A 72,089-nucleotide genomic window follows, 5' to 3' on the forward strand; every position below is an offset into this window, starting at 1 on the left:
TGGCTGCCTTGGTGGCTTGGCTGGAGCGGGTATGGGCTAGGGCTTCAGGCCTTACTGAGGTGGCAGGCTGTAGGGAATCTGGACTATTCACTGATATGTGCTTTCAAGGTAGGCGGGGACCATAGATTATGTCTGCCAGCCCCTCCCACCTGGAGAGTGTTCCAGCATCTCCCCCAAATGGCAGAGTTCTAGGTCTGGCTCTTTTATATGCTAGTTTCTCTTTTAAATTGCAGCATTTCTTTCATGCCCCAGCATGACCAGGGCTACAGTGGGCTTGTGGGCCAGGGGCTCACTGAGGTGGCAAGCTGGCTGTGGTGACCGGACCCCACTCTAGTCTGAGCTTTTAAGGTGGATGGGGAACATAAACCTGTCATTCTTCAGTCCCACTGTTCAGGAGAGTGTTCCCACGGTTCCTTTGCCATTTGGCAGAGTTCTAGTGTTATGTTTTAATCTGCTAGTTACTCTTTGAAATCATGACTTCTTTTTTCTATGCCCAAAGATAGAAGAATCTTTTCCTGGTCCCTCAGTATTATCCTTCCCCAGGATCATGGGTAGAGGTTCTCTTTGTTACCATATCTTTGTCTCTCCTGCTATTCATTTTTGTCTTTCTTTCTGTCTTTTGTTGTGCAGAATCTGTATAGTCAGCCGTCAGTTCTACATATTGTTCTATAAATAAAGTGTAATTTGGTGTGTTCCATGGAGGGGGTGAATTCTGGGTCTTCTTACATTGCCATTTTAGACTTGATATATCACATATAATGTAACTATTGATAGGTATATACTTATTGCCATTTTGTTGATTGTTTTCTGGCTCTTTTTGTAGTTCCTTCCTATTCTTTTCTCCTTCTCTTGTTTTCTTTCCTTGAAGTTTGGTGACTTTCTTTACTATTATGTTTAGACTTCTTTCTCATTTTCTTTTGTGTATCTACCATAGGTTTTTGCTTTGTGGTTACCATGAGGTTCAGATATAACATTCTGTATATATAACAGTCTATTTTAAGTTGATAACATCTTAAATTTGGGTGCATTCTAAAAACTCTCCATTTTTACTACCCCCCAACATATGTTGTTTTTTATGTCCTATTTTACATCTTTTTATTTTGTGTATCCTTTAACTCATTATTATAGTTATAGTTAATTTTACTTCTTTTGCCTTTTAGCTTTTGTGTTTGTTCTTTAAGTAGTTAATCCACTACCTTTCCTATATATTTGTATTTACAAGTGAGATTTTAACTTTTATGTGTTTCCTTATTACTAGTTAGTGCCTCTTGTGATCATTACTTTGAACTCTTTATCAGGTAGATTACTTACCTTAGTTTCATTAAGGTCTTTTTGTGAGGTTTTGTCTTGTTTCATTTGGGACATATTACTCTGTCTCCTTGTTTGCTTGACTCTCTGTATTTGTTTCTATATCTTAGGTGAAACAGCTATCTCTGCCAGTCTTTAAGGAGTGGCCTTGGGTAGGAAATAAACCTTTTCATTCAACCTTGCCTTAGCTTATGGTTGTTTCTCAAACTTTTGTGATTGTCTAAGTAGCCTAATTTATTTTTTATGGGTCCCAGTTTTTGAGGGTGTGTCAAGACCATCAGTATTCCACTGGGATGGATCTCAGACAGTGCCTAGTTTTAGGATAATTATAAGTCAGATCCTCAGGCAGCAGCTTTCAAGGTATGTAAATATATATAGTGTTGTAGGTTTGCAATCATAAACTCTGCTGACTTCCAGACCAGGATATTTGGAGGTGTCCCCTGGACAACAGTTGCAAAAATTGTGGCTTTGGATATGTATATAAACTTTTTTTATCTGGGAAGTATTAGTGAGCTGTGGCAAGGCCAAGGGAGGGTGTTAATATGGTGTCTCCCTTCCTTTGTTCCCTGTGGGTATCTCTGTATCCTCCTGATGTATGGCAAACCTGAAGCCTGCCCCTCAGGTTGAAGCCTCAGAATAATAAAATAGTTCTTTTTTCTTTTTTTAAAAAGATTTTATTTATTTATTTTAGAGGGAGAGCACAAGCAGGGGGAGGGGAGGAGGGGGAGAAGAGGGACAAGCAGACTCCTTGCTGAGTGTGAAGTCCGATGAAGGCCTTGATCCCATGACCCTGAAATCATGACCCCAGCCAAAATCAAGAGTTAGACACATAATTGCTTAACCAACTGAGCCACTCAGGCACCTCAGGCCTTTTTCAAATGAATACTAGGTGGTTTTCAGTCTACTGTTTTATAGTGCCCTGGGGGTGGTAACCTGACAAGGATTGTCTCTCTGATTGTTTCAGTTCTGTGAAACCCAGAAATGCAATTCCCCTCTGGCTACCAGAGCCAGGTGCTAAAAGAGTGTCCCCTGTGTGGGCTGTGTGTACCCAATGGCTGTGGTGGAGTGGGCCATGGCTGCAGTGCATGGGAGCTGGGTGTTTGGCCAGCTTGGTTGAGGTGGGGTGGGCTGTGGCTGCCATGTGCAGGGTCAACTGCCTAAAGTTACACAGCTAGTAAATGATAGAACAATGATTTGAAATAAAAGACTGACTCTAAGCCTCTTGAGCAGTAAAGTTTGTATATTCAGAACAATTCAGTGACAGAAGGGTAATACAGTATGTCACAAAAGATATGTTCACCAGGACCTCCTGAGGTGACTGTAAGCCACCTCACAGTCAGCTTAATAAAAACAGGCAATATGTTTTTAAGAAAGGCTGGGTGATGGAACAGGATAGACAAGGTTATCTTGAATCACAGAGAAGCTTGGGTATCAGGTTTACATTTTAACCATAGAGAGCAAGATTCTGGAGTAAGGGAAGGATGTGCATTTGTGAAATAATGGGTAATCCTACCCAAGGATTTTGGATGACATTAAACCTAACCCCCCACCTCCTTTTCCTGGAGGAAGAAACTGAGCCCCAGGGAGGAGAAATAACTTGCCCAAAGGTTACCCAACCAGTTTATGACATAGCTATGGAGAAAACTGAAGCTTTCTGATTGCTATATCATTGTATTTTCTGCTATATTATGAAAGTGAGAAAGTGACAAAGATACGTGCATTTTTAGGTGTTACATGCTTATTTAAACATGAAAGATGAATTCCTTACTAACAGATGTTCAGGAGTAACTCCTGAAGGCTTTTGGGGTAACAAATGTCTGGTAGTGACTACTTTGATGAAAAGCAGTACCACAGGGCACTGGGTTCCTTTGCAACTAGAAGACCTTCTATACTGTGTCCACTGTGGGTGGCCCAGCTGGGGAGATGATTAAATTTAGACATGAGATGGGAGTGATCAAGTACCTCTTACCACCTGTTCAGTGGTTTTCTTTAATTTCCAAATGCTGCATTGACTAGAATCCCTCTGTTTTAGTTAATGGATATTCTATTATGTGGCTGTCCAGTGCACTCCAATTCCAAAGGCCATCACTATTCATCACTGTTTTGGGTTAAACTAGAGATATTTAGTATTGTTGGAGCTACCATATTGATTGAGAGATCCAGACTGAAAGCATGGGTGACAAGGCAAATGGTCATGCCTAAGTTTCAGACCCATGATTAATGTTTTCTTGGGGAGAGGAAACTGGAACTACTTCTGATGTACTTTGGGGGTCCTGGTGAACATATCTTTTGTGACATACTGTATTACCCTTCTGTCACTGAATTGTTCTGAATATACAAACTTTACTGCTCAAGAGGCTTAGAGTCAGTCTTTTATTTCAAGTCATTGTTCTATCATTTACTAGCTGTGTAACTTTAGGCAGTTGACCAAATTTATTATTTTCTAAGCTGTGAAATGAGAATAATAGTATTGACATAATATGGTTTTGTAAGGTATTAAATGAGATGATATTTCTAGATATGTGGTGATTTAAGGTCAGTATGTTAAATTGCCAGTATGACTATAGAGATAGATCAAACTGAAACTGAACAACTTTGTTTCAGTAACCCACATTTTCATAATGGTTAGATTAAGTTTATCCTATTATAGAAAACAGGACCTTGAGGGAAAGAGATGCTGAGTGGGTAAATTTAGATAGAATGTTAAGAGATAAGTAATACAAGTCTTAGTCAAAAGATATTGTCTGGAAAAGGTCAGGTTTGGATATGGTACCACATGGGGGCCTTAGGTAGTCAGAAAGTATCATGAAGTCATATGTCATGAAGATATATGCCAAGAGGAAGATGAGTATAGAAAAGACCTAACAAATTCTATGATGAAGAGCTTTTAAAGTCTAAGGTAAGTCATATTCTACGGAGGCAGAAAAGAGCACTAAACTGGGATTTGTGAGACCTGACAACTAGTCCTGACTGTTATTCACTAGTTTTGTGACTATACACAGTCACTTGACATCTCTAGACCATAATCTATTCATCTATAAAATGAATGTTAAACTAGACCAGGAGTTGGTCAATATGTTTCACAATTCAACTTTGGTCTTTTTGTAAACCTACAAGATAAGAATGGCTTTTAAAGGGCTGTTTTAAAAAAAAGACAAAAATTTGAGAAAGACCATAGGTGGTCCTTAAAGCCTAAAATATTGGCTATCTAGCTCTTCACAAAGTTTGCCAGTCCTCAAGAATAAATGACCAGTTAGGTCTTTTCAATGTTGACAGTCTATTATTCTAGTCCTTGGTTGATTTATAATTGTTTTAATGGACAGACTATATTTTATTTCTCTTTCAACTTTCACATTTACACCAAAATGTGTATAATCCATTGAATAATATGCTGTTAGAATTAAAAAGGCCTTTAGAAGTCATTTCATCCAGTCCTTTACTTTCAGATGAGGAAATTGAGGGTCAGAGAAGTTACTGTGTCACCATCTCATAACTTATTAGTGGCAGAACCAAGACCAAAATCTGGATCTTTTAATTTCTTATCTAGTCATTTTTGTATTACATTCTCATACATCAATAGTAGTCATTTCATAGACTTAAGACTTTTTCATCCCCTCCCTCTTTTACCCATCAAATCAACTCCTTTAATTTCTGGTGCTACTATGTAAATATTGTTATTATCTCTATGGCATACAAATATTGCCGTAGGAACATGACAGTAATATGCAGGTATGAACAACTGATGAATATTTAAATGAAATTGATATCACATCAGTTTTATAGCTAGCATTACAATATCTCATAATTTTGGGATAAAGTTTTGAACAGAGTAAGGCTGAAGAAAGCTCATGGACTTTGATGGTTAAAAGTTGCTTTGGTACTATTAATATACTCAAGTGACGTTTATACTGACAAATAACAAGACAGCAAATATACATCATATTGAATTTTACACAGTGACAAAGAGAACAGATTTAGCTCACATGGACTTCTCTGAGATCTGAACACTGTTCTTGTCTCAGAGAAAATAGCCTTGTAGATAAATCAGAGCGGTAACCCTGGAAGGAGCTATTGGGAGCATACTTAATCAGTTTCATCCAAAGCCACCATTTTCCTAAGCAACCACCAAATTTCATTCCTATTTTAGCTCTGTTTCTTTGTTAGATGTCAAGTTAATAGCTTCTAGGAGAACTACTGTGAGGCACATGTTCAAATCTCTAGAGATGCCACAAGTGAAATCATGTGGTCTTCACAAGATTTTAAGGTCCTTGAGGGCAGAGACAATGACTTCTTTTTTTTTAAATTTTTTTATTGTTATGTTAATCACCATATATTACATAATTTGTTTTGGTGTACTGTTCCATGATTCATTGTTTGTTCATAACACCCAGTGCTCCATGCAGAATGTGCCCTCCTCAATACCCATCACCAGGCTAACCCATCCCCCCACCCTCCTCCCCTCCAGAAACCTCAGTTTGTTTTTCAGAGTCCATCATCTCTCCTGGTTCGTCTCCCCCTCTGACTTACTCCCCTTCATTCTTCCTCTCCTGCTATCTTCTTTTTTTTTTTAATTTTTTTATTGTTATGTTAATCACCATATATTACATCATTAGTTTTTGTGCAGTGTTCCATGATTCATTGTTTGTTCATAACACCCAGTGCTCCATGCAGAACGTGCCCTCCTCAATACCCATCACCAGGATAACCCATCCCCCTCCCCCCTCCCCTCTAGAACCCTCAGTTTGTTTTTCAGAGTCCATCATCTCTCATGGTTCGTCTCCCCCTCTGACATACTCCCCTTTTCTTCCTCTCCTGTTATCTTCTTTTTCTTTTTTCTTAAAATATGTTGCGTTATTTGTTTAAGAAGTACAGATCTGTGATTCAACAGTCTTACACAATTCACAGCGCTCACCGTAGCACATATCTTCCCCAATGTCCATCACCCAGCCACCCCATCCCTCCCACCCCCGACCACTCCAGCAACCCTCAGTTTGTTCCTGAGATTAAGAATTCCTCATATCAGTGAGGTCATGTGATACATGTCTTTCTCTGATTGACTTATTTCACTCAGCATAACACCCTCCAGTTCCATCCACGTCGTTGCAAATGGCAAGATCTCATTCCTTTTGATGGCTGCATAATATTCCATTGTGTATATATACCACATCTTCTTTATCCATTCATCTGTTGAAGGGCATCTCAGCTCTTTCCATAGTTTGGCTATTGCGGACATTGCTGCTATGAACACTGGGGTGCATATGGTCCTTCTTTTCATTACATCTGTGTCTTTGGGGTAAATACCCAGGAGCGCAATTGCTGGGTCATAGGGTAGCTCCATTTTTAATTTTTTGAGGCACCTCCACACTGTTTTCCAAAGTGGCTGTACCAACTTGCATTCCCACCAACACTGGAAGAGGGTTCCCCTTTCTCCACAACCTCTCCAACATTTGTGGTTTCTTTCCCTGTCCATTTTTGCCATTCTAACTGGTGAAGGTGGTATCTCAATGTGGTTTTGATTGGAATTTCCCTGATGGCTAATGATGATGAACATTTTTTCATGTGTCTGTTAGCCATTTATTTGTATGTCTTCTTTTGAGAAGTGTTTGTTATGTCTTCTGCCCATTTTTTGACTTGATTATTTGTTTTTTGGGTGTTGAGTTGGAGAAGTTCTTTATAGATCTTCAATACCAGCCCTTTATCTGTAGTGTCATTTGCAAATATCTTCTTCCATTCTGTGGGTTGCCTCTTTGTTTTGTTGACTGTTTCCTTTGCTGTGCAGAAGCTTTTTATCTTGATGAAGTCCCAAAAGTTCATTTTTGCTTTTGTTTCACTAGCCTTAGGAGATTATCTTGAAAGAAGTTGCTGTGGGCGATGTCAACGAGGTCACTGCCTATGTTCTTCTCTAGGATTTTGATGGATTGCTGTCTCACAGTGAGGTCTTTCATCCACTTTGAGTTTATCTTTGTGAATGGTGTTAGAGAATGGTCGAGTTTCATTCTTCTGCATGTGGCTGTCCAATTTTCCCAGCGCCATTTATTGAAGAGACTTTTTTCCATTGCATGTTTGTTCCTGCTTTGTCAAAGATTATTTGACCATAAAGTTGAGGGTCCATATCTGGGTTCTCCATTCTGTTCCATTGGTCTATATGTCTGTTTTTGTGCCAGTACCATGCTGTCTTGGTGATCACAGCTTTGTAATATAGGTTGCACAGAAATCGGTTGCCTTCTTATACACTCACAATGCAACTGTAGAAAGAGAAATTAGAGAAACGATTCCATTTACAATAGCACCAAAAACCATAAGATACCTCGGAATAAACCTAACCAAAGAGGTAAAGGATCTATACTCTAGGAACTACAGAACACTCATGAAAGAAATTGAAAAAGACACAAAAAGATGGAAAAATATTCTATGCTCATGGATCAGAAGATTAAACATTGTTAAAATGTCTATGCTACCCAGAGCAATCTATACCTTCAGTGCCATCCCGATCAAAATTCCAATGACATTTTTCAAAGTGCTGGAACAAACAATCCTAAGATTTGTATGGAATCAGAAAAGACCCCGAATTGCCAAGGAAATTTTGAAAAAGAAAAACAAAGCTGGGGGCATCACGTTGCCCAATTTCAAGCTATATGACTCCATGCATTTTAAGGACAGAGGTGAATTTCCTTTGAAATATCTTATTTTTTTCCTTTGTCTTCATCAATCCAAAGTGGTCAGCAAGATGCAAATAATATCTCCTCATAGGCTAGTGGAAGCCATTAGCACAAGTGACATGTTCCTGGGCTTTAAGGGGTTCTGTACAGTGTAGTCCAACACTTAGATGAATGTTTATTCATATTTAAACCTCAGAGTGAAAATGAAGTAAGAATTTGGCACATTTTACTCTTGTTGGAAACAGAAAAATAAAACTCATACAATCAATACTTAAATCTGTTCTATTTACCTAGCAAATGTGAGGTAGTACCATTTCTTAGAACACCTTCAGAGGTTTGTCTGAGTCAAATTGATATAAGTGGGGACGTGTAAGAGAAAGGACCCCTTTTGTGCATGTCTTTGGTTTATCTTGTTTAGCCATATTATAATGGGAAATATTTAAGTCACTATTGTTTATTCAGAAAAATGGGCAAAGCACACCTCTGTCTTATTCTGACATGGCCATTGAGGCCCATTATGAACGGCCACATTATACTATAAACAGGTTCTTTTGATATATTTGTTGGTTAAAAACTTTGAGGGTATGTTCTTAGTGCTCCAGTGTTATATTGAATTAACTTCACAAGTTACATCTTAGAAAGATGTAACCTCACTAGAAGTGAGGTTTGTCTTACAAATGCTGTTTGTTTTACAATTGTTTTTTTAAGCAAAATAGAGCTAAGATATTCTTGTTGTTCAAGAAGCCTTCTTTGTTGAGACCGAAGACTACATATTCTAGTACCAATCCCTGGCTACCTCTGTACATTATTACTTGGTACTTCTTTGCTTAGTACCTGGTGTTTTCTTCCTTTTTTAAAAAACCTTTTTTGTTGTAAAATATAATAGACATACAGAAGAGTGTACAAAATCCAGGGCTCATGAATTTTCACAAACTAAACACTCACATGTAACTACTACAGAGTTCAGACCAAAAGATTGAAGACCACCATGCTTTCCAGAAGCCACCTTGTACCCTTTCCAATTACTCATTCCTCCATACAGATAACTATTATCCTAATATTTATGATCATTACTTCCTTAATTTTCTTTATAGTTTTACCATCTAAGTTTATATTCCTAAAGTCTATAGTATTGCCTGTTTTTTAGAACTTTATATATGGAATTATACATTATATATTCTCTAGTGTCTGTCTTTTTTCCTCAATATTATGTTTTTGAGATTCATCCATGTTGTGTGTTGGTATAGTTTATTCTTTTTTGTTGTTTTTTGGTGAATATACCACAATCTCCTCCAGTAAATAGGTATTGGGTTCCTTCTGTTTTTAGCTATTATCAGTAATGCTTCTGTTGTATAAGTACTTAAGACTAAGTATACTTAAGACTAAGACAGGCGTCTTAGCTGCTGTTCTTGCATCATAGCTTTCTATTCCTAGGTCTGTTGGGAAAGATAAGAAAGTTATTCAGGGGACGCCTGGGTGGCTCAGTCATTAAGCATCTGCCTTCGGCTCAGGTCATGATCCCAGGGTCCTGGGATCGAGCCCCACGTTGGGCTCCCTGCTCCCAGCGGGAGGCCTGCTTCTCCCTCTCCCGCTCCCCCTGCTTGTGTTCCCTCTCTCGCTGTGTCTCTCTCTGTCAGATAAATAAATAAAATCTTAAAAAAAAAGTTATTCAGGCATCAGATAGATGTAACAAGGGAACCAAAACAGTTTTGGCCAGATTGAATAGTGAATTGCAGCAACAATTAAAGGATGTTACTGAGGAGAGAATTTCTCTGGAAGTTCAACTGGAACAACTTTGACTATTCTCTCACCTGTAAGCTAATTGCCATTAACTGTGAATCTACCCATTTTTTTTAAACATTTTATTCATTTTTTGACAGAGAGAGACACAGCGAGAGAGGGAACACAAGCAGGGGGAGTGGGAGAGGGAGAAGTAGGCTCCCTGCTGAGCGGAGAGCCCGATGTGGGGCTCGATCCCAGGACCCTGGGATCATGACCTGAGCCGAAGGCAGACGCTTAACGACTGAGCCACCCAGGCGCCCCGAATCTACCCATTTTTAAGCAGTTTTGAATTCAAGACCATTTGGAGACCCAAACATTCAGCCTACTGCTTAATTCAAATTGAATTTTATGATTCTATTTTGCCTTATATGTTTACCTGTATTTAAGTATCTTCCATTTTTTAATTTCACAATAAAAAGTTCAGGATGAAAAAAACCCCTATTGTCCTGTAATTATTTATAGTACTACATTTCATTCTCAAAATATCTTTGTTTGAATGATGAAATAGGACATCATAAACATGGGATATATTTTGAATGTTCAAATTTAAGATGGTTCAAATCTAAGATAAGGCCAAGTGGTTTTTCAACATGGTTATACCAATTTATATCCATTATCAGCAATGTGATATTTTCTGTTGCTCCTCATCTTCATTAATACTTGTTTCCTTCAGTCTTTTTAATTTTAGCTCTTCTGGTGGGTGTGTGGCAGTATTTCATTATGATTTTAATTTCAATTTCCTTGATTACAATTGAGGTTGAGTACTTTTTCAAACATTTATTAGCTATTTGGATTTTTGCTCTGTGTTTGTGCATATGTGAGAATTACTTGAGTTCTGTCACTTTTGCTTTGTATATTAATGACAGTATTATTAGTTATACATTTAGACTTGTTATATTACTTATTGTTCCTATCTGTAATGATGCTCTTTGCATAAACATCTATTGTGTCTGCTGATAATAAAGCTACATCAAATTCCTATTGGTTATCATTTGAATAGTATATCTTTTCTAATCATTTTACTTTCAATAGTTCTGTATCTTTATGTTTTGGATATGTCTCTTGTACATAGCATAGATAGATATATAGATGTATATAGATAGGTAGATAAATAGATAGATAGATAGATAGAACTTATTGAGTCTTTTTCTTTTAATTGATATGTTGAATTCAATTGATATGTTGAATTCATTGACAAGTGTAAAAAATGATATATTCTGGGAAAAAAACTGAGGGTTTTTGAGGGGAGGGGGTTGGGGGGATGGGCTAGCCCAGTGATAGGTATTAAGGAGGACATGTATTGCATGGAACACTGGGTGTAATACACAAACAATGAATCATGGGACACTATATCAAAAGCTAATGATGTACTGTATGGTGACTAACACACATAATAAAAAAAACTGATATATTTGGGTTTAAATCTATTATCTTACCGTGTGCTTTTTATTTATTTTTCCTGTTCTACTTTCAATTTTCTTTCATTTTTAAACATACTTTGTGTTGATTGATTTTTTATTCTTATTTTCCCATTGGTATTTATATATTCTTTTGTTATTCTATAGGTAATTAACTTAGAAATTATAACATTCAACCTTGACTTATTTTACTGTAGTAAGAATACTTGAGATTTATCCTCTTAAAAAATTTAAGTGTACAATACATCATTGCTGACTATAAGTACAATTTTGTGCAGCAGATTTCTAGAGATTGTTCATCTTGCTTGGCTAAAATTTTGTCCATTGACTAGTAACTTCTCATTTATCCCTGCCTTCAGTCACTGGCAACCATTGCACTCTTTGGTTCTGTAAATTTGACTATTTTAGATACTTCATATAAGTGGAATCATGCAGTATTTACCTTTTCATGTCTACATTCTTTTACTTAGCATAAATGTCTTCAAGGTTCATGCATGTTATCACATATTATAGAATTGCCTTTTTGTTAAGGTTGAATAGTATTCCATTGTATGTATATACCACATTTTCTTCATCCTTTCATTTATCAAGGGACATTTAGATTGTTTCCACTTCTTGGACTTTGTGAATAGTGCTGTAATGAATGGGAGAGTGCAGGTATCTCTTTGAGATCCTGATTCCAATTTTAATTCTCCAAAGAAGACATACAAATGACTAACAGACACATGAAAAAATGTTCATCATCATTAGCCATCAGGGATATTCCAATCAAAACCATATTGAGATACCACCTTACACCAGTTACAATGGCTAAAATTGACAAGGCAAGAAACAGCAAATGTTGGAGAGGTTGTGGAGAAAGGGGAACCCTCTTCCAGTGTTGGTGGGAATGCAAGTTGGTACAGCCACTTTGGAAAACAGTGTGGAGGTGCCTCAAAAAATTAAAACTAGAGCTACCCTATGACCCAGACATTGCACTCCTGGGTATTTACCCCAAAGACACAGATGTAATGAAAAGAAGGGCCATATGCACCCCAATATTCATAGCAGCAACATCCGCAATAGCCAAACTATGGAAAGAGCTGAGATGCCCTTCAACAGATGACAAATGGATAAAGAAGATGTGGTCCATATATACAATGGAATATTACTCAGCCATCAGAAAGGATGAATACCCAACTTTTACATCAACATGGATGGGACTGGAGGAGATTATGCTAAGTGAGATAAGTCAAGCAGAGAAAGTCAATTATCATATGGTTTCACTTATTTGTGGAACATAAGGAATAGCATGGAGGACATTAGGAGAAGGAGGGAAAAATGAAGTGGGGGAAATTGGAGGGAGAGATGAACCATGAGAGACTATGGACTCTGAGAAACAAACAGAGGGTTTTAGAGGGGAGGGGGGTGGGGGAATGGGTTAGCTCGGTGATGGGTATTAAGGAGGACATGTATGGCATGGAGCACTGGGTGTTATACGAAAACAATGAATCGTGGATCACTATATCAAAAACTAATGATGCACTGTATGACTAACATAGCATAATAACATAAAACTAAAAAAATTAATTTAAGATTTTATATATTTATTTGACAGAGAGAGACAGTGAAAGAGGGAACACAAGCAGGGGGAGTGGGAAAGGGAGAAGCAGGCTTCCCACCGAGCGGGGAGCCCAATGTGGGGCTTGATCCCAGGACCGTGGGATCCTGACCTGAACTGAAGGCAGATGCTTAACGACGGAGCCACCCAGGTGCCCCCCAAAATTAAATAATTTAAATTTTAATCTTTATTAAATACCCAGAAGTAGAAATGCCAGATCATATTATAGTTCTATTTTTAATTTTTTGAGGAAACTCCCTAATGTTATCTATAGTGGATGCACCATTTTGCATTCCCAGCAACAGAGCTATACAATATAGTATTGTTAACTATAGTCACAGTGCTGTATATTAGATCCCTAAAACTGTTCATTTTATAATTGGATGTTTTTACCCTTTGACCAACATCTCTTCATTTCCCCCATGCCTTAGCCCTTGGTAATGGCCAACCTAATCTTCATTTCTATCAGTTTGGTTTTTTCAGATTCCATATATAAGTGAGATCATACAGTATTTGTCTTTATCTCTCTGATTTATTTCACTTAGCATAATGCCTTCAATGTTTATGTTGTCACAAATGGTAGGATTTACTTCTTTTTATGGCTGAATAATATTCTATTGTATGTATATGTGTGTGTATATATACCACATTTTCTTTATTCATTCATCTGTCAATGGAAACTTAGGTTGTTTCCATGTCTTGGCTATTGTGAATAATACTGCAATGAATATAGGCATGCAGATACCTCTTTGAGATAGTGATTTTGCTTTCTTTGGGTATACACTCAGAAGTGTGATTGATGGATCATATAGTAATTCTGTTTTTAATTTTGTGAGAAACAACTATACTGTTCTCATAGGGGCTGTAACAATTTACACTCCTACAAACAGTACACAAGGGTTTCCTTTTCTTCCATATCCTTGCCAGCACTTGTTATCTCTTGTCTTTTTGATAACAATCTTCCTAACACCAGTGAGTTGTTATCTTATTATGGTTTTGATTTGCATTTCTCTGATTAGTAATGTTGAACACCATTTAGCTATCTGTTGGCTACTTGTGTATCTTCTTTGGTAAAATGTCAATCCATGTCCTTTTCCCATTAAAAAATGAATTATTATTATTATTGTTATTATTTTGCTATTGAGTTGTATGAGTCTCATATATTTTGGATATTAGCCCTTCATGAGATAAGTGGTTTGCAAATATTTTCTCCCATTCCATAGATTGCCTTATCATTTTATTGATTGTGTCTTTTGCTTTGCAGAAGCTTTTTAATCCCACTTTATTTTTTAATTTTTTATTTTTGTTTTTGTTGTTTGTGCATTTGCTGACATATCCAAAAAATAAAAATAAAAACCTCATTGCTGGGACCAATGTCAAGGAGCTTCTTTACTATGTTTTCTTCTAGGACTTTTATAGTTTCTGGTCTTACATCTAGATTTTTAATACATTTCAAGTTAATATTTTTGAGTGGTGTAGATAAGGGTCCAATTTCATTCTTTTGATTGTGAATACTCAGCATTCCCAGCACCATTTGTTGAGGAGGCTATCTTTTCCCTATTCAGTATTCATGGCTCTCTGTCAAAGATTTGTTGACCATATATGCACGGGTTTATTTCTGGGCTCTCTATTTTGTTCCACTGGTCTATTTGCTTGTTTTTAGGTTAGTACCATACTCGTTGATTACTATAGCTTTGTAATATATTTTGGAATCAGGAAGTGTGATGCTTCCAGCTTTGCTCTTTCTCAGGATTACTTTGGCTATTTATGGTCTTGTGTAGTCCCTATGTTTTTTCTATTTATGTGAAAAATGCCTTTGGGATTTTGATAGGGATTGCATTAAATCTATAGATGGCTTTAGGTAGTGTGGACATTTTAACAATATTAATTCTTCTGATCCATGAACAGGGGATATCTTTCCATTTATTTGTGTCTTCTTCAATTTCTTTCATCAGTGTCTTATAGTTTTCACTGTGAATATCTTTCCCTTTCTTGGTTTAACTTATTGCTAGGTATTTTATTGGTCTTTATGCTATTTTAAGTGGAATTATTTTGCTATATTTCTTTTTCAGATTGTTGTTAGTATATAGAAACACAAATGATTTTATACTCTGATTTTGTATCCTGCAACTTTACTGACTTTGTTTATTAGTTCTAGCAGTTTTTTGATGACATCTTTTAGGGTTTTTTAATATATAAGATCATGTCACCTGCAAACAGAGATAATTTTACTTCTTCCTTTCTGATTTGGATGCCTTTTATTTCTTTTTCTTGCCTAATTGCTCTGGAATGGACTTCTAGTACTATGTGGAATAGGAATGGTGAGAGTAGGCACTCTCGTCTAGTTCCTGATGTTAGAGGGAACACTTTCAACCTTTTACCATTGAGTACAATGCAGACTGAGAGCTTGTCATATATGGCTTTTATTATGTTGTGTTTCTTTGATACCAATTTTGTTGAGATTTTATCATGAAAAGATGTTGAGTTTTGTCATATGCTTTTTCTGTATCTATTGAGATGATCATATGATTTTTCTCTTTCATTATGTTAATGTGGTATATAACATTTATTGATTTATGTTGAAATATCTTTGCACCTGAGGGATAAATACCACTTGATCATGGTGTATAATCCTGTTAATGTGTTGGTGAATTCAGTTTGCTATTTTGTCGAGAAATTTTGCATCTATATTCATCAGGGATATTAGCCTGCAGTTTCATTTCCTCTAGTGTTCTTATCTGCCTTTGGTATGTGGGTAATGTTGGTGTCATAAAATAAATTTGGAAGTGTTCTTTCCTCTGCAAATTTTTGGAAGAGTTTTAAGAAGGATTGCCATTAACTTTTCTTTTTTTTTAAATTTTATTACGTTATGTTAGTCACCATACAATACATCATTAGTTTTTGATGTGGTGATCCACAATCCATTGTTTTCGTATAACACCCAGTACTCCATGCAGTACATGCCCTCCTTAATACCCATCACTGGGCTAACCAATCCCCCCTCCCCCCTCCCCTCTAAAACCCTGTTTGTTTCTCAGACACATTAACTTTTCTTTAAGTGTTTGTTGGAATTTACCTGTGATGTCATCTGCTCCTGGCTTTTCTTTGTTGAGAGATTTTTGATTACTTTTTCAATCTCCTTTCTTATTGTTGATCTGTTCAGATTTCTATTTTCTATTTCTTGATGATTCAGTCTTAGTAAGTTGTATGTTTATAGGAATTTACCCATTTCTTTTAGGTTATCTAATATATTGGCATATAATTATTCATAGTAGTCTCATGATTCTTTTTATTTGTATTACTAGTTGTAATGATTCCTCTTTCATTTCTAATTTTATTTAATGAATTTTCTCTTTTTTAAAGATCTTATTTATTTATTTGACAGAGAGAGAACACAAGTAGGCAGACCAGCAGACAGAGGTAGAGGGAGAAGCAGGCTCCCCACTGAGCAGAGAACCCAATGCGGGGCTTGATCCCAGGACCCTGGGATCATGACTTGAGCCAAAGGCAGATGCTTAACCTACTGACCCACCCAGGCACCCCATGAATTTTTTCTTTTTGTTTGTTAGTCTAGCTAACAGTTTGTTAATATTGTTTTTCAAAAAATGAGGTCTTTGTTTCATTGATTTTTTTAATTGTTTTTCTGGTTTCTATTTTATTTCCTCTCTGATTTTTGTTATTTCCCTCCTTCTGCTAACTTTGGGCATAGTTTATTCTTCTTTTCTAGTTACTTATTATGATTTAGGTTATTTACTTGAGATCTTTCTTTTTTCTTAATGTAGGTGTTTATCTCAATAAAATTCTTTCTTAGAACTTTTTGCTACATCCCATAAGTTTTGATATGTTTTGTTTCCATATTTGTTTCATGATAATTTGGTGACTTCTGTTTTGATTTCTTCTTTTTTTTAAAAGATTTATTTATTTTAGAGAGAGAGAAAGAGAGAGTATGTTCAGGAGTGGGGGCAGGAGCAGAGGGAGAGGGAGAAGGAGAGAAGCAGACTCCATGCTGAGCATGGAACCTGATGTGGGGCTTGATTCCAGGACCCTGAGATTGTGACCTAAGCCAAAATCAAGAGTCAGAGGCTTAACCGACTGAGCCATCCAGGTACCTCTTGGTTTCTTCTTTTATCCATTTCTTGTTTAGTTCTGCATTGTTTAATATCCACCTATTTGTGAATATTCTAGTTTTCCTCCTGTTACCGATTTCTAGTTTCATACCCTTGTGGTCAGAAGAGATACTTGGTATGATTTCAGTATTCTTAAATTTGCTGAGACTTGTTATATGATTGAACATACGTTTTTTGGGGGGGATTTTCATGTGTATTTGAGAAGAATGTGTATTCTATTGCTGTTGTATGGAATGTTCTGCAGACATCTGTTATGCTTATTTCGTCTAAAGTGTAGTTCTAGTCCAATATTTTTTAATTGATTTTCTTTCTGGATGATCTAGCCAGTGTAGATGAGGTATTGAAGTCCCACACTATTATTATATTGTTGTCTACTTCTGTATAATTTACTTAATATCTTTAGGGGCTCCAATTTGGATATATGTATATTTTCAATTGTTATATTCTCTTGATTAATTGACATCCCTATCATTATATAATGACCTTCTTTTTCTCTTACATTTTTTAACTTAAAGTCTATTTTGTCCCATAAGAATAGTTATCCTCATTCTCTTTTGGTTTCCATTTGCATGGAATACCTTTTTCATCACTTCATTTGGAGCCTATATATGTCCTTAAAGTTGAAGTTAGTTTCTTATAGGCAGCACTTAGTTGGATCTTGTTTTTTTGTTTTGTTTTTTTCCCTTAATCCTTCAGCCATGCCTTTTGACTGAAGAATTTATTCTATTTACATTTAAAGTAATTACTGATATGTAAGAACTTACTAATAGGATTTTATTGTTTTCTAGCTATTTTGTAGTTCCTTTGTCCCTCTCTTGCTTGCTTTCTTTGTGAATTGACGATTTTCCATAGCAGTGTGCTTTTATTCCCTTCTTTTTTCTTTGTTGTATCTGCTATAGGTTTTTGCTTTGAGGTTGCCATGAGGCTTACAAACATAAAATATCTTATACATATAACTGAGCTAATAACAACTTCTGTTGCATTAAATAAACCTTACCCTTTTACTCCTCTGTCAACATTTTATGTTTTTGATGCCACAGTTCACATTTTTTATATTGTATACCCATTAACACATTATTTTACCTGTAGTTGTTTTTAATACTTTTGTCCTATAATCTTTATACAAGAATTAAGTGATTAACACACACCATAGTACAGTATTGGAATATTCTGAATTTTATTATATACTAATCTTTACCAGTGTGTTTTATATTTTTATATTTTTCATGTTACTACTTATTTTCCTTTCATTTCAGCTTGAAGAACTCTTGTTAGCATTTCTTATAAGGCAGGTATTGAACTCCATCACCTTTTGTTTGAGAAATTCTTTATCTCACCTTTATTTCTGGATAATTTTGCTAGGTAAATTATTTTTGATTGGCAGCTTCAACACTTCAAATATATCAAAGCAGTCTCTCCTACCCTGCAGTATTTCTGCCGAGAAATCCACCAATAGCCTTATGGAGGTTTCCTTGTATTTGAGGAATTTTTTCTCTTGCTGCCTTTAAAATTCTCTTTGTCTTTGTTTTTAGCTGGTTTCATTGGAATGTGTCTTGGAGATCTTTTTGATTTGAAACTTTTTGGCATCCTTTTGGCTTAATGAATTTAGATATTCAAATCTTCCCTGATTTTGGAAGTTTTCAGCCATTATTTCTTATTTTATTTTATTTTATTTTATTTTATTATGTTATGTTAATCACCATATATTACATCATTAGTTTTTGATGTAGTGTTCCATGATTCATTGTTTGCGTATAACACCAAGTGCTCCATGCAGTACATGCCGTCTTTAATACCCATCACCAGGCTAACCCATCCCCCACCCTTCTCCCCTCTAGAACCCTCAGTTTTTTTTCTCAGAGTCCATAGTCTCTCATGGTTCATCTCCTCCACCGATTCCCCTCTACTTCAACAATGACATGGATAGAACTGGAGGGTATTATGCTGAGCGAAATAAGTCAATCAGAGAAAGACATGTATCATATGATCTCACTGATATGAGGAATTCTTAATCTTGGGGAAAAAACTGAGGGTTGCTGGAGTGGTGGGGGGTGGGAGGGATGGAGTGGCTGGGTGATAGACATTGGGGAGGGTATGTGCTATGGTGAGCACTGTGAATTGTGTAGGAAAGGAGCCATTATTTCTTTGAATATGCTTTTCCTCTTTCCTCCCTCTCTTCTCTTTCTGAGACTCCAGTAAAGCATAGATTGTTTATTAATGGTATCTCATAATTCATGTAGGCTTTCTTCAGCCTTTTTCATTTTTTTTCTCCTCTGATAGAATAATGTTAAATGTCCTGTCTTGAACTTCATTGAATCTTTTTTTGCTTGATAGATCTTTTTTGTTTTTCTTTCTGGGATTCAGCTTTCACATGTGTTAGCTTTTCTTGTGTATTCTTTATATCTTTTCTCTTATTTGCTTTCCATTTTATCTTTCAATTTGTCTCATCCTGGAAAGGGTTTTTAATGATGATGTTTTTCATTTCATTAGTTTCTTTTCATCTGTTAAGCTCATACATTGCATCGTCCCTGAATTTGGTTATTGAACTACTCAGTTCTAGAATTTCTATTTGATTTTTTCAAGCTTTCCTTGTTTTTTGGAAATAATTTATTTTTGACAAAGAAAATTTTCATATATTTGGTGTACAATGTGATGTTTTAATATATGTATACATTGTAAAATAATTACCACAATCAAACTAATTAACAAATCCATCACCTCCCATAGTTGTCATTTTTTGTGGTGAGAACACTTGAGAGCTACTCTCTTAGCAAATTTAATGGTAACAGAAATTAGAATGGTGGTTACCAGAGGCTGGTGGATGGGGGAAAATGGAAGAAATTGATTAAAGGGTTCAGACTTTCAGTTATAAGATGAAGTTCTAGAGATCTAATGTACAGTATGATGACTATAGTTAATAATAATGTTGCTAGATGGGTGATGGGTATTAAGAAGGCCACTTGTTATGATGAGCACTTGGTGTTGTATGTTAAGTGATGAGTCATTGAATTCTACTCCAGAAACCAATATTGCACTGTATGTTAGCTAATTTAAATAAAAAATAATAATGTTGTATACATTTTATAATATCAAGTTCCTTGCTAAATTTCAAGTTGACTGTTTATTCACATGAGAATATTAAGCATATTTGTGTTATACCTTTTAAACTTATGTTCTTTAAGTTTTGTGGATTTCCTCTTCTACCTGTTGTTTGTGCTGTTTTCCTCTCATGTTATAATGTCTCTTTTGTGCCTGGTTATCTTTGATAGTTTGCTGGACATTGTATTTCTTAATAAACATTTTTTCAAAAATTTTAGAATCGATTTTAACTTTATGGAGAAATTACAAAATAACATAGAGTGTTCCTTTATGTTATAGCCCATATCCACTATCTCCTGTTGTTAATATTTTTTTAAATATGACACATCTGTCACAATTAATGAATCAATATTGATAAATTATTATTAACTAATGTCCATACTTTATCCAATTTTCTTTGTTGTTACCTAATTTCCTTTATCTGTTCCAGCACCCTATCTGGGTTAACATGTTATATTTACTTGTAATATATCCTTAGGCTCTTGGCTGTGATAGTTTCTCAGACTTTCCTTTCTTTTACAACCTTGACAATTTTGAGGAGTACTGGTCAGGTATTTTGTAGAATGCTCATAAGTTCAGATTTGTCTTGTTTATGCTATCATGCAGTTTAGATGTAATTACCATAAAAATATCATACTAATTTTAGGTAAGAAATGATTCTTTGAACAACTATTATATGAAGGAAAACAAGTCCATCACAAAAAATTAGTACAGTTTGGCTGAAAGGGTCAAATTGTGAACAGAGGATGGTGATTTTCAATGGTTATTTTTGGGGGGCTCAATAGTTTATTGGACCTTTTTCTAAATGATACAAATATTCCTTAAAGGTGAACCTTAGGTCTTCACTTAAGGTATAACATTTACTAAGGGGCTCAGTGGCTAAAGTTCATTTTGTTTGATCAAATTGAGATCTAGATATTTGAAAAACAACACATAAAATTATCATAAAATTGGAAGTAAAATCACAATATACATGATATTTAAGTAACAATGGTTTTGTGTTACATCTGTGGATAGTGCCATCATTAACTGCTTCTTCAGTTGGAAGAACTATTTTGAAACAATATATAGTCACATCTAAGTGCATTCAATAATAATAGCATTATGGCTAAAATTAGAATTATGGATAACTGAAAGATATTCAATATTTTTTTTTTGGAAAGCCAGTATGTTTTATATTGAATCTGTAGGTGATAATAACTCTCTTTTGGCTCAAGCTTGCATTTTCCAACTAATTCTTGACCTAGGACCATTCCTTGCATCACTTGGGATGACCATTTTCAAAACACTCAGGCAACATTAAACTCTTAAACTTCAGCCTCCGTTAAAGAAGTTAACCTGAGGGAAAAAGGCCCCCTCCTAAGCTTTCAAAATTATTTATATTAAAAAAGGAATAAACAGCTCACAATCATGAGTGTCAGGATCAAGGCTTCCTGAGGTTACCAAAATAAATGATGCCAACATTTTGTGAAAGGGAAAGGGAAATCCCATATAAATGAGAATGGAAGATGGTATAGAAAATGAGTAGCTAAGGGAAAAAGGAGAAATTGCAGAAATGAATGAAGGTGAATTGGTTGTAGGCATTTCACATGTCAGAAAGAAGGCATAGAAATGGTGAGGTGATTATAGGCCAGCTTCTCAGAAAAGGAGTTTCTCATAAAAGAGGATAATGGCATATGAAATTGGTGAGGGGAATTGAAAAGGAAGAAAGTGACAATATGGTATCAACAAAGCACCAGATTAAAACTTAGGAAAACAAGAGATGACAAACTGAGGGGCAAAACTGCCATCTGACTGTGATGGGATCAACCATGGTCTCTCAAGCATTTTACTGCTGTGCCTCAGCTCACTGTGACCCTCAGGAGGAATAGTGACTTTTCCATGACGCAGTCAGTGTCCTGATTTTTTTTTCATTACATAGATTGTGACTAAAAACCTATGTCTTCTAAGGACAAGTTCTAATTTATCAAAGATAAACAATGCTAGGTAAATGACAGCTCCTATAAAGACACAGTAGAATTTTATATTTACCACAATAAAAGCAGATACAGATTTTTTAAAATGCACATTAGAGAACATGGAAGAGAATTCAGAGATGCTGTGTAACAATACAGCATTAACTGAATGGAGTTCTTAAGCTGCTAGCTGCTAAAATTTTGGGGATCATGAACACTGGGTTGTTAAAAATAAGGTATTTGGTAGTGTTGGTAGTTATAATCAAGCTGGTTAATGAATCCTTATTTCTCCACGCTGTTACTATATATGTCCTATTTCATGAACCATCAACTTCTACTCTTCACCTTTTATGTCCTTATCAATCAGGAGTTAGTCAGCAATTTTCATGGGACTCTTTAAAAAGCATCATTGTATTAATCACCTTCATTTCACAGCTTTATATTTGGTCAGACACTTTCCTATCCCTTATCTCATTTGATCCTCAGCATAATCCAGAGAAGTATGTTTGACAGAGACTATTTTTCATTATTTAAATGTAGGCTCAGAAAAAAATTCAGTGACTTATGTAAACTTGTATAACTAGTGAGTGGCTGCAATTGGACTATACCCCATGTCTCCTGACATCTAGTTCTGTGCTCTTCCTGCCACACCATGTTTTCATTTTTAAAGTTGTTGATACTTTGATTCTTCATTTATTATATTTCTTTCCTCTCATTCTCTTTATATTTTCTCTATTGCTAAGACAGAAACCAAAGCCATATTAGAGATTGGTCCTTCTAAATAACATGGAAATCCCTTGCGAGGTGAGGTTGCTAAGTTCAAAACTAAATTTATGGCTAGATAGAATGGATAAATTACACTATTTACATGCATTCATGCCTATATTTATGGATTCCTGATCTCTTGAACTCTACTCTTTCCTCCCTTCTCCTTGCTGTTCTGTGTGTATTTGTGGGTACAGAAGAGAAGAGACAGTTGGAGAGAGGAAGAAGACTGACTTATTACTGTAGATGATTAGGGGATTTTGGATTCCATCTCTGTGAGAGTTAGGTAGCTTAAAGATTGTTACCTACCATGCATTAATTGCCTACTATGTGTCAAACACTGTAACAGGTTTTTATATATAAAGAACAGTAGGATATCCTAGTTGCAAGGACCATTCTTCATCCTAGTATTACTCTGACATTTAAGTAACTTCTTTGAAAAGTAGGCTATACTCTTTTTATTCATAATCTCTGAAAGAAGTACATCTTTAACAACTAAGCAATCTGGATTTTTCTTTAGTTATATCTATTTGCTTGCTTGTTGTCTGAAACTGGTACTATGCAGAGGGCTGGGCCTGGGTAGATCAGTGCACATTCCACAAAGCCTGAAGATGGTTTCCTTTCCAACTGTAGGAGAAAATGTTTTTATGTAATTGCCAAAGACATGGAACTTGATTCTTTTATTTTTTTCCTTGAGTAATTAATGCCAGGCTTGATGGCAGATCTGGGTGACACATCTCCTTGGAAATCCAGGACAGAATGGAGACCCTGAGTATTTTACAGACCTTTTTATAGCAGAGAGTAGCACTGAAAGGGAGATAGGAAGGTAGAGAAGACACATTTTGATTCCATACAATTTTTTTAGTCAATCTTAACTAGAAAAACTGTAGTACCTTAATTACAGGAGGTGTGAAGAGGATTTCCAAATTTGGGAGAGCTAGAATTCCTTCTATAGCCATAAGTAGTGTATGCGTAGAATCTAACAGGATGAGGCAACATAAAAGTGATGGTCCTACCTTGTATGATATATGACCATATATAAATAGTTTGATTTAATTAAAAATACTAAAGTTGGTATAACCAAATGAATGATACTGTCATTTACATGAATTCCTTGTAGTACTAAATCTTGTTATAATGAGGCTGTCAGAGTTCTCAACATTGTCGAAACTTGGCCTTGGGAATTGCCTTCTGACGTTGTGACTCAAATTTTTAAATCTCCTTTGTGAAAAAGCTTTATTCTTTAAGGATATTTAAATATTATACATAAATAAAGACCATTTAAATGCAAACCTTATGAATAATATGTCTGATTAAACTGAATAAATGCCACTTATGAGTCAACAAAACACTACTTGTGTGCTTACAAAATGGTGCTGAAATCTCTTTACTAGGCATATTTTTAAAACAGCACTTTGAATGGCATTTTTGCAACAAGCTACAGCCTCCCAGTGTGATCACTGTGAAAAGGAAACCATTCCTATTTGAGAAAATTGGCCTTAGTATATCATGGCCAGACTCTGCTTAGCCTCCCTTTAAGTTCTTACATTGTAAATTATCCATAATAATTCTGTTTGGCTTTGCCCATTTCTCATTTCTTTCCTTCATATCAGTAAGCATGCATTTTTCAGCTATAAGTTTTTTTTTAAGATTTTATTTATTTATTTGAGAGAGAGAGAATGAGAGATAGAGAGCATGAGAGGGAAGAGGGTCAGAGGGAGAAGCAGACTCCCTGCCAAGCAGGGAGCCTGATGTGGGACTCGATCCCAGGACTCCAGGATCATGACCTGAGCCGAAGGCAGTTGCTCAATCAACTGAGCCACCCAGGCGCCCCTTTCAGCTATGAGTTTTTCTAAGGGAAGCTTAACGGAAAGAATAATCAAATTAACATATTTTCATTTGCACTTAAAACAATTCTAGACTATGGCAGTGTTTTCCAACTGTTGGTCTTGAATCCTCACGTTGGCCAATGTGTTCTAGTTAAGTATCCATTTTGTTAAAGGCAAAAACAACTGGCATCTGTCTCAATATCTAATTAACAAAAACAACAAATTTAGTTTAAAACATTTCCCCTTAATACAGTTCAGTTTGAGAGGTATCTAGCATACACTGAAAGAACTTGTCTGTTGATAAGAAATAATCAGATGGGTATGCTCAAGTCCTAGTTTCTGTGTTGGCTATCATTCAGCTCAAATACTGCAAATTTCCAAGATGGTTATGATCATTTCACCATTTTATTTCTATTCTTATTCATATAGTTACAAAAATTTATACACAATAAAATATTAATTTGAAGCAGGAAGCAACAAAAAAACCAATGTTAAAATTTAACATGTCAAAAAAGAGAATGAAAAAATAATAATGCTTGTATCATAAGATGCTTTTTTTCTAGATTCATAAATTGCCCACATCTGATCAAATTCTTGTTCAGTATACATATATATATATATATGTTATGTTAATCGCCATACATTACATCATTAGTTTTTGATATAGTGTTCCATGATTCATTGTTTGCGTATAACACCCAGTGCTCCATTCGGTACATGTCCTCTTTAATACCCATCACCAGGCTAACCCATACCCCCAACCCCCTCCCCTCTAGAACCCTCAGTTTGTTTTTCAGAGTCCATAGTCTCTCATGGTTCATGTTCCCCTGATTTCCACCCCCCTCATTTTCCCCCTCCTGCTATCTTCTTTTTTTTTTTTAACATATAATGTATTATTTGTTTCAGAGGTATAGGTCTGTGATTCAACAGTATTACACAGTTCACAGTGCTCACCATAGCACATACCCTCCCCAGTGTCTAACACCCAGCCACCCCATTCCTCCCATCCCCCACCACTCCAGCAACCCTCAGTTTGTTTCCTGAGATTAAGAACTCCTCATATCAGTGAGGTCATATGATACATGTCTTACTCTGATTGACTTATTTCACTCAGCATAATACCCTCCAGTTCCATCCACGTTGTTGCAAATGGCAAGATTTCATTCCTTTTGATGGCTGCATAATATTCTATTGTATATATATACCATTTCTTCTTTATCCATTCATCTGTCGATGGACATCTTGGCTCTTTCCATAGTTTGGCTATTGTGGACATCGCTGCTATAAACATTGGGGTGCATATACCCCTTTGGATCCATCCCTATGTTTGTATCTTCGGGGTAAATACCCATTAGGGCAATTGCTGGGTTGAATGGCAGTTCTATTTTCAACTTTTTGAGGAACCTCATACTGTTTCCCAGAGTGGCTGCACCAGCTTGCATTCCTGCCAACAGTGTAGGAGGGTTCCCCTTTCTCTGCATCCCTGCCAACATCTGTCATTTCCTGACCTGTTAATTTTAGCCATTCTGACTGGTGTGAGGTGGTATTCAATGAGGTTTTGATTTAGATTTCCCTGATGCCAAGCGATGTTGAGCAATTTTTCATGTGTCTGTTGGCCATTTGGATGTCTTCTTTGGAAAAAATGTCTGTTCATGTCTTCTGCCCATTTCTTGATTGGATTATTTGTTCTTTGGGTGTTGAGTTTGTTATGTTCTTTATAGATTTGGATACTAGCCCTTTCTCTGATATGTCATTTGCAAATACCTTCTCCCATTCTGTCGGCTGTCTTTTGGTTTTGTTGACTGTTTCCTTTCCTGTGCAAAAGCTTTTTATCTTGATGAAGTCCCAATAGTTCATTTTTGCTTTTGTTTCCCTTGCCTTTGGCAATGTTTCTAGGAAGAATTTGCTGTGGCTGAGATCGAAGAGGTTGTTGCCTGTGTTCTCCTTTAGGATTTTGATGGACTCTTGTCTCACATTTAGATCTTTCAACCATTTTGAGTCTATTTTTGTGTGTGGTGTAATGAATAGTCCAGTTTCATTCTTCTGCATGTGGCTGTCCAATTTTCCCAACACCATTTGTGGAAGAGACTTTTTTCCATTGCACATTCTTTCCTGCTTTGTCAAAGATTAGTTGACCATAGAGTTGAGGGTCCATTTCTGGGCTCTCTATTCTGTTCCATTGATCTATGTGTCTGTTTTGTGCCAGTACCATACTGTCTTGATGATAACAGTTTTGTAATAGAGATTGAAGTCCGGAATTGTGATGCCACCTGTGTTGCTTTTCTTTTTCAACATTCCTCTGGCTATTCGGGGGCTTTTCTGGTTCCATACAAATTTTAGGATTATTTGCTCCATTTCTTTGAAGAAAGTGGATGGTGTTTTGGTAAGGATTGCATTGAATGTGTAGATTGCTCTAGGTAGCATTGACATCTTCACAATATTTGTTCTTCCAATCCATGAGCATGGAACGTTTTTCCATTTCTTTGTGTCTTCCTCAATTTCTTTCATGAATATTTTATAGTTTTCTGAGTACAGATTCTTTGCCTCTTTGGTTAGATTTATTCCTAGGTATCTTATGGTGTTGGGTGCAATTGTAAATGGGATCAACTCCTTAATTTCTCTTTCTTCTATCTTGTTGTTGGTGTATAGGAATGCCACTGATTTCTGTGCATTGATTTTATATCCTGCCACTTTACTGAATTCCTGTATGAGTTCTAGCAGTTTTGGGCTGGAGTCTTTTGGATTTTCCACATAAAGTATCATATCATCTGCAAAGAGTGAGTTTGACTTATTCCTTGCCAATTCGGATGATTTTTATTTCCTTTGTTGTCTGATTGCTGTGGCTAGGACTTCTAATACTATGTTGAATAGCAGTGGTGATATTGGACATCCCTGCCATGTTCCTGACCTTAAGTGGAAAGCTCTCAGTGTTTCCCCATTGACAGTGATATTCGCTGTGGGTTTTTCATAGATGGCTTTTATGATATTGAGGTATGTACCCTCTATCCTTATACTCTGAAAGATTTTAATCAAGAAAGGATGGTGTACTTTGTCAAATGCTTTTTCTGCATCTATTGAGAGGGTCATATGGTTCTTGTTCTTTCTTTTATTAATGAATTGTATTATATTGATTGATTTGTGGGTGTTGAACCAACCTTGCAACCCAGGGATAAATCCCACTTGGTCGTGGTGAATAATCATTTTAATGTACTGTTGGATCCTATTGGCTATTATTTTGGTGAGAATTTTTGTATCCATGTTCATCAAGGATATTGGTCTGTAATTCTCCTTTTTGATGGGGTCTTTTTCTGGTTTGGGAATCAAGGTAATGGTGGCCTCATAAAATGAGTTTGGAAGTTTTCCTTCCATTTCTATTTTTGGAACAATTTCAGAAGAATAGGTATTCATTCTTCTTTAAATGTTTGGTAGAATTCTCCTGAGAAGCCATCTGGCCCTGGGTTCTTCTTTGTTGGGAGATTTTTGATGACTGCTTCAATTTCCTTAGTGGTTATACGTCTGTTCAGGTTTTCTATTTCTTCCTGGCTCAGTTTTGGTAGTTGATACATCTCTAGGAATGCATCCATTTCTTCCAGATTATCTAATTTGCTGGCATATAGTTGCTCATAATATGTTCTTATACTTGTTTGTATTTCTTTGGTGTTGGTTGTGGTCTGTCCTCTTTCATTCATGATTTTATTTATTTGGGTCCTTTCTCTTTTCTTTTTGATAAGTCTGGGCAGGGGTTATCAATCTTGTTAATTCTTTCAAAGAACCAGCTCCTAGTTTCGTTGATCTGTTCTACTGTTTTTTTTGTTTGTTTGTTTGTTTGTTTTGGTTTCTATTTCATTGATTTCTGCTCTGATCTTTATTATTTCTCTTCTCCTGCTGGGTTTAGGCTTTACTTGCTCTTCTTTCTCCAGCTCCTTTAGGTGTAGGCTTAGTTTGTGTATTTGAGACCTTTCTTGTTTCTTGAGAAAGGCTTGTATTGTTATATACTTTCCTCTTAGGACCATCTTTGCTGCATCCAAAAGATTTTGAACAGTTGTGTTTTCATTTTCATTGGTTTCCATGAATTTTTTAAATTCTTCTTTAATTTCCTGGTTGACCCATTCCTTCTTTAGTAGGATGCTCTTTAGCCTCCATGTATTTGAGTTCTTTCTGACTTTCCTCTTGTGATTGAGTTCTAGTTTCAAAGCATTGTGGTCTGAAATTATGCAGGGCATGATCCCAATCTTTTGGTGCTGGTTGAGACCTGATTTGTGACCTAGGATGTGATCTGTTCTGGAGAGTGTTCCATGGGCACTAGAGCAGAATGTGTGTTCTGTTGCTTTGGGATGGAATGTTTTGAATATATCTGTGAAGTCCATTTGGTCCAGTGTGTCATTTAAAGTCTTTACTTCCTTTTGATCTTTTGCTTAGATGATCTGTCCTTTTCAATGAGGGGGGTGTTAAAGTCTCCCACTATTATTGTATTGTTGTCAATGTGTTTCTTTGCTTTTGTTATTAATTGCCTTATATAATTGGCTGCTCCCACATTAGGGGCATAGATATTTACAATTGTTAGATCTTCTTGTTGGATAGACCCTTTAAGTAGGAGTCTTTGTTTTAAATTCTAATTTGTCTGATATAAGGATTGCCACCCCAGCTTTCTTTTGGTGTCCATTAGCATGGTAAATGGTTTTCCACCCCCTCACTTTCAATCTGGGGGTGCCTTTGGGTCTAAAATGAGTCTCTTGCAGACAGCATATTGATGGGTCTTGTTTTTTTTATCCAATCTGATAGCCTGTGTTTTTTGATTGGGGCCTTGAGCCCATTTACATTCAGGGTAACTATTGAAAGGTATGAATTTAGTGCCATTGTATTGCCTGTAATGTGACTGTTACTGTATATTGTCTGTGTTCCTTTCTGGTCTATGTCACAGTTAGGCTCTCTCTTTGCTTAGAGGACCCCTTTCAATATTTCTTGTAGGGCACGTTTTGTGTTTGCAAATTCCTTTAGTTTTTGTTTGTCCTGGAAGTTTTTTAGCTCTCCTTCTATATTCAATGACAGCCTAGCTGGATATAGTATTCCAGGCTGCATATTTTTCTCTTTTAGTGCTCTGAATATATCATGCCAGTCCTTTCCAGCCTACCAGGTCTCTGTGGATAGGTCTGTTGCCAACCTAATGTTTCTACCATTGTAGGTCACAAATCTCTTCTGAGCTGCTTTCAGGATTTTCTCTTTGTTGCTGAGACTCATAAGTTTTCCTATTAGATGTCGGGGTGTTGATCTGTTTTTATCAATTTTGAGGGGCGTTCTCTGTGCCTCCTGGATTTTGATGCCTGTTTCCTTCCCCACATTAGGGAAGTTGTCTGCTATAATTTGCTCAAATATATCTTCTGCCCCTCTCTCTCTTTCTTCTTCTTCTGGGATCCCAATTATTCTAATATTGTTTCGTCTTATGGTATCACTTATCTCTCGAATTCTGCCCTCTTGATCCAGTAGTTGTTTATCTCTCTTTTTCTCAGTTCCTTTATTTTCCATCATTTGGTCTTCTATATCACTAATTCTCTCTTCTTCCTCATTTATCCCAGCAGTTAGAGCCTCCATTTTTGATTGCACATTAATAGCCTTTTTGATTTTGACTTGGTTAGATTTAGTTCTTTTCTTTCTCCAGAAAGGGATTCTCTAGTGTCTTCCATTCTTTTTTCAAGCCCAGCTAGTATCTTTAAAATCCTCATTCTGAACTCTAGTTCTGACATCTACTAATGTCCGTATTGATTAGGTCCCTGGCCGTCAGTACTGCCTCTTGTTCTTTTCTTTGAGGTGACTTTTTCCATCTTGTCTTTTTGTCCAGAGGATAATAGATGAATGAGAGAACAAAATTATAACAGGGTAAATACAACCCCAGAAAAATATGCACTAAAGAAGTCAGACGTAACCTGAAACCTGGGGAAAAGAAAGGGAAGAAAAGAAAAAAGAAAAAAGAAAAAGAAAAAGATAAAAACAAAAAAGAAACAAAAACCAATAAATATGATCAAATATGATCAGGCTGGTGCATAGATCAGTGCCACACACTAGATTTTGAGTGTATTTTGGTCCTGTTAGAAGAAAGTGCCTCCCAAAATTTTAAAGAAAGAAAAACATATATGTACAAAAATAAGGGTAAATATGATGAAGGGATGGAATATGACTGTAAAGATGAAAATTATAAATGATTTTATAAAAGGAATTGATAAGATAGGAAGTTGGTTGAAAAAAGAAAGAAGAGGATTTAAAAAAAAGGGGGAGAGAATGTGATCAGGCAGGAGAGTAGAACAAAGCCATACACTAGAGATTTATGGTATGTTTTGGTCTGTTAAAAGAAAGTGTATCCCAAAATTTTAAAGAGAGAACAACTTATATGTATGTACCAAAAATAAGGTTAACTGCTATGAAGGGATAGAATATGACTTTAAAAATCAAAAATAAAAGATATTTTTTAAAAAAGAAAAATAAATAAATAAATTAACTTTGAAAGACTAAAAAATCATGGGAAAAACCCATGAATTCTATGTGCAGTATTCCCCTAGCACTGGAGTTCTGCTGTTCTCAATGACTGGTAAACTTGGTTTTGGCTGGCTGTTTTTGCTGATCTTTTGGGGCAGGGGCCTGTTGCAGTGTTTGTCAGGTGTCTTTGCCAGAGGCAGAATTGCCCTGCCCTTGTTGGGGGTGGGCCTAATAATCTGCTCACGTTTGCTCTTGGGAGCTTTTGTTCCCTGCAAGCTTTCTGTACAGCTTTGGAGGACGAGAGTGAAAATGGCGGCCTCCCAACCTCCACCCCAGAGGAGCCGAGAACTCTGGGCCCCAGTCCTCAGTGAGCCCCCAGAGAAAAGCAGTTATTCCCGGCTCCCCGGTCTTTGGCCGCAATCCTTGCTCACCTGGCCCTGTGACCGAGCATTTCTCTCTGGCACCCGACATGGTGTGGAGTCTCCAAACCCAGCAGATCCCTGCGGTGTGCTCCTGTGCTGCTCCTCCTGGGGGTAGAAGGTGAATCTCTCTGGATCTGCTGCTTGTTTGGTCCCTGCTGGAGTAGTGGCCCGACTGTGCCATGGATCACAGTTTATGGCAACCCTGAGCTGAGAGCCCACTCCTCAGCTCCATCTCTGCAGCCGGCTTCCCTGCTCCAATTCCTGGGAGCTCTGCTGCACTCAGGCACACCCAGTCTTTCTGTGACCCTGAGGGTCCTGAGACCACACTGTCCTGCGAGCGTTCCACCCCCACTTAGCCACTAGAGCGAAATCCCTCAGCAGAGCCAACTTCTAAAAGTTCTGATTTTGTCTCTGCTGCTCTATCACTTGCCAGGAGTGGCTGACGGAGGCCCTCTCCCCCGCCGTCTATCTTCCCAAATATCGCCTTGGATTCAGTTCTTCACACAACTTACCTTCCAGAAAGTGGTCGCTTTTCTGTTCAGAGAGTTGCTGCTATTCTTTTCTTCGATCTCCTGTTGATTTCCTAGGTGTTGAGAATGGTTTGATTCCTATCTAGCTGAATTCCTGGGACCAGATGAAGTTTAGGTCTCCTACTCCTCCGCCATTCTCTCTCTCTCTATATATATATATTTATTTATTTGAGAGAGTGCATGTGAGAGTGCACAGCGGGGAGGGCAGTGGGGGAGGGAGTGAGAAACTCAAGCAGACTCCCTGCTGAGTGTGGAGCCCATCATGGGGCTTGAGCTCATAACCCTGAGCCAAAACCAAATGTTGGATGCTTAACTGACTGTGCCACCCAGGTGCTCCTCTTGTTCAGTATATTACAAGCTTTTGAAAGGCAGACTAATGTTATAATGAAGAAATAGAATATTAATGATATCCATTTTTTCTTTTCCTTTTTTTGTGGATAAAGACCACATTTATAGTAAATTATGTGGGAGAGAAAAGCTAGTGAATAAAATACCAAAACCTTCTTTCTTAAGTTGTGATTTAGAAAAAGAGCAAGAAATTATAAAAATAAGGCAATTCTATCTTTAAATGCAGAATGGAAGAGTTAAAAAAAGTTGTTTATTTTTGATGCTATAACATTTAGCAACATTTCAACTTTCCTTTATATAAACATTTGATTCTCAAACCAAAAATGGCATCTCATTTAGGAATTTATAGTTTGGCTTTATGCTAATATTACATAAAGTAAGTTATCATTCCTTATTAAATTATGATTATAATTAAACATGTTACAAATAAATTTCATGTTAGTATGTATAACAATATACTGATCAAAATAGAGTATTTTTTTTGCCTAAAATGTTTTCCTTATTACTTCATAGAAACAACAACAAAAATATTTTTTAAGTATTTTCTGAATGATTTCTTAGGTCTAAAAAGGGGGAAAATAGTTTTCTAAAGGAAATTACATAAGATATTAGTCTGACAAATTGTTTTATTTATGTATTTGGTGGCTGGTATGTTTTATGTAATTGAAGTAATTGTTCTGAGATCGATGAGGCTTCATTTTCTGATTTGAGTCTCTTTTTTTTTGAAGTTTATTTATTTTTGGGGTTCCTGGGTGGCACAGTCGGTTAAGTGTCTGACTTTTGGTTTTGGCTCAGGTTGTGATCTCAGGGCCCTGAGACTGAGCCCTGTGTTGGACTCTGTGCTCAACAGGGAGTCTGCTTGGGATTCTCTCTCTCACTCTCCCTCTGCCCCTCTCCACTATGCTTTCTCTCTCTCTCAAATAAATACATAAATCTTTAAAAAAATAAAGTTAATTTTTAAGTAATCGCTACACCCAATGTGGGGCTTAAACTCATGAGCCCAAGATCAGGAGTCACATGTTCTTCCAACTGAGCTAAACAGGTACCCCTGAATTTGAGCCTTTTATCAAGGAATCAACATCTGAATTTTTTCCCTGTTCCCAAAGTGAAATGGAGTGGGAGTGGACACCTAACTTCCTGGACAGAACAGACTGACAAGATCTTTTCCCTATGAGAAAGGGAAAGCTGCCAGGTAATAGGGTTGATGTCTGTTGAATAATGAAATTGTTGGAAAGGGGAATCAAGAAATGTTTTGAGACTCCCAGATTCTTAGACCTCAGTGGGCTCCTCTTGAGTCTTGAAAGTCATTTTAGGATAAATGAAAGGCAAACCTTTGCACAGCAGGGGGTAAACTTAAGGAACTCATTACACTGACATGTAAGCCAGGGAACAAAATCTCAAAAAAGACTTAGATAAACATTTCAATGATAGATCTAGAATAACTGAGGAAAACAAGGATGTTTCTCACTACTATGAATTTTCATTAATTCATAATATACTTTATTTCATTGCATTGTGTGTATTAAGCTGCTTACATTTCTTGTGGTCATGATTAATTTAAATAAACTTTTACCATCTTATTTTATGTTTTCTATGTGTCTACTTTTTCTATGCTTATTTTCTTATCTGTTTTTTGTCTTCTTTTGGATTGACTAACTTTTAAAAAAAAATCCATTTTGTCCCTTCTACTTGTTTGGAAATCATACATTCTCATTCTCCTATATTATTGATTTCTTCATCATGCATATTTATCAAATTCTAAACATAGTGTCTTTAAACTCCCACCAAACAATATAAAGATCTTATAGAACTTGAAATTCAAACACCCTCTCTGATCCTATATACTATGGTTGTCTACTAATTGTTATTTTTTAAATCCCAATAGTTAGTAATTATCATTTTTACTGTCTATGCTTATTTAGATTTTTTTTACTTGTTTACCAATTTCTTTATTCACCATTTTTTCTTGAAACTCAGTTATACTTCTGGAGTAATTTGCTTTCCTCCTAAAGAACATCTTTTATTTATTTATTTTATTGTTATGTTAATCACCATACATTACATCATTAGTTCTTGATGTAGTGTTCCATGATTCATTGTTTGTGCATAACACCCAGTGCTCCACGCAGAATGTGCCCTCCTTAATACCCATCACCAGGCTAACCCATCCCCCCACCCCCCTCCCCTCTAGAACCCTCAGTTTGTTTTTCAGAGTCCATCGTCTCTCATGGTTCATCTCCCCCTCCGACTTACTCCCATTCATTCTTCCCCTCCTGCTATCTAAAGAACATCTTTTAGACTTTGCTTTAGTGAGGTTTTTTTTTCCATGATAAACATTTTTACTTTGAATTTTTGCTCTCATTCTTAGAAGATAGTTTTGATACCTACATAATTCTAGATTGATTGCTTTTCCTCAGCAGTTTGGAGATATTGTTTCACTATCTTCTGGAGTTCATTGTTGCTATGGAGAATCCTAATCTCAATCCAGATATCTTTATAAATTACCCCTCTCTTCTCTGTGGCTGTATTTAAGATCTTTTCTCTATCTTTGATGTTTATAGTTTCATTATGATGTGTCTAAGTGTGCTTGGGATATGCTGTACTTCCGAAAGCAGAGGATGCATGTCTTGAATTATGGAATCTTCTCAGCCATTATCTCTTTGAATATTACATCCATCATGTTCTTAATTCTCTCTTTCTAGAACTTCAATCAAACACATATAAAGCCTTTCTACTATATCCTCTGTACCTCTGAATTTCTGTTTCATGTTTTTTATGCTTTTCTCTTTGTATTTTATTCTGGTATTTATATCTGTTTAATTTTTCAGTTCACTTATTCTCTTCAGTTTCATCTAATCTGTTTAACCCATCCAGTGAGTTTTAATTTCAATCAAATTTTTAGTTCTAGATATTTTATTTTGTTTCTTTTGAAATTTGCCTGCTTTTATCTTATAAACTTTTTATGTCTGAGATCTTTGAGTGACTAAATAAATATTTTTTGTTTCTGCTAATTATAAACATGATTTTGCTCTGGCTGAATTAATTTTGTGTGAATTTTGAGGGTCTGGGTTAAGGGTGCTTTCTGCCAGAGGAGATTTGTGTTTGCTTCTTCCAGGTGCCAAGATGTGTTAACAACCTGAGCTGTCTTTAACTTCTTGGCTTAGGGTTTTCTGAGAATGGTATAAATATAAACCCCAGACATAACTGAGGAAAGGCCTATTGTTTCTAATCTCAGGAGAGATCATTTATCTACATCTGGAACTAAGGAAAGAGGCAGTTTTTCTTCTGGGCTTCTGTTACATTCAGGCAAATTTTTTTTTTAATGTTTATTAAGGGTGTGATCTCCTGGGCTTCAGCAGGTATTTCAGTTAAGGTGCCCAGCTTGCTCTTGCTTTGGCCCAAGGCCTAATTTTCATTAACTAAAGCATATGTTAATTCCTCCAAATCTGGGTTTCTGGTACCTGCATAGCCCCTCAGCCAGTCCTGGGTTTTGCTTTTGCTCAGGGCTCTGTTTTCAGCCTGTCTCTGTTTCTCTACTTCCCACTTTATCTCACTGCCTCCCCACCTCTGACCACCCCCTCATCCTTAGAGATTTTCCTTTACCTCAAGCTCAGCAATACATTTACAATTATATTTGTTGTCATTTACCTACAGTGTAGGTGTTTTGAAGGAGAAGGGCTTTTCAGATTATCCACTCTTCATACTAATGGAAGTAGAGTCTACTTTAGTATATTAAGTATTCAATAAATATATATTGAATAAAGAAATGTCAGGGAAGACAAGAAATTTTCTTCTGAAATGGCTCTTAGAACTCTGTGCCAGGATTCTGGGATGGATGTATGGAGGGTGGAAATTTTTTTTTCCTAGTATTTTCCTCTAGAATGTGTACTTCATTTGTATCTATCCTCCTTATTGCTATAAGTTTAGGAAGGAATGCTGTGTGCATTTTTAAAATACTTATCAGAGTATGGAATTATTTGGAGTAGTAAAGGTATGGGGAAAAAACTCAGCCTCCCTAAATTCAAAATATGACTTATTCTTGATATGTATATTTTTATTTTTTAAATTTTTTAAATTTTATTTTGTTATGTTAGTCACCATACAATACATCATTAGTTTTCTTTTTATTTTTCATATTTTTTTTTACTTTTTTTTTTTTTAAAGATTTTATTATTTATTTGACAGAGAGAGACACAGCGAGAGAGGGAACATAAGCTCAGAGAGGGAGAGAAGGAGAGGCAGGCCTCCTGCCGAGCAAGGAGCCCGATGCGGGGCTCGAACCCAGGACCCTGGGATCATGACCTGAGCCGAAGGCAGACGCCTAACGACTGAGCCACCCAGGCGCCCCTCATATTTTTTTTTTACTTTTGGACTTTGTTCTACATGACAAGAGAGCAAGTGAAAGGAAGCTCATATCAGTAGCCAGAAACAAGTCCCAAAAAGTCAAAACTATGATAATTAGAAATATCTGTGTCAATTTTTCAGAGACCATGAAAGCAGGCCAGGATTCTCTTAGAAAGCATGGGCTATTATACTTGGTATCAGGTACTGTGGTATATAATTTTTGGGAGCATTGAGTAACTTTATTATTGCTTATGTGATTTCATGACAATTTTCTTTCCTCCACAAAACCTGTGAGAAAAAAAATGTGGCCCCTTACTGCTGTCTGCTTATCGCTGACATGACACTATAAGTAGACCTGGGTGTTCTGTTGAACTTAAATTTCTCAGAATACCAACAATAGATAAGGTCACTCTGTGACCATGAGAGAGCAAGACAAAACAAGACTACTTTGTAATCATGTCTGAACACAGACAAAAACAAAAACACTTTCCAAACCACAAAAATGAACAAACATCTACTGTTCTGGTGGATGAGTACTGCTACTTCTTAACCAATTACAATTTTAGCCTCAATGCATTTCTTATGCCTCCTACAAAAAAAGTGGAGTTCAAAAACTAATTGGCTTACTGAACATAATAAAAAAAAGTATTGAGTTCAAAACAGAATTACCACTGCTTCCTGAAAGGGCCTAATCCTGAGCAAGACCTTGTATACTTAAACAATCCCCAGAGTAACTCAACACAAACCCAAATCCTGTAATAAGTTTCTTTCACCAAAATGCCCCCATAGTACCCCACTGTGTGCTGTCCCCTCATTGCAATGAACTGATAAATTTGTTCAATGATAGGTTGTGTTTCTGGTGGCCTTTGGATGGAGGGCATTTACTCCTGGATGACATACAATTGCATTTTTTTTCCCAGTTAAGGCCAATTTTGTCTTGTAAGTTTTATTAAAAATTTTCAACAGGCTTTGAGAGGACTGGTTTCAAAAAGCATGGATCTGAACATTTCCATGACTTATTGTCACTAATGATGTACATACGTATGGGAGTATAATGGCACTCTGTCAAAAAGAATAGGGAAAATGTTGAACTTAGACTACTTTTAGGAGATTTAGTTGATTCTGTATTGATGTCACTCTTAGCTGATATTAATTTTCTAGTCTGGTTTTCCATTAGCATTATGGCAATATTCACAACTCGTTATTGACTTTCATCTGTGCTCATCCTACTCCATTTCCAAAGAACTAGGACAACCACTTTAGAATCATCTAGTTCTCTGCAAAGTAGAAGAGAAATTAGAATTACACATTTGCCTTTTAAATTTCTAGTAGCATAAACTCATGGGTCAGGTAAAACCAGTTTAATGTAAATTTGGAGTGTAACAAATTATGGTTTGTGAACCTTTAAGAGGAAGAAGGAAGTTTGATGTGCTGAGATAGAAAAGGGCACTGGGGAAGTCTGAATTTATTTCCCACCCTCAGAACATTTGGTCTGGATTTGTGAAAATGTTAAGAATGATGAATGAGCTGTAAAAAGAAGATTTCTCTGACTGTGAGCCATAAACAGTCATAAATGGATTAGACTGAACAGCTGGGAGCAAAATCGTGGGCATTATGTAGGCACACAGGACAGGCTGTGGACTGTAACTAGCATCCCACCCTATTGATTAGCTGTTCTGTGGACCATAATAAAACTATCATGGTTAATTGCTAGAAAGAGGCACACACTGAGAAACAGGCAAGTTAAGGTGTCAGCCCTCCAGTTAATTGCTCAAAGTCAACATAATTTGTGTTTCATCATAGCACTTTCATTGCAGGATCTATAGGGTTCAATCTATACCCCCATATACACATATACTTTTCTCGGGCATAAAACATTTTATTACATTTTGTTGCTTTCTAGTTATGGATCAGTGACTTTTCTAGCCAGGACTATTCTGATTTGCAAGCATTCTAAAGGAAAAGCCCAGATTTTTACAATGTGGTACAGCCTGGGTAAAGGGTGTTTTCCAATTTCAGGCTACCAATTTTCTTCACCAGGTCAATTTGAAGTCCTTTAATTTTTTACACATTTTTACTTACACAGAAACCATAAGAGCAGCAATCCCATAGACCATATAGTTATGAAGGGGAGATTAAGCCTTCTTCATTAATGTTATTTACACCCAAGGGAAAGTGACAAGAGTTTGATAAGGGACTCGAGTTTCTCTTCCATTTGAGACTTGCAGGATACAGGATAGAGAATGTTTTGGTTTATGTCATATAATGTTATAGAAAGGGCTAATGGGCTATTTAGTTTTGTGTTCTATCACAGCCTTCCTGTTTGAAGAGGTAATACATCTTTTGAGGCTTTATTATAATAGGAAGTATGAGGAGTATTGGCTATTTCCCTGTAATACTTTTACCCTAGAGTAAAGTGTATGTGTATGTGCTGGGATCATAGATCACATGTGTCATTGGCACTGGTGGAAATGGGAATGGGTGTGTCTTGCTAATATAAAATGTGATGTGAAGGGAACTTATTTCCAGATATCATGCATGTCTATACCTAGCTTACTGCCACATTTTGGGATATATACTTTTCCTTCTGCTATATTCCTTAGGTTTCCACACTCAGCAGCCAAAGCACCATTCATTTAATTGGTCATGCATGCACTCATTGATATATTTGACCCTGTTTCTCTTTACATTAGGACATGGGAGACAAGTTGCTTGCTAGTGGGGTACAACTTTTCTGAGCATAACTACCCAGCCTGCCTAGAAATCTGATTTGCAACTGTGGTCTCTTGGTGCCCTACTCTCACAACTGAACCATGAGTGTGGGCTTAAACACAGTAATCTGTGTTTCATTCAGAGTTAATATGTATTTATTAAGCACCTACTATGTGCCAGACAGTTTGGCACTTCTAGTTTTATTTAAGATGCTAATGTCACCACCACAATTTGTTTCTTTACTAATACCATGATGTATGCACCCATTTGGGTTTTTGTTCTAGGTTTTGTCGAGCAAAATACGAACTTTGGCAAAACAGGGTATGCATCTCTTAGAACCAGAGGGATGGGGCAGGATGCAGATGTAACAGCCTCAAGGACAGAACTCTGGATAAATTGCATGTTTAGAGTTAGTGACTCTCCCCCTCTAGGAAGGCCTTGGAAGAGTTAAGCCCCTAAAAAATGAAGAATCCCCCCTAGAGAAGGGGATGCATAGCTCTTTGATAAAGAGTAAATTTAGTTGTTGAACTGCCTCCCCTGAGCAGGTGTTGGAGGTTTATCTCTCTCCTCTTGAGCACTCCTGAAGTAGATTGAATTGTGTTCCCCAAAAATATAGGTCCAATTCCTAATCTCCAGTACCTGTGAATGTGACCTTATCTGGAAATATGGTCTTTGTGGATGTAATTAAAGTAAGGGTCTTGAGATGAGATCATCCTGGGTGGGCCCTAAATCCAGTAATTGGTGTTCTTACAACAAAAAAGAGAGGGAGGATTTGAGATACAGAGAGAAGGAAAGTCTACGTGAAGATGGAAGCAGGGATTAATGTGTTGGAGCTGCAAGCCGAAGAATACCAAGGGATACTGGCAGCAACCAGAAGCTAGGAGAGAGATGTGGAATGGATTCTCTCTCAGAACCTCTAGAAAGAACCAACCTTGCTAACACCCTGATTTCAGACTTTTGTCCACCAGAACTGTGAGAGAATACATTTCTGTTATTTTAAACCATCAAGTTGTGGTATTTTATTATGGCAGCCCCAGGAAACTAACAACTCCCACTCTTTATTCTATACAAAGTTCCCTAGAATGCTTTGAGTGTAAATGGAGAGGGTTTATTGCCCTTAGTCAATTGACCCTTATTAGTTTTCTCCCATGCTGAAGAAATTTAATATCATTTTCTTATATGTTAAACTCTAACAGCAACCTAATCATTATACGATTTGGATTGGATACAAGTATATCACAACAACAATTTTTCTTTTCTTATAACTCTTATCACTATCAATATTAGAAACATAGAACACCATTCATTCTGGGCATGATAACATCCTTCTGAAGTGCCTTTCCTCATCCATATATGTCATGTATATTTAGGTGTTTTTAAAATAGTTTTATTAGGTAATGAATGGTGATTAACATAACAATAAAAAATAAAAAAATAAAATAGTTTTATTAGGAACTCTGTTTTTAAAAATAAATACTTATATAATCCAGATATTAGTGAAATTCTTTCTCCTAGCTGACTTACCAGTCTTGGAATTGGTAAGTCAAGTTCTAAGTCTTCTTTCTCATACATGCTATGATATTTTGTTTTAAGAGGTTTTTTCTTTCTCACTCTTTTGATAACTTTTTCTTTTCTGAGGCACAGATTAGAGTGAGGCAAATCATTTATAGTTATGAGTCTACCTTCTTATGTGTTTCCCAGAGAGGGCTGGCTTAACTCTCAGCAGGTCATAGATGTCTTTCTTTTGCTTCTTGCTTTAACTTGGTATACTCTCAGTTCAACGGAAAGCAAGAAACATGTCTAGTGTATGATCATTTGAGTCCACATTCTGGTGCACTCTGGACAGATGTGGCATGAAGTGAAATGTTCCATCCTGAGTATTCTTCTCACTGTTTCCTTATAGCTAATGCATGCTGACCCCCAGGATGGGAACGCATCCTTATCTAATAGGTCATTAGCTTGTAGTTTTCCCAGTCCCTTCCATTTAACTTAAGTCTTACCCTGTTGGACTACTCATACTGGGGGTGGGCTCTTACTCCCTCCATCTTCAGCTTCCAGAACTTTATAGGCACATTTTATCTGGAGCATCTTCAAATAAAATGGCAGAGTGTACTGGACTCCTTATGTGATATTACTGTAGAGAAAATATGTTAGGGAATTTGAAGACAGAAGTTTATGCCAAACTGGTCAAGGCCTATCATCAAGAGTGAGACAATAAACTTAGTTTTTTCAGTCTGTGATGGGGGACTGATAGTTTGAGTTATGTTTTGATCAGAATAGGGAAGACCCTGAAAACTAGGTGGAGGAATTTAGAATTAAATGATAGGATAAATGTATTTATACTATATATCCTGCCCAATCATTTACAAGAAGGGTATAGGTAAACGCACATAACAGGGCAATAAAAACAAATTTTGAAAGAGAGATCAAGATATAGTTATCACTACTTCTCCCTTCTCTAATCCCTGCCCTAGCAATTGTTATCTTGCATCTCTATGTTATTCTCATCTATAGCCATTGGACATACCATATATTTATTTGTTTATTTTATTTATTATTTCACTCTCCTATTTGGAACATGAGTTGCATCCGAGTTAGTATTTTGGTCTCTCTTGTTCTCTGTGCTGTCTGCAGTGTCTAGAATGGTGTTGGGTATTAGCAGATATTTAAATACTTATTCTTGAGTGAATAACCAAACTAAAAACCAGGAAGGGAGTTGCTCTAGATTATTGAGTCATGACAAAATGAAATAGTCCGGAGGCATGGATAGTGATGCTGGTTGGCTAGAACAGGTGAAACCGCTAAGGAGGCACTTGCAGTAATTCTCTCCTATCATGAGCAAACAGAACCTGGTCCAGGTTGGTAGCAGGAATAAATGGAGCAAAAAGGGAGAATCCAGAATCAGTGGTGTGACTCCCATCCTCATTTTCTACAGAATTCCTTCTATTTCCATCCTTCCTGCCCAAAAAAGGTGTAAGAGAAGGTGGACATAATTAGCTCAGAATGTTTTCCACAACCTGCATTCAGGCAATATCATGAGCAAGATGATCTTGTGTGTCTTTTTCAGGAGTATGATGCTCTAATGCTGTGATTTAATCATCTCCAACTTCCAAGGAAATCTTGCTTCCCTGAAGCAGGAGAGATTCTAAGAGCATTTCTGACTAAGACACATAGACACATAGACAGTAAATAAAGTTGGATGAATGTGGTTCTAGCACTGTTGGAGCAGGGGGCATTAGTGTTTGTAAGACTGATATTTTGGGGTGGTCTGGAGATATGCCTCCTTTCTCTTCCTTACTAGTGGGCTAACAGTAAATCACGCAACAAGCAGGACCATTGTGAACAGAGCAAAGGCAATAGATGGGGATTTTGCCAGAGGCTCATGAGAAACAGATGATCTATTTATAGCTGAGAACTCTGATACTGTTGAATTTTCTTGTTCTCATTTCCTCATTCAGTAATTGTTACCATTGAGTTGATGTTCCTGAATTAAAGGGTTTTCCTAGAATTAGAGGTATCTAAATTTGCTTCTCTTCAAGAGCAAATTTCCACCTTTTGAAAGAATGTTTTCCACATGCTTCCTGAATAGCTGAAAATTTTTATTAGCGGGATTTCTATCATTCTCCCTCACTGACCTACAAAGCAAAAGAATAAAAATCTTAAGGAAGTGCAATTAATAACTCCATTGCAATGCATCATTGAGATAAGCCAGTAATTGCAAGGTCAGATGGGCACACACAGATAGATTGTTAGCTGGTTATACTATAATGAAAGAGCAGACCTTTTATGTAAGTTTATGAATAATGTTTCTCATAAAGACAGGAGATTGATTATTCCAGAAAAGCTTCCCCCCTGAACCTGAGACCATCAGCAATCACAATAATGAAATATTAATAACAAATTTGAGAATCTATCAGGAGTAAATTTCATAACCCACTATAATGAGCTTCTTGTTTCTAATTTTGGAGGGGAGCTAAATGAAATACTGAAGGCAGAAACAGGAGAATGTATTTTGCATTGGGGTTCAAATCAAGATTATTTCAACACAAAGAATAGATCTGAAGAGGTAGTGGGTGGGAGAGAACAATAGGAAGTTCAGATAATTCTATTGTTATGTTTACTGCTATTTCCCTGTGTAACTTTATTTCCCATGTAGAGATGATTGCATTAGTTAATATCATTTTAGAGAAAATAGTCTTTGGATGTCTTTTTTCTGTAGGAAAATGTATAATTATACCTTTATACTATAAAAGCTTGGAGAATTATATTTGTTGGTTCCCTAGCAACCATAGGAACTTTGGATTTTACAGCTGGAGATCAGAACTAGAATCCTTAACATAGAAGTAAAATAAGATGCTTATTAGTAAAAATACTGCATGTGGTAATTTTGAAAGATGATTAGAAAAAAAAAGGAAAATGATACCATCAATAAGTCTTTGTTTTTCTGATCAATATAAAACTATGTGGGTAGCACCTAACACAAATCTAATTTTCAGCTGCTATATTTAGCATACACATTCAGCTTGTCTTCTTGGTGGCTTTAATTACTCAGATATCTGAATGTATTAGTACTACATAATTACTTTTTTTCAGGTATAAAAAAAGATGGTGTGTCACTTTAATACAAATCGAAAGAACATAATTTAGGACTAGTGTATATGTTATTATTTTATGTTGAGGTTTATAAGCTTTTGTACTTAAAGTTGTGTCTCCTACGTAGGGCTAGGCTCATATTGCATACTCTATTTCTCAGTCCCATTTGTGACCAAAAGCATTCATCAAAAGGCAGTAGGGAATGTTCTAAAATTAGACTGTTGTGATGGTTGTACAACTCTGTGAATATACTAAAAATCATTGAACTGACACTTTAAAAGGGAGAATTTTATGGCATGTGAACTATATCTCAATAAAGCTGTTAATCTTTATTTTTAAAACAGTTAAAAGGGTCACTCAGTCCCTTCAATTCTTATTCCCCATTCTCTTACTCAGTACTGCCTTCAGAGGTAGTAGCATCTTCTGACTGGCCTTATGGCCACTCAGATCCCTCATGTAACCTGTTTGCCAAAAAGAGAAACAGTACATTCAGCTGATACCAGTCCCCAACTTCTATCAAAATTAAGCCTAACTGGAAGAAACCAAGAGGCATTACTGGCAGGATGAATTTGAGATGCAATGGTCAGATCTTGATGTTCACCACTTGTTATAGAAACAAAATGAAAACTGAGCCCATGCTGCCCAGAGGCTTCTGGAAGCCCCTGTGCCCAAGTCAAGAAACCGAGACTGCTGATGATGATATACCACAAATCTTCCTATGGTGAGATTGCACATAATGCAAAACTTGGAGTGATTGGACAAAGAGCAGTTTGTCTGGCCACTAAGTTCACCAAAGCCAATACCAGACTGTGGATTGAGGAAAATGAATAACAGCCCTCATCTCAATTTATTTAATGTTATATAGATTGCACCATAAATTCCCAAATGAGGCAGATGGCCAGGGTCAGGATCAGGATTCTAATTTGTGAATACAAAACTGAGTAAGATTTATTGTTTCACACAGTGATTAAATTCAGAGCTTGGTAGAATCCTGAATTTTGTCCTGTACATTAGTTTCCATATTCATAAGTGTTCTTTCCTGTTTACACCCAACATACCAACTATTACTTTCAACATATAGTTTAAAGAATTTCCATGATTTATGGATTGACCCTAAATGCCAATAGATTATCCAAATGAGTTTAACTGAATAACAGTAACCAAATCTCACAGTTACCAACCCACTGCTATTCAACTGAATACTTTATAAATGCCTAGCTAGTGAAATATAGGATGGTAGGTCCTTTGGACAGTTTAGAGATGAGAAGGACAGGATTCTGGTCATAAAGACAAAATTTCTAGTTGATTTGAATACAAAGCAGAATCAAATAAATACAAGGTAGAGGAGGTAAATCATACCTTGGGGTTCCAAAGAATCACAGCTGGTTGAGAAGATCAAGAAATGTTTGAAAAAATAAGTAGCATTTCTGGTTAAACTTGTAAGTTAGGTTATATTTTGACAAATGGAGATAAAATAGAGAAAACTTTTCAGATAGAGGGAGCAACAAAAGCAAAGACACACAAGTAAGAAAGAAGTAAAAATGGGACTCTGTAAATGCAATTGGTTATTTAAAATGATTGATCATTTGACAATAAGTATATGATATATGCAAGTTGGTGTACTGGCACTATAGAGTTTCTGAAGGAATATAAATTCTATGCTTGAATCAAGCCAGACCTCCAGAAAGCTAAATATCAAGATACCTTTATTTTCTTAGTCTCTCACCAAGTCAGCCCTTCTACCCAACTTGCGTTTTAATGTTCTAGCCTCTGCTGTTATCAAAGAATGTGATAAGAAACAGCTAAAGGAAAAACAAAACAAAACAAAACAAAAAACAGCTTAAGGAAAGCTGTTGAGGATATCAATCTGTATATCCCCTGGTACTTCTTATGATCCCCATTTGAATAATATATTTAGAACTGAATTCTAGAGAAAGGTTTGCTTCATTTGAAAAACTGGTATGATTTTTATTTTTTTTGATTAAACCCACCTTCTTTTTTGCTTTGGCTATCAGGAAGTTCATATGCTAATTTGAGGCTCAATTATAGCAAATAGATTTTGCTCTATGATCTATATAGAATATTATTTCAAAATTCATTAATTCAGCATGTACTTATTGAGTGCTTAATTATATTCCAGGTGCTGAGTATACAGTGGTGAATTAAATAGACATAAGCCCTGCCCTCAAGGAACTTACAGTCTACCAGGATATTCAGACAGACAGTATAGGTAAACAAATAAATATGTATAATTTATATTTTTTGTATTCCCAATTCCCTTTTTATATTTATTATTAGCTTACTAAATGTGTTCTTATTCTAAACTACCTATGTGGAGCACTGGGTGTTATACGAAAACAATCAATCATGGATCACTACATCAAAAACTAATGTGTATTGTATGGTGACTAACATAATGTAATAAAATAAAATAAAATAAAAAAATAAAAAAATAAACTACCTCTGTGGAATGAGGTAGAATATAAATAAATGCATAATTAAATAACATAGCCTTATGAAAATGTGCTGGGAAAATATATCTTAAGTGAATTTTTAAGTGAATGAAGTCAATTTGTGGGAATTTTTTTCTTGAACTAGAAGGATATGTGAATAGTTATATCAGCTGATGAAATGGAATTTCCAAAGTTAAGATCTTTTGTTCTTAAAGCAGTAGGGAAAGAGAAAAGCAATTTCTTCATGTATGCTGTCAACTCTTGGGGCATCCCATGAAAAAAACTACAAACAAAAGAAGAATTTCACACTATGCAGTCTAGTCCCATTACAACTCTTTTCCACATAAGTGATTTCTATGCCTCTGCCAATGGTGTGCTCATTATAATCAAGCCCTGGACTAAAGGATTTGCTCAGTCCTCTCAAATCATTAAAGTATAAGTGGCAACACTGTTCTTCAAAATATATATACAATCAAGAGTACAAATCATATTTTTTAAGGCTCTCTTCAGTCATAAGCTAAAATGAACATGGTTATGACCAGTGATTCACTTTTAAAAGAGGCAGTTCTGGCCATCAAAAGGAATAAAATCTTGCCATTTGCAACAACATGGATGGAACTGGAGGGTATTATGCTGAGTGAAATAAGTCAATCAGAGAAAGACATGTATCATATGACCTCACTGATATGAGGAATTCTTAATCTCAGGAAACAAACTGAGGGTTGCTGGAGTGGTGGGGGTGGGAGGGATGGGGTGGCTGGATGATAGACATTGGAGAGGGTGAATTGTCTAAGACTGTTGAATCACATGCCTGTACCTCTGAAACAAGTAATACACTATATGTTAAAAAAAAAAGAAGAAGATAGTAGGAAGGGAAAAATGAAGGGGGGGAAATAGGAAGGGGAGACGAACCATGAGAAACTATGGACTCTGAGAAACAAACTGAGGGTTCTAGAGGGGAGGGGGGTGAGGGGATGGGTTAGCCTGGTGATGGGTATTAAGGAGGGCACATACTGCATGGAGCACTGGGTGTTATATGCAAATAATGAATCATGGAACACTACATCAAAAACTAATGATGTAATGTATGGTGATTAACATAACATAATAAAAGAAATTCTAAAAAAAAAAGAAAAAAGAAAAGAGGCATTTTTTGTGAGGCTGTAGTGGGTAGACTGAAATAAGCTAGAGCTATCTTCAACCCTCTGGGACTTATCATTTATTAGGTGGCAGGATCTAGATTACACAACCAGAAGGTAGAGTGTGATAAGTGCTCAGTAGTGCTATAAGCAAAAACATACCGTAGTGGCACAGAGGAAGGAGGCGTTGAGTCTCAGTAGAGGGATCAGGTAAATTTTATGAAGAGGTGGCTTTTGACTTGGGCCTTGAAAAAGGATTGTCATTTTAGTAAGTGTAGCATGTGGATAAGGGCATTATAACTAGAGGAAACAGCATAAACAAAGAAAGGGAGGTATAAAAGTTTAAACACTGGTGAATAGTCCAGGGTGTTTAGAATAGAGACTAATAGAGGGATGCCATGGGATATGAAGGTTGGCAATTTTGATGGATCAAAATCAAGGAGGACTATGAATGTAGTGCTAGGGAGTTTGAATTTTGAAAGGAAGTAATAAGCATTCAATAAATGAATGAATGAATGAATGCATACATACGTACATAAAAATAAATGCCACTTAAGAAATATGGAGACCCCGGGGCACCTGGGTGGCTCAGTTGTTAAGCGTCTGCCTTTGGCTCAGGTCATGATCCCAGGGTCTTGGGATCGAGCCCCGCATCGGGCTCCCTGCTCCATGGGAAGCCTGCTTCTCCCTCTCCCACTCCCCCTGCTTGTGTTCCCTCTCTCACTGTGTCTCTCTCTGTCAAACAAATAAAATCTTAAAAAAAAAAAAGAAATATGGAGATCCCTGTAGATATCATTTTAATCTAATCCTTTATTAAATCTTTGTTGTGTTGATCTTTTGACATTAGCTCAATGAGAGAATAAAATGTAAAAGCTGCAAAAGAGAGATTTTGATCTTCTGTAATTTGGGACAATAAATACTTGGAAGTTGTGATGAAGTGCTGGTTTGCAGCAGGGGAGGTAGATTTAGAGGGCAAGATGTTCAGAGATATACACTGTATGTTTGGATGCCTTCAAATTACAGCCTTGGAGATTTAAAGTTCTTATGCATGTCTGTAAAAGATCCAAGAAGGGCTGTAAGAAGCTATGGTGAAACTAGGAATGTACAACTCCAGAAAAATACACAAGAGAAGATGATAAATTATATTGGAATGCCTGGATGTCCTGGAGGGAGCTTCTGACAGAATTTTGTGTGAAGCTCTTTAGCCAATCCATCTTTGTGAGGGCCTTGAATGATTTTTTTTTTTTTTTAAGCAAGACCCACCAACCAAATCTAATCTTGGGAGTCCTGTATCTGGAGCTAGTGTGAATTTTATACAGCTGCATATAGAATGTGTTGGGAAAGGCCCTGATAGACCTTTCTGACAAAAGCTATCATCCTTCCTGTGAGTCCTGGTCAAGAGGCTGGCCAACTGGTCAGGTGCTTCATTCAAGGGGTAGTTTCTAGTAGGAGTGACTCATTGTGTGTCACAGTAGTTTTCAGATCTATATAACAGTGACAACATTTCGAAGAAAATTATTCTGTTCCTCACTATATAAAATGGACACAAGTGGAGCTTTTCACTGAAACTGTTAAATCAGAGGGATGCTGAAGCAATTGAAGCAGAGGGATGCTGAGCTCACTCACTCTTCTGAAGCACTCTATGAAACCAGAGTTCTGAGAAAAACACATTACTCCCAGACACCTAAAAAGCTCTCTGGGAAGGAATATGATATTAACTGGGAGGGAAACTTGGTCTGACATGATAGGGCCAACCTTGGTGGGACAGTCAGTGGGAACCCTGAAAAATCAGAGGTGGTATGCAGCTGTGAGGACCTGCAGGAGTGGAAAGGACAGGAGGTGAGTGTTGATTAGGTATGAATGATATGAACAGATGCTGAAAGGAATAAGGGCCACTATGTGGACTGACATCACACTTTCCCTATATCCAAGAATCTTCTGTTTTATGTTCCCTCTTCATTCTATTTCCTGCCTACCCCACATCACCCCACCAACTTAATTTTTCTTTTCTGTTGACTTGATTTCTTGCCTCTTTACCCCTATGCTAAAAACATCCTGAACTTCTTTGACAGCACAGAGCCTGAATGCTTCCTGAAAATTCACAGTTTGATATGCTTTCTTTACTTCAGGTTACATCATTATTCTACATCTTCAATTACACCTCCTCATAGGGCTGGCTTATAGTTTCCCTTATTATATATACATCTCTGTTTCCAGGTCCTATTTAGAACATATCTTTGGGTGTATTAAAACCATTTATCTGTCTCTTGGTTCTTGTTATCCTGCATGTATCTTCTGCCTTCTTTAAAACCTTATTTTGAGCCATCTCTTTGATTAACACTTAGAACTTACTTAGCATTACTTGTAGAGAGGACATTTGGGGGGAGGGATTGTTAAGATGCATTTATCTGGCAACTGAGGGGACACTTGTTTTCCTTCCTTCATTCATTCTAACTAAATGCTTCAGGCCCAGCCTTGATTTGGGGTGACAGTTTCCACTGAGATTCTCTTCCACTCCCACTTTTGTTGCTCAGCAAGGATTTTCACATCTCTGCAGGGACTGCTTTCTTGCCCTTGAAATTTCCCATGCTCTGGATGCAGGGGACTTGGAACCCTCACTCTGCAGTAATGTATACTATTTAGCAAATGGCACCAAACAATGTTCTCTCCCCAAGTCAAAATGCTCCTATTTAGGTAAAATTTGAGCCTGCTGCTGGCGGTTAGGAGCCAGAATGGCAAAGGGAAATACAATGTAAAAGCAATATGAGTTTGAATGAAATTATGGTAAGTGTCAGATGGCACCATTACCCACATCCCCATAGGCAGGTATTAGGGAAGCTCTGTAACATAATGCTGGAACAGAATTCCGATAGTGGAAGGAAGAGTGGCATTCCAAAGTGGAGTGAAACAAACGTGAACTCTTTGAAGTCCTTTGGGAGTGACAGATGTGGAATGAGTGCCCATTTGTATGAGTGCCCAACATTTGTATGTTGGATGAATGAATGAAGTACTGGCATATTATATCTTTCTGAAATTTGCATATTATATATGTTAATTATTATATATAATTTTACTCTTCTATATAGTGTGTGTCTGTTTTCTGTTTGAATGTTAAGAAAGGAATTATAAGAAAGGAATTAATTATATTAATATTACATTTATTTTCAATAATTAGACAATGGGTGTTACATACAAATGAATTTCCAGATAACGGAAACTTACTCATTTGAAATGTGAAACTAGTTAACTTGGTCATTTGGGGGAGATAACTTTCCCAATTAAAAAGATAGATTTGGGACTCCTGGCTGGCTTAGTCAGAGGAGCATGCAACTCTTGATCTTGGGGTCATGAGTTTGAGCCCCACATTGGGTGTAGAGATTACTTAAATATAAAAACTTAAAAAAAGAGATTAATGTGATCCTACCTTACTAAACTGAATATCCCAAATATATATTGTTTCTTGATGATTTAGTTTACCATTTTAATTACAATTTTAGTTTATAGTACTCTTTTGTTGGGAAAGGATTCTTCAGGAAAGTGACATTTTGATCTGGGATTTGAATGATGGATAGAAATTTGCCACACATAGAAGGGGGATAGGCAATACAGGTAGAAGGGATAACATGATCAACAACATGGATGCATAATATGTTTTGAGAAGAGTAAGCAGTCTAATTTAATTAGGATGCAGGTATATATAGCCCCTAATATAACTAAGGGGATGAAATATCAGAAGAAGAAACTAGAATAGGAATTTGTGAATAAATTATAGAAGGCTTTGTAAGTTATTATAAAAAGTATGAATTTTAGCCAGTATACAATCGTGAGTTATCAAAAGCTTTTGAGCAGAGCAATGATGCGTTCTCCTTGTGATTATGTTTCTGTGTTTTTATGTTTATATCATAGGCTGTATTAAGGAGTAGTTGGGAAATGCTTAACACCCCTATGATCTTCAGCTCTTCCCCTGCTTGCCATTTCTGTAATCTAGTGAAAAGTGATGTGCAAACAAATTTAAGCCCCCTTCTAACCAGATTACTGTCCCATCCCCCTCCAAAATAGGAATTCTGAAGTCACCTCTGCTCTTATTTTTATATATCCATGTATCTCAATATCTAAAAAGTGTTATCTATGTGCTGGGCATCACATTCTTCTGTACTTTGTATATATTTTCCCATTTTAGTTATTTAGCAATCCCACAAAGTATTTATTATTGTTATGCCCCCATTTGAAAGAGGAGGAAATTGAAGTTCAGAGAAGTTAGATAACTCATCAATGGTCACATGACTAGTAAGTGGCAGAGCCAGTACTCAGTTCTCTTTGACTCCAAAGCCCACGATGTTGTGGTAGCATACACTAGAGGTGACATGAACTTAAAGCATTTTTCAGTGGATCTGAGGAAGAGGGGCTAAATTTGAGATTATTTAGATATAAGGAATTAATGTTCTTTCAAAATGTCCAAAAATTCATTAAGGCAGTCTGGTAGGACTGTATTATGAATTTTTTCAATGTCTATTTCTGCACAGAGATTAGTTAGAAAAAAAGCAAATGTTGAAGTCATTCAATTAAAAAGTTATTTTTAAAGCACTAGTAAGAAATAGGGTATTTCTTCTCTGACTTAATTCAGTATGTGTGTGTGTGTGCACATGTGTGTAGACAGTGTTAGAGTGTAGGCAGATACTATTGTTGTTACTTGTGTGTACCCAGCAGTAATGAGATATGTTATTTTATTTATTTTTTTAAGTAGGTTCCATGCACAACAAGGGGCTTGAACTCACAACCCTGAGATCAAGAGTCAGATGCTCTACTGACTGAGCCAGCCAGGCGCCCCACGAGATATGTTATTTTAAAAACTGTATTGTTTAAATTACTAATTAATTAGACTGGCCACCCCATCCCTATTTGTCTTAGTCTGTAAGTTTGTGGTCCTCTTTTTCTTTATCTAATCTCACGTTTTTCTAGATGTTAGAGTTTTCAGAATTATTTCATACATATTTTCTTATTTGAATTATACATAGTCATGTAAATAAATGAGGCTCAGAAGACAGTTAATGTCTTACCTAAGGCGACATAAATAATTAGTGATTGAACCAGACTAGAAGTCATAGTTCCTGACTCCTAATTCAAGTGTTCCCTTTACATAATAATAGGCACCATATTATCCCCAGCAACTAGCACAGTGCATGGACCTAGTAGGTGCTCACTCAATGTTTGTCTAATGGATGAATGAATAAATAGCAGCTAATATTAGTATTGAGTTATGAAAGAGTTGATAATAAATTGCTAGTAATTAGTGATTCCTAATGTCTGTTCAGAATCAATCCTTTATTTTAATGATACACTAAGGATAGTTCAAATGAACCATTGTAGTTAACTTCACTGAGGATAAACTAGAACTCTATTGATTTTGCAGTAGCTTCCAGGAATTGTGGTGGTGGTTAAAAGTCATTCTTTGGATAAAAAGTAATTATGTTTGTTACACATGAAGGATGATTTGTGGCATTGAAAGAAGAGTAGATCAGAGAAATTGGGCTTAAATCCCTGCTCTGTAATTTATTAAAGATTGTGACCTTGGAGGAATTATAAAACTTTCTGAACCCCAATTTCTACATTGATAAAATAAGCATAATAATATACGCAACACAAGCAGTAGGGCTGCTATGAAAATAAAATGAAACAATATACATGTGGATATTCTTTGTGAACTAAAATGTACTATACAAATTCTATTAGGACGTTTTGTTATTATTTGATGTTTTAGATGAGATTAAAGAATGTTAAGTAACAGCCACAATGCCAAGGAAACCATATAACTCCATTCAGAAAGGTACTGCTGCAAAGATGACCACCAGCCAACATTACATTATGTCCTGACAAAGAAAAAGTTGAAAATAAATTATGACTCATTGTTACCAGGCTTATAAAAGGGAATGTTTGTGTGAGGTAGGCATCCCTTTTTAAAATTCTTAGGGGCATTTCTTGAAATGGCTATGCAATGAACCGATTGAATGTGGATTTACAGGAAGGTGACCCACTTCCTGCTTAGGTATCACCTTCTGCAATATGGCTACTTTGGTCAAAAAGCTCTGAAGGATATTGGCTGTGACATCTAACTTACATGTGTGAAAATCCACAACAGTCAAGTGCAAGGTCCAGTAGAAATGTATTTGCTGCTTTGAATTTTTAGTTGTGCTGGATAGCTCCAGTCCAACCCTATTAGAAAACAAACATCATCGTTTCCCCCGAACCAGCTTCTCTTCCTGATTTTCACCAAGTCTGTTGACTGTTATTTGACAGTATTTCCTCCTTTCAGTAGTTCACTTCATACCCTCAATTGTCTCTTTGTATGCCTTAGAGTCTACTAACTGATCTCCCTGCCTCCAGCTTCTGTCCCCTTCAATGCATCCTGTCACCTCTCTAGATGAATCTGCCTAAACCACTGCTGTTAATCACTTCATTTCCCTGCTCAGAAGCTTTGGTGGTGCCCACTTGCCAAATGAACATAAACTGGCATCCAAGGTCTACCACAATCTGTCCCAGACCTTATCTGTCCCATCAATTCCCTATGGAATTTAGTAAAAAAATTTTTTTATGCATTTTAGAATGCATCTTGCCTTTTCTTCTCTCTGTGGTTTTATTCAAAATTTTCTTTGTTTATAGAAGCATCTTTCTTATCCCCACCTGACAATAACCTTCCCATCCTTTAGGATGCAGCCCACATGGCATCTCCTCATCTACAAGCTTTGAAGGCATATATGCCATGCTTAAATCATGGCTCTAATAACTCCATAGCTCTAATATGGATGAGTTATCTCATGTGTTCTGTGACCTTGGGCAAGTTATATAACCTCTCAGAGCCTCAGTTTCCTAACCTGGAAGACGGCAACAGCCCTATGAAATAGGTACTATTATTCTTGTGAGGAGGAAATAAACTGATGCATAAAAAACTTACCACATGCCTGGCATATGGTCATCACTCAGTAAAAGGTAGCTGTTTCCATTGTAATTACCTCAACAGGGAAGATGTAACTCCCTTTTGAATTTTGAAACCATTTTGCACCATTCTCAGGGAAACTATCCCATACTAGTTTGTATTAATTTTTTCATGTCTTTCCTCCTTAGAAATTGCAAGCTCCTTGAAGTTGGGGAACCTACGTGGTATTGCCATGTGAAGTGCCTGCATAGTAGGCACTCAATAAATGTTTACTGAATGAATGAAAGATACTTTAAAGAAGGGGACCATCACCCCTTCTTCTCCTTTTATTTTTTTAAAGGCAAAGTATTTGTAATAATTATACTGTATGCGATGAAATTAGACATATATTCACAGCATCCTTATGAAAGAATGAACAAAGAGCACTGCTTTTAGTATATGAGGAAAATGAAATCATAAAGGCATTGAAACACTACTGTAACACTTTTTTCTGAGTTAGCAATGGTTGAGAATCTGGTCACCAGGCAGTTAACATTAGTGTGTTATACTGTTAACTGTGCACTCACTTTCTCATCAACATGCTTTGGATTTTATAGAAAACTATTCATTCATCTCATGTTTGTTCATACAAGAGAAATAATTAACATAAAATAGAAAATAATTGCATATTTAGTTGAATATATTTTAGGTAAACTTAGACCCCTGTTTTTTTTTTCCTTTTCAGTCTACCCTGACTTAAACAACTCTCCAGAGAACTATGCAAATCCTGGCCTTCTTTTCTTTCTTTCTTTCTTTTTTTTCAAATTATGTTCAGCTAGCCACTGTATAGTACATCATTAGTTTTTGATGTAGTGTTCAATGATTCATTAGTTACGTATAACACCCAGTGCTCATCACAACATGTACCCTCCTTAATACCCATCAACCTGTTACCCTCCCACCCTCCTGCCCTCTGAAACCCTCAGTTTGTTTCCTGGAGTCCATAGTTTCTCATGGTTCATCTCCCTCTCTGATATCTGCCCCTTCAGATTTCCCTCCCTTCCACTAAGGTCCTCTGTGCTATTGGTTATGTTTCACGTATGAGTGAAATGATATGATAATTGTCTTTCTCTGCTTAACTTACTTCACTTAGTATAATCCCCTCTAGTTGCATCCGTGTTGATGCAAATGGTGGATATTCATCCTTTCTGTTAGCTGAATAATACTCCATTGTATATATGTACCACATATTCTTTATCCATTCATCTGTTGAAGGGCATCTCAACTCCTTCCACAGTTTGGCTATTGTGGATATTGCTGCTATGAACATTGGGGTGCATGTGCTTCTCCTTTCACTACATCTGTATCTTTGGGGTAAATATCTAGTAGTGTAATTGCTGGGTTGCAGTGTAGCTCTATTTTTAACATCTTGAGGAAACTCCATATTGTTTTCCAGAGTGGCTGTACCAACTTGCATTCCCACCAACAGTGTAACAGGGTTTCCCTTTCTCCACATCCTCGCCAAAATTTGTTGTTTCCTGTTTTGTAAATTTTGCCATTCTAAATGGTGTGGTTTTGATTTGTATTTCCCTGATGGCTAGTGATGTTGAACATTTTTTCATGTGTCTGTTAGCCATTCATGTCTTCTTTGGAGAAGTGTCTGTTCATGTCTTCTGCCCATTTTTTGACTGGGTTATTTTTTTCTAAGATTTTATTTATTTATTTGACAGAGAGAGAGACACAGCAAGAGAGGGAACACAAGCAGGGGCAGTGGGAGAGGGAGAATCAGGATTCCCGCCGAGCAGGGAGCCTGATGTGGGGCTCAATCCCAGGACCCTGGGATCATGACCTGAGCTGAAGGCGGACACTTAATGACTGAGCCACCCAGGCACCCTGGGTTATTTGTTATTTGAGTGTTGAGTTTGGGAAGTTCTTTTTTTTTAATTTTTATTATGTTATGTTAATCACCATACGTTACATCATTAGTTTTTGGTATAGTGTTCCGTGATTCATTGTTTGCATATAACACCCAGTGCTCCATGCAGTACGTGCCCTCCTTAACACCCATCACCAGGCTAACCCATCGCCTCACTCCCCTCCCCTCTAGAACCCTCAGTTTGTTTCTCAGAGTCCATAGTCTTTCATGGTTCGTCTCCCCCTCTGATTCCCCCCTTCATTTTTCCCTTCCTGCTATCTTCTTTTTTTTTAAACATATAATGTATTATTTGTTTCAGAGGTATAGGTCTATGATTCAACAGTCTTACACAATTCACAGGGCTCACCATAGCGTATACTAAACCCAGTGTCTATCACCCAGCTACCCCATCCTTCCCAACCCCCACCACTCCAGCAACCCTCATTTTGTTTCCTGAGATTAAGAATTCCTCATATCAGTGAGGTCATATGATACATGTCTTTCTCTGACTCACTTATTTCGCTCAGCATAATACCCTCCAGTTCCATCTATGTTGTTGCAAATGGCACAATTCCATTCCTTTTGATGGCTGCATAATATTCCAGTGTGTGTGTGTGTGTGTGTGTGTGTGTGTGTGTGTGTGTGTGTGTGTATACCACTTCTTCTTTATCCATTCATCTGTCAATGGACATCTTGGCTCTTTCCATAGTTTGGCTATTGTGGACATTGCTGCTATAAACATTGGGGTGCACATGCCCCTTCAGATCCCTACAGTTGTATCTTTGGGATAAATGCCCAGTAGTGCAATTGCTGGGTCGTATGGTAGCTATATTTTCACCTTTTAGAGGAACCTCCATGCTGTTTTCCAGAGTGGCTGCACCAGCTTGCATTCCCACCAACAGTGTAGGAGAGTTCCCCTTTCTCCTCATCCTCGCCAACATCTGTCGTTTCCTGACTTGTTAATTTTAGCCATTATGACTGGTGTGAGGTGATATCTCACTGAGGTTTTGATTTGGATTTCCCCGATTCCGAGCAGTGTTGAGCACTTTTTCATGTGTCTGTTGGCCATTTGGATGTCTTCTTTGGAAAAATGTCTGTTCATGTCTTCTGCCCATTTCTTGATTGGATCATTTGTTCTTTGGGTGTTGAGTTTGATAAGTTCTTTATAGATTTTGGATACTAGCCCTTTATCTGATATGTCATTTGCAAATACCTTCTCCCATTCTGTCACTTGTCATTTGGCTTTGATGACTGTTTCTTTTGCTGTGCAAAAGCTTTTTATCTTGATGAAGTCCCAATAGTTCATTTTTGCCCTTGCTTCCCTTGCCTTTGGCAGTGTTTCTAGGAAGAAGTTGCTGAGGCTGAGGTGGAAGGAGGGTGCTGCCTGTGTTTTCCTCAAGCATTTTGATGGATTCCTGTCTCACATTTAGGTCTTTTATCCATTTTGAGTCTATTTCTGTGTGTGGTGTAAGGAAATGTTCCAGTTTCATTCTACTGCATGTGGCTGTCCAATTTTCCCAACACCATTTGTGGAAGAGACTGTCTTTTTTCCATTGGACATTCTTTCCTGCTTTGTTAAAGATGAGTTGACCATAGAGTTGATATTGGGCTCTCTATTCTGTTCCATTGATCTGTGTGTCTGTTTTTGTGCCAGTACCATACTGTCTCGTTGATCACAGCTTTGTAATAGAGCTTGAAATCTGGAATTGTGATGCCACCAGCTTTGCTTTTCTTTTTCAACATTCCTCTGGCTATTCGGGGTCTTTTCTGGTTCCATACAAATTTTAGGATTATTCCATTTCTTTGAAAAAAGTGGATGGTATTTTGATAGGGATTGCTTTGAATGTGTAGATAGCTCTAGATAGCATTGACAGCTTCACAATATTTGTTCTTCCAATCCATGAGCATGGAACGTTTTTTCCATTTCTTTGTGTCTTCCTCAGTTTCTTTCATGAGTATTTTATAGTTTTCTGAGTACAGATACTTTGCCTCTTTGGTTAGATTTATTTCTAGGTATCTTATGGTTTTGGGTGCAATTGTAAATGGGATCGACTCCTTAATTTCTCTTTCTTCTGTCTTGTTGTTGGTGTATAGGAATGCCACTGATTTCTGTGCATTGATTTTATATCCTGCCACTTCACTGAATTCCTGTATGAGTTCTAGCAGTTTTGGGGTGGAGTCTTTTGGGTTTTCCACATAAAGTATCATATCATCTGCAAAGAGTGAGAGTTTGACTTCTTTGCCGATTTGGATGCCTTTTATTTCTTTTTGTTGTCTGATTGGTGTGGCTAGGACTTCTAATACTGTGTTGAATAGCAGTGGTGATAGTTGACATCCCGGTCGTGTTCCTGACCTTAGGGGGAAAGCTCTCAGTTTTTCCCCATTGACAACGATATTCGCTGTAGGTTTATCATAGATGGCTTTTATGATATTGAGGTATGAACTCTCTATCTCTACACTCTGAAGAGTTTTGATCAAGAAAGGATGCTGTACTTTGTCAAATGCTATTTCTGCATCTATTGAGAGGATCATATGGTTCTTGTTCTTTCTTTTATTAGTGTATTATATCACATTGATTGATTTGCGGATGTTGAACCAACCTTGTGGCCCAGGGATAAATCCCACTTAGTCGTGGTAAATAATCCTTTTAATGTACTGTTGGATCCTATTGGGTAGTATTTTGGTGAGAATTTTGGCATCCGTGTTCATCAAGGATATTGGTCTGTAATTCTTTTTGATGGGGTCTTTGTCTGGTTTGGGGATCAAGGTAATGGTGGCCTCATAAAATGAGTTTGGAAATTTTTCTTCCATTTTTATTTTTTGGAACAGTTTCAGAAGAATAGGTATTAACTTCTTCTTGAAATGTTTGGAGGAATTCCCCTGGGAAACAATCTGGCCCTCGGCGTTTGTTTGTTGGGAGATTTTTTGATGACTGCTTCAATTTCCTTAGTGGTTACTGTTCAGGTTTTCTATTTCTTCCTGGTTCAGTTTTGGTAGTTGATACATCTCTAGGAATTCATCCATTTCTTCCAGATTTCCTAATTTGCTGGCATATAGTTGCTCATAATATGTTCTTATAATTGTTTGTATTTCTTTGGTGTTGGTGTGATCTCTCCTCTTTCATTCATGATTTTGTTGATTTGGGTCATTTCTCTTTTCTTTTTGATAAGTCTGGCCAGGTGTTCATCAATCTTGTTAATTCTTACAAAGAACCAGCTTCTAATTTTGTTGATCTGTTCTACTGTTCTTTAGTTTCTATTTCATTGATTTCTGCTCTGATCCTTATTATTTCTCTTCTCCTGCTGGGTTTAGGCTTTATTTGCTCTTCTTTCTCCAGTTCCTTTAGGTGTAGGGTTAGGTTGTATATTTGAGACCTTTCTTGTTTCTTGAGGAAGGCTTGTATTGCTATATACTTTCCTCTTAGGACTACCTTTGCTGCATCCCAAAGATTTTGAACAGTTGTGTTTTCATTTTCATTGGTTTCCATGAATTTTTAACATTCTTCTTTAACTTCCTGGTTGACCCATTCAGTCTTTAGTAGGATGCTCTTTACCCTCCATGTATTTGAGTTCTTTCCGACTTTCCTCTTGTGATTCAGTTCTAGTTTCAAAGCATTGTGGTCTGAAAATATGCAGGGAATGATCGCAATCTTTTAGTACCGGTTGAGACCTGATTTGTGACCTAGGATGTGATCTATTCTGGAGAATGTTCCATGGGCACTAGAGAAGAATGTGCATTCTGTTGCTTTGGGATGGAATGTTCTGAATATATATGTGAAGTCCATTTGGCCCAGTGTGTCATTTAAAGTCTTTATTTCCTTGTTGATCTTTTGCTTAGATGATCTGTCCATTTCAGTCAGGGGGGTGTTAAAATCCCCCACTATTATTGTATTGTTGTCAATGTGTTTCTTTGCTTTTGTTATTAATTGCCTTATATAATTGGCTGCTCCCATGTTAGGGGCATAGATATTTACTATTGTTAGATCTTCTTGTTGGATAGACCCTTTAAGTAGGATATAGTGTCCTTCCTCATCTCTTATTATAGTCTTTGGTTTAAAATCAATTTGTCTGATATAAGGATTGCCACCCCAACTTTCTTTTGGTGTCCATTAGCATGGTAAATGGTTTTCCACCCCCTCATTTTCAATCTGGCAGTGTCTTTAGGTCTAAAATGAGTCTCTTGCAGACAGCATATCGGTGGGTCTTGTTTTTTTATCCAATCTGATAGCTTGTGTCTTTTGATTGGGGCATTTAGCCCATTTACATTCAGGGTAACTATTGAAAGATATGAATTTAGTGCCATTGTATTGCCTGTAAGGTGACTTTTATTGTATATTGTCTCTCTTCCTTTCTGGTCTATGTTACTTTTAGGCTCTTTCTTTGCTTAAAGGACCCGTTTCAATATTTCTTGTAGGGCTGGTTTGGTGTTTGCAAATTCCTTTAGTTTTTGTTTGTCATGGAAGCTTTTTATCTCTCCTTCTATTTTCAGTGACATCCTAGCTGGATATAGTATTCTTGGCTGCATATTTTTCTCATTTAGTGCTCTGAAATTATCATGCCAGTCCTTTCTCGCCTGCCAGGTCTCTGTGGATAGGTCTGTTGCCAATCTAATATTTCTACCATTGTATGTTATATATCTCTTCTCCTGAGCTGCTTTCAGGATTTTCTTTTTGTCTCTGAGACTTGTAAGTTTTACTATTAGATGTCAGTGTGTTGACCTATTTTTATTGATTTTGAGAGGGGGTCTCTGTGCCTCCTGGATTTTGATGCCTGTTTCCTTCCCCAAATTAGGGTAGTTCTCTGCTATAATTTACTCCAATATACCTTCTGCCCCCCTTTCTCTTTCCTCTTCTGGGATCCCAATTCTAATATTGTTTTGTCTTATGGTATCACTTATCTCTCAAATTCTGCCCTCGTGATCCGTAGTTGTTTATCTCTCTTTTTCTCAGCTTCTTTATTCTCCATCATTTGGTCTTCTATATCACTGATTCTCTCTTCTGCCTCACTTATCATAGCAGTTACAGCCTCCATTTTTTATTGCACCTTATTAATAGCCTTTTTGATTTTGGCTTGGTTAGATTTTAGTTCTTTTATTTCTCCAGAAAGGGATTCTCTAGTGTCTTCCATGCTTTTTTCAAGCCCAGCTAGTATCTTTATAATTGTCATTCTGAACTGCAGTTCTAACATCTTACTAATGTTTGCAGTGATTAGGTCCCTGGCAGTCGGTACTGCCTCTTGTTCTTTTTGTTGAGGTGATTTTTTCTGTCTTGTCATTTTGTCCAGAGGAGAATAGATAAATGAGAGAACAAAAGGCTAACAGGGTAACAACGACCCCAGAAAAATATACCCTAAACAAATCAGAAGAGACATGAAACTGGGGGAAAAGAAAGGGAAAGAAAGAAAAAAGAAGAAGAAAAAAATAAAGAACAAACAAACAAAAACAAAAAACCAGAATATGATCAAAGATGATCAGGCTGGTGCATAAATCAGTGCCACAGACTAGGTTTTTGGCTTATTTTGGACTGCTAGAAGAAAGTGCCTCCAAAATTTTATAGAAAGAAAAGCTTATATATGTACAAAAATAAGGGTAAATACGATGATGGGATGGAATATGACTGTAAAGATGAAAATTATAAAAGATTTTATAAGAGGAATTGATAAAAAGTTGGTTGAAAAAAGAAAGAAGAGGATTTAGAAAAAAAAAAAAGAAATAAGGGAGAGAATGTGATTAGGCAGGAGAGTAGAACAAAGCCATACACTCGAGATTAGGATATGTTTTGGTCTGTTAGAAGAAACTATATCCCAAAATTTTAAAGAGAGAACTATATATATATATGGTTAACTACCATGAAGGGATAGAATGACTCTAAAAATGAAAAATAAAAAGATTTTTTAAAAAGGGATTGATAAGATGTTGTTTGAAAAAAGGAAAAAGAAAAATTCAAAAGAATAGAGAAAAAAATTAAAAAAATAGCTTTTAAAGACTAAAAAATCATGGGAAAAAAAGCCTTGAATTCTATGTGCAGTATTCCTCTAGTGCTGGAGTTCTGCTGTCCTCATTGATCGGTAAACTTGGTCTTGCCTGGTTGTTCTCGCTGATCTTCTGGGGGAGGGGCCTGTTGCAGTTGTTCTCAGGTGTCTTTGCTGGAGGCAGAATTGCCCCACCCTTGCCGGGTCTGGGCTAAATAATCTGCTGGGGTTTGCTCACAGGAGCTTTTGTTTCCTGCAAGCTTTCCGTACAGCTTTGGAGGATGAAAGTAAAAATGGTGGCCTCCCAGTCTCCACCCTGGAGGAGCTGATAACCCGGGGCCCCACTCATCAATGGGTCCCCAGAGAAAATCAGTGAGTCACTCCCATCTCCCCGGTCTCCTGCTGCACTCCATGCTCACCTGGCCTGTGACTGAGCATTTCTATCTCTGGCTCATGATCCCCTTTGGAGTCTCCAAACCCGGCAGGTTCTTGCGGTGCACTCCTGTGCCACTCCTCCCGGGGGAGGAAGGGGAGTCTCCCCGGATCTGCCACTTGTTGGGTCCCTGCTGGAAGAGCAGTGGCCCAACTGTGCCCCGGATCACAGTTTATGGCAACCCCGAGCTGAGAGCCCTCTCCTCGGCTCTGTCTCTGCCACTGGCTTCCCCGCTCCAATACCTGGGATCTCTGCTGCACTCAGGCACCCCGGTCTTTCTGTGACCCCAAGGGTCCTGAGACCACACTGTCCCAGTGACGGTTCCACCCCCTGCTTAGCCACTGGAGCGATGTCCCTCAGCAGAGCCACCTTCTAAAAGTTCCAATTTTGTCTCTGCTGCTCTATCACTTTCCAGGAGCGGCTGACAGAGGCCCCCTCCCTCACCTATCTTCTCAAATATCACCTTGGATTCACTTCTCTGCACATCCTACCTTACAGAAAGTGGTCGCTTTTCTGTTCAGAGAGTTGCTGCTATTCTTTTCTTCAATCTCTGTTGAGATTGTAGTTGTTCAGAATGCTTTGGTCCCTATCTAGCTGAATTCCTGGGACCAGGCGAAATTTAGGTCTCCTACTCCTCTGCCATCTTGCTCCTCCCCCAAGTTCTTTATAGATCTTTGATATCATTGTCATTTGCAAATATCTTCTCCCGTTCCGTAGGTTTGCCTCTTAGTTTTTGTTGACTGTTTCCTTTGCTGTGCAGAAGCTTTTTATCTTGATGAAGTCCCAAAAGTTCATTTTCGCTTTTGTTTCCCTTGCCTTTGGAGACATGTCTTGAAAGAATTTACTGTGGCCAGTGTTGAAGAGGTTACTGCCTATGTTCTCCTCTAGGATTTTGATGGATTCCTGTCTCACATTTAGGTCTTTCATCCATTTTGAGTTTATCTTTGTGTATGGTGTGAGGGAATGGTGCAGTTTCATATGTAGCTGTCCAATTTTCCAAGCACCACTTATTGAAGAGACTTTCTTTTTTCCATTGGATAATTTTTCCTGATTTGTCAAAATTAGTTGACCATAGAGGTGAGGGTCCATATCTGGGCTCTCTATTCTGTTCCATTGGTCTATGTGTCTGTTTTTGTGCCAATACCATGCTGTCTTGGTGATCACAGTTTTGTAATATAGCTTGAAGTGAGGCCACGTGATGCCCCCAGCTTTGTTTGTTTTTCATCATTTCCTTGGCAATTCAGGGTCTTTTCTGGTTTCATACAAATTTTAGGAGTTTTGTTCCAACTTTTTGAAAAATGTCAATGGCATTTTAATAGGGATGTCATTGAAAGTGTAAATTTCTCTGGGCAGGATAGACATTTTAACAATGTTTATTCTTCCAATCCATGAGCATGGAATGTTTTTCCATCTTTTTTTGTTTTCCTCAATTTTTTCATAAGTGTTCTGTAGTCTCTAGAGTATAGATCATTTACCTCTTTGGTTAGGTTTATTCCTAGGTATCTTATGGTTTTTGTTGCTATTGTAAATGGAATCAATTCCTTAATTTCTCTTTCTACAGTTACATTGTTAGTGTATAGAAAAGCCACTGATCAGGATGCCTGGGTGGCTCAGTCAGTTAAGCTGCCGCCTTCGGTTCAGGTCATGATCCCAGGGTCCTGGGATCAAGTCCTGCATTGGGCTCCCTGCTCAGTGGGGAGCCTGCTTCTCCCTCTCCCTCTGCTGCTCCCCCTGCTTGTGCTCTCTGTCAAATAAATAAAATCTTTAGAAAAAAAAAGAAAAGCAACTGATTTCTGTGCATTGATTTTGTATCCTGCCACATTGTTGAATTGCTCTACGAGTTCTAGTAATTTGGGAGTGGAGTCTTTTGGGTTTTCCACATAAAGATCCTGTCATCTGCAAAAAGGGAGAGTTTGACTTCTTCTTTGCCAATTTGGATGCCTTTTATTTCTTTTTGTTGTCTGATTGCTGAGGCTAGGACTTCTAGCACTATGTTAAACAATAGTGGCGAGAGTGGGCATCCCTGTTGTGTTCTTGACCTTAAGGGAAAAGCTCTCAGCCTTTCCCCATTGTGAATGATATTCACTGGGCTTTTTCTGAAATGGCTGAAATGGAGAGAGGATATTAAAAATAAGTGCCCTCCTCCTTATCCCTGCCCAAGCTGTGTATAATAGGGAAGAAGTGAAGATAACCCCATGACATGATTAGAAAGCAGTCTGACTTTCCAGTCTCAGAGGCACTGTTGATGATGGTGATTCTGGGAGGCTAGGAGAGGGAATTACGTGCAAATGGGGTAGAAAAGTGAGAAGGCAGGTGAATCTCAATGAGCTCCACCACAGTGACTTGCACAAATAGATGAGTTGTCTTCCTAGTCCCTTTCTACTTCTTGGGGCCAGCACTCCATCAGAGCCCAAATGACAGGCATTCTGTCTGCCTGCATGTGAGAAAATCACACCCATTTTATTAGGTTGCTGTTATTTCTAATATGGGAGAAGTAATGATGTTCAAACAAGCGGCTTGGGAAACTCAGGGGAGGGTTTGAGTTGAAGGAATACAATAACAAGTATTACTCTTAGACAAGAGAAAGGATGATTTAAATCTTGTGGCCTGCTCTCACCCATGTGGAGTTTGAGTCAGTTGTCAGTGTTAATGATCATACCCTCCCAAGTGGACCTATCTGTATTATTCTTTTGGCCTAGTGCTCTGCACACAGTGGGTGCTTGACACTGGTTGCTGACAGCCTGGTCAGTTTCACCAGGAGGTAGTTCTATGATCTGAACCTCCATTGTAACCAACTACAATGGATTTGATTCTCCCTCTGGAATAGTGGCTGCAGTCACTGTGTAAACTGATGGTGTACCAGCCTTCTGAGATAAAAGTGATGACAACCATGCTGTGTTCCAGGGGAAACTGAATGCAGTCCCTCCCTGGCCCACTAAGCTATGGTATTTTGTCCTCAGCACTTCTTTACATATGAATTAACCAGGAAGGATTGTACCTAAAAAGAAAGTTATCTGGTAATACGCAGTTAAAAGCATTGTATCATATAATTATTTCAATTTCTTTTTTATTGGCTTGTCACAATTTTATGTAGAGTATCAAATTAGGTTTTGAGTATTTGCAGTGCAGTAGCTCAAGATTGATAGATGGAAGTCTGATAATCCACAAACGTGACCCAGCACAATATTGTCCTAATTTGCTTTGTGAGGATTAATTCAACTCTCTTCTGCTTTCATGACAGTGAATATACAGTGTGGTACAAATAATGCCATGTAAACAAATTCTGAACTTCCTTAATCTTTGCAAATGTCTTGAGTTGACCTTTTCTTTGAGTGTCCTTTAGTGGGTTCTAAGATAGAGCCCAAAAGCATGTGTGAAAACCATGGAAGAAAGAAGACTCCAATCCAAGAGAACAGTAGTCCATCGGACCCATTGTTCATTCCAGGAGTTCCATTTTTCTATGGTATTTTAAATAGAATGATCACTTGTTGGTAGTTTTACCTAGTTGGCCACAATTACCAAAATACCAGAAGTGAAATTCTACTGCAATGAAATATATCATACCAAACCTTCCCATGTTTATTATGACTCCGAAATTTATTCCAGCAATGATAAGTAGTAATGGTGTCAACAGAAGAAATTTGGATTGCTAGTTTAGCTGTGGTTTCAAATATCACCTAAGAAATATTCTCTTATTAGGTTCATAGCCTTTCTCAGAGCAGTAGTTTGGGGCAGGATCACATTGAAAGGCTAAGAAAAGCCAGCCCTGAAAACTCCCCACACAAAAACATTAAGAATGTTACTCACAGCTTCTGGGGTTTATAGATCTTTTGAAGTTTAGCCACTAGAGGGCCATGTTGATCTCTCTCATAGATGAAAACCAGAAGACAGTAATGGTAGCTTTATTATAGTGAGAGATTTTTATTTAAAAAAAATTAAAATTTTTTATTTATTTATCTGAGAGAGAGAGAGAGAGTGAGCACGAGAGAGCATGATCGGGGAAGGGGCAGAGGGAGAGGGAGAAGCAGACTCCCCGCTGAGCGCAGAGCCTGATGTGGGGCTCATACCAGGATGCTGGGATCAAGACCCGAGCCAAAGGCAGATGCTTAGCCAACTGAGCCACCCAGGCTCCCCATCCAGAGATTTTTAAACATTTAAAAATTTTCCAAAATAGAAGTGGTAAACTCTGAGATAATGCAATGAAAGGAACAGGCACCATGTAAGAAATCTCTTCTTTCTCCCACCCCTTCCCAATGTTTCTTAGTTTAGTAGCCAGTGTTCTATTTAAGTGTTTTAGTACTCTCCTGTTTTATGAGCATTCTGTTAATTAGCCATGTGGTTTCTATAAAATTGTTCCCATAGCATTGGTGGTAGCTATTTGTGGTTGCCAGAAAACCCAGACGTTTATATGATATTCTTACACAAAGAAAGGGCAACGTAGTAAGTACTGGATAATGTGTGGTCATGGGGAAACTGAGACTGACAATAAGAATTAATAGAAAGGGGTTCAAGATCCCAATCCTAATTTAGTTCAATGGGACTGAATAATTGTAAGATGCCTTATAAAAACAACAGGTTGTGAAGTGGTATCACAATTTAAAGCTTTGTCCTGGTAGATCAGAGATTTAGTTCCTATGAAAATACTGAAATTATTTTAGGTATAATTTTATAAAGACCTGGATCCATTTCCGCCCTTTTTTTGGCTTTGATGAAACCCTTTTGGCCATATTGCATAGTTGTGCAGGGTGATTGTGGATTTCAGTGTAAAAGAAGAGAAGTAAAATGTTTGAAAATAAAAGAAGGAAGGTTACTTTAGAATCTAAAGTTTAGATATTTGAGATGGCCCATGAGAATGCTTAAAGGTGGGGAAGGAAGGACCATGCCCAAAATGAGTCAAAAGAAGGCAGGCTTGAAACAAAAACTGAACTTGAGCATGGCAGAATGGGTTTTGGGCAGTGTGAGAGTCATCTGATCATGGATGCTGCTCTGAATGCTACTCAGTAACCTTTTATATGTCTCTAGATCACCTTCTGTCAACTCCTATAGCAACTGGATTTCTACCTTCTCTGAATCAAAAGCAAATTCTCCTGCTGGGAGGCAGTAGAGTATCAAACTGAAAAGCCTGGACCTTGGGATCAATTCCCAGTTCTACTGTTACTATGTGAACTTGGGACACTTTTTTCGACTACTCTGTGCTTTAGTTTCTTCTCCTGTAAAATGGGGATACTAGTTATATTCATGTGTTAGAGTTATTAGGAAGATTAAATGAGTTAATGTCTCAAGACATTAACTCAACATATATTAAGCACATGTTAGCTATTGTTACTATAACTCCATTAGCCCTTTGTTTTTAGTCAGAATAATGGGTTCTAATAGCTCACCTAAGAGATTGTGAATTCATTGAAGGCAGAGGCAGTAACTTAATGTTTATGGTTATTGTAACATGTAGCATAGTGTCTGGAAGGGAGTAGGCACACACATACATAAAACTGACAAATGAATTCTGAAACATTTTCAGTAAACAATGGTTTTAGGTTTAAATGTCATTTATTTAGCACATTTCATTAAACTCAACTCCTATCCCCTATGTATTAACAAACCTTTTTATGATGATTGAAAATCTCATGTTAAATATCAGTTCCATGTACATCACATAAGTCTGTGTGTAGGAGCTGTGTATTTTCAATTGGCTATGCTCAGACTTGGGGAGCTGAGTGATATCCCCTGCCCCCTACCGGTTCTTTTTACATTTCATGGTTCAAGTTGTGAAGCTGAGGGTACACCTTCTGCATTTTTCCTGGTCACTTCAAATTCCATCAATACCTTTCCATCCGGCAGAGGTCTATGGTGGTGTGGGACAGGAAAAAAATTCTATTCATCTTCTTTTCCTGTCCAGGCAATTATTGACCTTCTTTCAATCCTTCTCTTTGATGGTATTTAACCTTGTCTACCACATGGTTCGCTGTCTGATTTCTGATTTTTTAACAGGCCCTTAGTACTGCTGCTTCTCGACAACACTTTTGGCACTTCAGAGATTGCCAAGTTAGTTCAGCTTTTTCCTAATTTGGACTTTTAACAGCCTTTATTTTAGACTCTGGAGTTTGCTAGAATTGTGGCTCTGTACACAATTCCAGTAAATTTAATTCAACAAACCAACCATAAATGCTTGAATTTCATCAAGTAAGCTTTTTTCTTTCTCCTTTTTTAAAAGTCCACCTCCTGAGCAGTAGTCAATTAGATTGAGTTTTGAGCCAGGTTGTTTTTTGGGGGTGTGTGAGACGGGGTCAGGTGGTGTGTTATGCTAAAGAACAGAGAGAGCCCTGTGAATACTTACACAGATGAAAGATATTTTTAGATAATTTTAGGGTCTTATCCAAACTTCTATTGCTGAGACTATTTTTTCAATGTTTGTATCCCTTGCAAACAATGAATCATGGAACACTACATCAAAAACTAATGATGTAATGTATGGTGATTAACATAACAATAAAAAATGTGTGTATCCCTTTCTTAAATCCATAATTGTCCATGAGTAAATGAAGATACACTTGACTCCTCAAAGATACATTTGATATGGTATTAGTGGTGTCCTAGGCTGGGCAAATGATTTTTGTACTAAGACTTATAATCAGAGTTGACTGGCCTCTTTAGATTCATTGTTTACAGATATAGTAATAATAACCATATATCTATTGAGTATCTATGATGTACTAGACTATGCTAGGTGGTTTATGTGTGTTGTCTTATTTAATCCTCACAACTATCCTAGAAATTAGTTATAACTATAATCCCCATTTTACAGATAAGGAAACTGAGTAGTTAAATAACTTTCCTGAGGCTATACAGCTAAAAGTCATCATACTTAGTATGAAATATAGATATGCAAATTTGCATTTAGTTAATTGGTCTTCAATATTGTAAATGTTAGCCATTACTTGGCTTTGGATGAATAGCACTTTCTCTCCACTTCTATTGTTTTGCTCTTTATAAAATGAAAACACACACACACACACACACACACACACACACACACACACACACACACAAACAGGCAGCTCTCCTTCATGGTCATTTACTACAATGTCTCCCTCATTTTAGTTCTTGGGTTTTATCTTTTTTTACTTCCACTGGCTTTGATACTGGAATGACTCACAGACTTTGGATCCTTTGCACAGCATGGACTTTGGGGTCTAATTTTTTAAGGCATCTCTGACCCTGGCCATAACCAGCTCTTATTCCACAAAGTATGTCCTGCTCTCCTCTATATATTCTCATGGCTTTTTACCCATTGATCAGCACCTACTTTGACTTTTATCTTCTAAAATAATGACTTGATTGAATCCTAAGTCATTATGTACCAGAGAAAGGATATTCAGAAGTTTAGCCTCTCTGCTTTTGCCCACACAGAGGAAAAAAAGGATTCCTTAGCTGGAGCACAAGTAGAATGAGTACCAGAGGAAGGGATACTGTCTTCTGAGGACCTTTCCCTTTTGGTAAATTGTCATTGCTCCAGGGTACATCTTCTCCCCTTTACAGGACTGTCTTGAAACAATTCTGTGAGCTGAGGCTAACCATGTACATGCAGCATGTCCAGAAAATGCTGTAATTGAATGGTTAACTATGTATTATATTTTGCATCAAATCTGATATTTAGGTTTAACACATCAGCATTCCACAGCGTTTCATAAAGAGAACTGTGACTTTCAGGTACTCCGCCACCTGAAAAAATGATAATACCAGTGTTATAAGTAGAACCCTAGCAGAAAGCTGGGCTAAAGATAATATGACATAAGACAGAAATGTTTTGATGGGTATAAAGGAAAAGTCTAGACTATAGACAGAATAATGAACAAAACTAAGTGGGGCACCATAGTGTGGGGCTTTACGTACCTGAAACATGAAGCCACTGAGTATCTGGAGTTAGAGTAGAGGATTAACAAGGCCTAAATCTTTATCCACATATGATTTAGTCTTGGTCTATCAGCTTCAAGACAATGTTTTAGGGGTGAGGCAACCAGGCAGCAAACACCTCCAGACATGGTATGAACAGAACTGAATGCCCGCCAGGGGGAAATGGTCTAATGGCTGCCTTCTTGATCTCTGGCTCTGTGTTTTTTTCAAAACAGGTCACCTACCTCATTACTCCTCTCCATCTTAAAAATGGGACTTAACACAGTATGTTTTATTAAGTGGGTACGTTATCCCAGCCTGTGCTATATCATGACCACCATTTCCCCTTCAGAGAAGGTAGTGACTTTATTAATGAAGATCCTTTATGAAAACTTAATGAGGCTATCTATCAAGAGTGATGTAATAAATTTGCTTACCCACTGAATTAGTATGGGCCCTCTGTGTGTTACTTATTAATACACTTTTGTTGTGGGCTTTACTTCCTTTAAAAGCATATATGTTAGAAAACGGACAAAATGGCCCCCAAGAATGGAATGGCTACACTAAAGCAGAGTAAATGCCTTTGGGATTTTTTAAGGCATCATGTTAAACCTGATAATTGTGAGTGCTTGTGGGGAGCTGAAGGAGGACAGAAAACATGCTGGTAAAAAGGAAGAAAAAGGCACAGAGACAGGCCATAGACATAGATCCCCATGTAGAACCACAGGCAAATCCTGCCTCAGATTCATGCTCTATAATCTAATCATGGTCAAGTGTAAACTCTCTTTACTAGGGATAGGGTTAACCTCCTGATAGTGAGGAGGTAAAATTTATGTCCCAAGACCATTCACAAAATTTGATCTCCTTGTGTCCCTAACTCAACCATCTTTTACATTTTATCTTAGTAGCTGCCTGTGGCTTTCCTCGATGGCTGCCTCTCTAACTCTGCCTTCCTACACAGCTTCTCATGTTTAGTCTCTGTCACTTCTTTCTTATGTACTAGAACCTCCATGTCTCTGGAGTTTTCTGCTTTCAGGGCCTAGGCTTTGGAGATGCTTATCTATTTTTAGTCTTTGGGAAATAATAATTTAATGTACAGCTCTTTCCCCTTTTAGTATGTTTATTTCAAAGGTTTTCTAGAAATCCAATGATTTACCCAAAGATTTGGATCTTGTTTATATTTGATGCAATATTCTAGAACCAAGGTATTGTAACTTAAATGAGTAGACCTGTCTGTAAGCATGTTGAGGTTTTATTTGCATGGTCAGTTGGGGGAAGGAGAGGAAACTAGCAATATGTCAAGGCTCATCTAGGGAGTAGCATCAGTATCTAAATGGAGGATGAGGGGAAGCTGATGGGTAAAGAAGAACAACAGGAATCTCAAAGATGGGGTCATATTTCAGATATCAATCTATGTTAGA

The sequence above is a fragment of the Callorhinus ursinus genome, unplaced genomic scaffold, assembly GCF_003265705.2.
Source record: "Callorhinus ursinus isolate GAN/ISIS: 27379988/994484 unplaced genomic scaffold, GSC_fseal_2.0 scaffold33, whole genome shotgun sequence".
Classification (NCBI taxonomy): Eukaryota; Metazoa; Chordata; class Mammalia; order Carnivora; family Otariidae; genus Callorhinus; species Callorhinus ursinus.